General features: G+C 41.2%; 3 protein-coding genes across 5 annotated transcripts in view; 2 read left to right on the top strand and 1 right to left on the bottom strand.

Moving 5' to 3' along the window:
• The window catches only part of golph3 (golgi phosphoprotein 3), a 9,413-nt gene extending 1,397 nt beyond the window's left edge, over positions 1-8,016 (bottom strand). The window contains exons 1-5 of one of the 2 annotated variants that reach the window (XR_004567351.1): positions 7,534-8,016; positions 5,810-5,941; positions 4,061-4,175; positions 876-1,381; positions 1-774 (exon numbers count right to left, since the gene is read on the bottom strand). The exon at positions 1-774 is cut by the window's left edge and continues 1,397 nt beyond it. Coding sequence is in view for 1 of the 2 variants with exons in the window: in XM_034199261.1 (XP_034055152.1) it covers positions 957-1,381; positions 4,061-4,175; positions 5,810-5,941; positions 7,534-7,743 (882 nt within the window). In the remaining variant the exon portion in view is untranslated. Of the gene's footprint in view, positions 1,382-4,060; positions 4,176-5,809; positions 5,942-7,533 lie in introns of both variants that reach the window. The other variant, XM_034199261.1, reaches the window with a different exon arrangement.
• Positions 8,017-12,444: 4,428 nt separating this feature from the next.
• Positions 12,445-15,051, top strand: LOC117534971. 2 transcript variants are annotated; one of them, XM_034199263.1, is made up of 7 exons: positions 12,445-12,638; positions 12,730-12,795; positions 13,001-13,089; positions 13,184-13,289; positions 13,559-13,628; positions 14,456-14,514; positions 14,843-15,051. In XM_034199263.1, exons 1-7 carry the CDS (start codon positions 12,501-12,503, stop codon positions 14,933-14,935), a joined length of 621 nt encoding a protein of 206 aa, XP_034055154.1. In that variant the 5' UTR covers positions 12,445-12,500; the 3' UTR covers positions 14,936-15,051. The 2 variants fall into 2 exon arrangements, with proteins under 2 accessions (XP_034055154.1, XP_034055153.1); XM_034199262.1 differs by having other exon boundaries at positions 13,523-13,628.
• Positions 15,052-23,363: 8,312 nt separating this feature from the next.
• pdzd2 (PDZ domain containing 2) lies at positions 23,364-67,710 on the top strand (the record flags this gene model as incomplete). The annotated part of the gene is given in 4 exon segments (XM_034199285.1): positions 23,364-23,730; positions 54,285-54,630; positions 64,693-65,165; positions 67,236-67,710. Coding segments are annotated over 3 exon segments (1,068 nt in total), but the record flags the coding sequence as incomplete, so codon positions are not given.
• Positions 67,711-72,089: the final 4,379 nt, after the last annotated feature.

The following is a 72,089-nucleotide window of genomic DNA, read 5'->3' as shown; positions in this document are numbered from 1 at the left end:
TTTCCCAGAATTCAATGGGGCTGAGGTGTAAGTAAGTGATAAGTCACACAAGTCAACACTCCATATCCCTGGGCCTGTGTGTATCCATGCATGTGTAGGCAGACCATCTTCCACACACTCGTGGCCAGCAGCGATGGAATGTAGGGCGCTCTCAGGCTGGGGGGGGTTAGTGCTGTTGCCATCTTTACCAAGTGCCTGCAACACCCCCCCCCCAGAGTCCAAAGACATGCAGGTCGGATGAACTTAAAACTGCCTGCAGGTGTGATTGGCTGTCTGTGTCAGCCCAATGATATATTGGTGACATGTGCAGGGTGTAGCCCCCCCCCCTGCCAGTGTCAGTCTCCAGCGCCCTGCACAGGACCAACAGGTTAACATCCAGGATGGATTTAAGAGCATATCTCACATTGGTTTCTACCCAGTCCTTAATTTTAAAGTTGATGAATGCTGGGACACCGAACACATCGTATCCATACATTTAAAGACAGGCTAACCTTTCCTTCCTGTGAAGCATCACCGCCCTGCACATCTCCGTTAGTTATTTTATTCTCAGGGGGGTCAGGGCGCTACCTAGAGTCGCCTGTGCCTTACATAAACAGTTCCAAAGATACACCCGATAGAAAATTAAAAAGGATATGAATCTTGATTTCAGCCTCCACCCATATCATGACCCTACCACTTCATCCAGAGTTCCATTAGTTATTATTTTTAGCAAAAGTGAACACGAACGTCACAGGGGGGGGGACGTGGCCATGGAGGATCAACAGGGACAGTCATCTGGAAGGAAAATAAAGAGCAGAGGAAGAGGGATGAGGAAAGAGGGCAGCCCATTCCAAAAGCCCAGGTGGGGGGGGGAAACTGTAATTCAGTCAAGTCACCATGTTGGGGGCTCTGATTCCTTCCCCAAAGTACAATGCCACTTGAATGCCACAACTGCTCGCTGTCCTCTCTGTGGGGCCTCATTTGGTGAAGGCGGCCACCACGGACCAAAGCAGCTCGTTGGCGTTGGCCTTCAGGCTCTCCCCCTCGGGCTCCAGCTCCAGCAGCGTGCGCACTCTCTTCATGGCCAGGTCGTACTGGTCGTCTAGCAGCGGGGCGAAGGCATTCTCCAACACATCAGAGGAGTGGGCTAAGAAGATGAGCGCCAGCAGCCGCTTGTCCATTCGATTCGGGTCGTTCACCCACTTGTCCAGAACAGACTCCTGGACCTTCTTGATGAGGCGCTGCTTGATGTTGTTGTTGGTCAGAGGGTGTGTGGTCATGTCGAACAGCAGGAAGTTCTGCTTCTCAGTCGTGAGGACGCCTTTCTCCACCAAGTTCTTGGCCAGCCTCTCACGGACGTTCCGCAGCTGATAGTGAAGCTTCAGGGGGTTCCACGTCTCTCCTGAAGAGAGACGATAAAAAGAAAGACCGTTAATCCACTAGAACACCCCTGTTGTGAAATACTACTTTGGTATATATACTTTGACCTTTAATACCATCACCTGGCTGCCATCTTAAAACTGTATACATGCTACACTTATAAATACTGTCACTTGTAACAGATGTGTATTTTGTAAATTGGGAAAGTTTAATTTCTACTTTTATCTTTAATATTTGATGCATGCTTCTTCATAAATATTAAGCTATCTTTGGCTCTTTACTCGATGTAACAATGTAAATCTCCCCTCTTTGGGATGGATAAAAGTATTCTGACAAAATGTTGATGTGCTCATCTATAACTAGGCGCTTTGAAAAGGACAATAAAAACGAGTCAGTATCTCGGATACTGCACACATCGCTGACGTAGGCTTAGACTGAAATCTTATGATATTTGAGCAATTATTCATTAAATTACGATTTAAAAAGAAACGTAATACAAATCTGGTAAATACAAAAGATTCCAATGTGTTTGTTAGTGCTGGGCAACGGTTACAATTTGTATTGCGATTAATCGCATTGTTATGCACAAAATTAAATAATTAATTCAAAAAGTAGTGTACTGCGCACTTTATTAAAAAAAATACTGCTATATGAACAAAAGTGCAACAACATTTGGTTTGCAAACACTTTAACCTGTTCAGCCCTGAGCCTGTTTTTCAGGCCTCAGGCTCGAAAATGACATTCCCAGAACAAAGGACTATAACTTCACTTCTACAAGGGGTAAATGAATCATCTTTTTTCTCAAAGCAAGGTCACACCTGTGAGTTGGATGTAGACAAGTCAGAATCAATATAGATCTTTTTATTTAAAAACATTAAGTCAATTCAGATTGAACATAGTAAAAAATGTAAATTATAGTTTCCGCCCAAAAAAATAAACATTACTGATAGTGAAGACCACCCCTGAATGATGGGATAGTAGACTAAAAGCTTTAGGAATCCAAACTACAACATATAATAAGTGCCCTGTATCAAGATTAATGCAAAACAAGAACAAAATAAACCACTTCTGGGGTCATAACCCATATCTCTGGAACCCATTGGTCGATTTTGGTGATTGACACCTCTTTTGAACCGTTAGAGCCAATAGAATCGAGGGGGGGTTCCTAAATCAACCTAAACATTACCAGTGAGGAGTGAGAATGATACGCACGCAGTTTGCCCAAACTGAAACTTCGTTACACTCTATATGAAAAATCAGTTTATTATAATAAATGTTATGATGGATTATCAGTAATCATTTCAAAGTGACACAAAGACATTGGATTAACCTTCAGCAGTGTTTATATGCGTTTTAATGACCTTGAACACAACTTTTGATCAGAAAACAGCAAAGGTAAGACGTATTTGCCGTTTTGGCCTGTAAAGTGAAGTTGTGTGTTGTCTTTCCTGGCTTTCGCTGCCGTGAGTTTTGGTCGCAGTAATGATACTTATACCATTGGAATCTGTGGAATCTCAGCTTTCACATGATATCTATCAGATTGCATTAAAGGTGGGGTAGGTAAGTTTGAGAAACCGGCTCGAGATACACTTGTTGTTATATTCCATGGAATGCTCTTAACATCCCGATAGCAATGAATATCTGAAGTGCTTTGACAAAAAATCCATAACAAAATGTCATCTGTGGAAGCCGTGGCGCTGTAAAAAGCGGCCCGGCTAAACGGATTGGATTGCCGCCCTGTCTGTCAGCCTTCCATCTCGTGCACGCACAAATGTATCTCGTGCCCTCATTGGGCGTGCCGTCATTGGGCGTGCATTGCGCGTTCATGTGTGTTGGAGGAGGTGCTCTGTAAGGAAGTCTGAAGGAAGGGGCGGATTCTTTTCGGCTGTGTACTTTCAAATTTTAGTGCACTCCAGCCGGTTTCTGAAACTTACCTACCCCACCTTTAAGTATACCATATTGCTACCGTGAGTTATGTGCTAAGTGCGTTAGCACTCTTTCGCTTGGTGTCAATTCAGACGCTCAGCGTTAGACTTGTGTTTTGTTTCTGTAGAAATGGTTCATATCGTCAGTTGGCTGAGTTTCTTCACGTTAAGTGGGTATGACACATTAATAGGTTAAGAAGCCCGAGACACAGTTTTGTGAATATTGTTGCGCGGGCGGGGGCATGGGGTTTAACAGGTTAAACAATAAGGTGCTTTTTAACAGCAGTATTCCCTTTACAGCAGTTACAAATATTTCTTGTAAATCTCAACTTCAACATTAATTAATGTAATCAAATCAAATATAAAACCAAAGATATTTGCCACTGCCACAGCATTTATGTGTTATCTAGTTGGTTACAAATAACTCTGGTTCTATCAACTCCTCCGTCTGAAGAGATGTCAAATGTCCTTGTCAGAGTTCGGTACCTTCCTCAATGTTTCTATGACCCATGTTTGGTCTGTATGTGTATTCAGAGCCAGTGAGCAACGGACTTTCTAAATAATAATAATAAAAATAACATTTTGCCGGCGATAATAACGCGTAAACTTGCCCAGCCCTGGTTTTTGTACAAAAGCATAAACAGATTATTTCTTCCCTCAGTATCATCAATTCTCAAAGTTAAGCAGTAAACTACCATCACTTAAAATGATTATTGTTGCTGCCTCAAGTTGAGCATCACCACGGGGTGCAGGGCCGATGCTGGCCCTGAACTCACCACTCAGCAGCTCGATCCAGCTCTGCACGGTCTCGGGGGGCTGAGTGTCTTTGATGTGTTTGAGTGCTTCGTCCAGGAGCACGTCGCCCGTCGGAGCGTCTGACTTACAGATCACCTGCGCGGTCAGAATGATGACGGTTACAAAGTGTTATCAGAGGACAGACGCTGACATTGACACAAGCTTCAGTTTTTTTTGTTAATTCTCTACTAACATCGCTGAGTGACATTCGCGTCACAGCACACACGGAAACTGATGGCAGGTCAGTTGTAAAGTGTGTGTTGTTTGGTCAATAAAATATGTGAAGACGATGCCAAATGCTAGAGGCCCAAGCTGACATCTGTAAATTAAATGTTTTGTTCAACCAACAGCCCAAATATAGTTTGTTTGTTTATTTAAAGGACAGTGCACATGAATCCACATTGCTGTAAATGAGCCAGTATTAGCCAACAGGTACATTTTCAACTGTTGTGCTTGGCAAGATGTTAAATAACCACAACCAGACTAGAGAAATAAAAACATCATTAAATAGAATACAGACAACAGCAGTACAACAATAAATAGGAACAGGTAAACTTGCAAACAGATGAAATACTATCATACTATGATACAGTTCAAAGTGTTCACATTTTTGATTGCTGAAAAGCCAGTTCTTATGATAGTGGTTAAATGTATGATAGGAGGTGTTATTCCTTATCTGTATCGGTGTTGTGTTCCAGAGTGTTGATGCCCTCACAGAGAAACACTGTTTACTAAAGGACCTGGCCCTAAGAGGGGCTACACAGTCCCTCTGAGGGCAGACCTTGTGCTTCTGCTGCTTGAGTGTTTCTGCTGTAAGTGCAGAGTGGTGGGGGTGCCTTGCCGTTTCTAATCTTAGAAATGTTTAATTTCACATTGACGTAAAACAGACATTCCTCAGATTGCAGAAGCGGATTAAAACAAACAACGTGTTGTAAATGAATCAATTCATCCGAGTACATTATGACAATAACTGGAAAACTCCTTCTTTGGTTTCACTCTGCGCTTTAGAAACAACGATGAAGGGATATGGAACAGTAAGGAGTTTAGGCATGTAGAGAATAGAGTTGAGTGGAAACTTTCCTTCCGGAATACACTTACCATATCATAGACAGAAAGCATCCATTAGTTTGAAAACATATCTATAAATGTTTCAAATACATAGACTTTACAAGTTCAATAGCTTGCAAGTTGATTAATGGGTAAACTTTGAAATGTCAAGCCAACAATAAACACTTAGTGCAAAGCTAGGGTCTAAATAAGTGTTTACAAGAAGAATACTGGAATAGGATAATGCCTGCTCAATGATTCCACACCCACAGGTAGCTGAAACCTAGCAGAAGATGTTCATAAATAATAAACTGTGTACTTTTCTTTAGGTTACCATCTGCTGGTAATTCAAATATAATTCATCTCAACTATATACTCTTCGGTATTATGATGCCTGCAGTCAGTAAGCTCAGACAGTGCACATCAGACCTAGTATTGTGCTATATGTGCCCCCTTGGCCCAAAGAAGTTCCCTTTAGAGAAAAAAAAAGGTGCACTTAACTTAACTTCCCTTGGAAATGTCCAGACACTCACTAAGTCTTTGGAACACTGGTCGAGTTAGTTGTTACGAGTTTGTTGAAGCTGCTTGTGAATAACTGTGCAGGTTGCAATACAAGATGGTGGTAGAAGCACAGATGAAGACAAACGGGAAAAAAGCTGCACAAGCAGACACAGGCGTCCTACCTTCCTGGCCAGCAGACCTTTCCTCCTCATGCCACACGCCTCCAGCTGCAGACGTCCTCGCAGAGCCAGCTCGATCAGCATGCACCCCCGCAGCCCTGATGAGATGCAGTCGTTCCAGAACGAGGTGTAGCCCTGCAACATGGAAACACATGTAAGAATCCTGGTGTGTCAAAAGGTTACCGTGCAACTGCTAAACTAACAGAAGAGCTCACTGGACCCGGACTGGCTGCCAGGAGAATTGCTGTTGCTCAAGCGGATAAGCTCAGTGAGTAAACAGACACTTTGAAAACAACACCTACAGTTCCTGTCAGTCAAGTCATCGACATGAGTTTTAAAAAAGTTAGAGAAAGCTTTACAGAAACACAAGCAAATAAAACCAAAAGAGCTGATGCAGATTTGAAAACAGACACGAAAGTCACTTGATTCCAATCTAATACGTTTTCGGTTGAAAAACAAACCTGAGCTTTCAACCATATTGCACTCGGTCTATTTAGGCAATGCTTAATTGTATAGGGCCCGGGGGAAGTATGAATGATAAACCATACCACAGCATTTACAGCCTGGGCTAATTAGCAACGCCTATCCCTAAATACTCTACTTTACAAACATCCGGTTGCAAGCAGTAAGCACTAAATCAAACTGTTGGGGAATCTAACGTAGGCATCAAACTGCCTTATCCACACTCAATTTGTAGTTAAAGGATGAAGAAGCCTTCCTATAAAATGCAAAAATGCTGGTCAAGTATCCTTAGGTATGTGCATTGCTTTGTGTGCAGTATCAGGTGTTTCTCCATCAATCACTGCAACAGAGTTGGCTGCAAGATTGGAATGTGTCAGTCAGTCAAAAGTCAAATTGAAAGTTAAACAAATCAGCTTTTGATATTGATCGAATAACACTTTCTTGACTCATACATTTCATTTAACTTGTAACAGATTAGATATGGATTTTTATTATTTGTATTATGTCGTTTCTTTTGAGATTCGAAAAGAAAATGCACTAGCCATGTTAAGACAGTAATCCTCCGTAGAAATTCTAACAAAACGTATATTTGAAATGGGTGCCCTAGAGATAGTTCAGACTTTTTACATTGATTTCCAAATATTGGCTTTTTTCCCTGTAAATCAGTGAACAAATCCGAATCTACTCCACTGGGATACGATGTGTCAGAAGACAAATTAAAAACAAGACTGGAAATAGTACAAGTGGGTTGACAATACTTTAGAATTCTCTCACGAGTACACTTTTTAATCAGTGATAAGGTCACATTAAAGACTGACCCTATAGCAGAAGATTGACATTCAGCATTCCTGTTAACTAACATGTTTACCAGACTGTACAAACAAACAGATCATTAACACATGGGCATTTGTTTGAGTTACTCTGGCCACTGTTTGTAATCGTTTTCTCTGTGTTCAGTTAAGCTAACTAGCTAGCTAGCATCAGCGTACCGATAGGCACAAAAGTCCCAAGAAACACTATCTGTCACAAGATAATATCCAATTCACTGACCACCACTGCTGAGTTATGTTATTAGTCAAACCCGTGTTAAGACTCAAGGCATAAACAGCTCGGCCTGGCGCTCTGAGGCCCATTATTATTGTTAGCTATAGCTAGCGTTATAGCAAACAAGGGCGCTAACGTTAGCTTGGGCAACATACCATCGTCTAATGTTAAGATTTACCTTCATGTTACTGCGTTAGAGACCAGGATGTATCTGCTATTACCTCTCGGTCCTTCAGTCCTAACAACAGCACTTCTTCCATCAAGGTGAGACGTGTTTCTTTGGAGTCTCCGGTATCATCATCGTCCGGCTCGTCTCCCCGGCGGGGCTCCTCGTCCTCCTCGCCGTCCGGATGGTCTTTGTCGGCGGCGTTGCGCGAGGCTTCGGTCCGCCTCTGCACCAGGCCCGAGCTCCGCTGAACCAAGGAAGTCATGTCTGCCGGCAACTCTACGAAACAACGACGAAAACAGCACGCCTTGGACTGCACTGCCCGAGATGTTTGACTCAATTACTCGTTGTCAACCATAAAACATTCACCTCGAGTGTTTTGAGAATTGACTACTGCGGCCTGAGAAGCCTTGTCATCTGGAGTCCAGTTCCCTTTCCTTGGCTTGGTCCGCTGCAATATAATGTGTATCTAATATGGCGCCGTGTGGTGATGTGGTACCGAAATCCTCCAGCAGGTAGAAACCGAGATAATCTGAATACCGCAAACAGGATCTAATTTAAAGTCAGGTTTAATGCCACATCATCTTTTTACACTCAATATGAACAACAGTAGTGGTGTAAAGTAACTAAGTACATGTACTCAATGACTATTCTTAAGTACAATTCTTAGGTAGGCCTACTTGTACTTTACTTGCAGGACTTTTATTTTTAATTTAAGATAAGATAGTACTTTATTGATCACATCCCAAGAGAAACTATATGGAGCAAAGAGTTCTCTTCCAGCCAGAGGTGATTTGTTGTACAGAGTTATTGCAGTAGGCAGGAATGTTTTCCTGTATCGGTCCTTGTGACAGCGGTCTGTTGGAGAAGGAGCTCCGCTGTCTGTCCAGCTGCAGGTGGAGAGGATGGGTGGGGTTATCTGTCTGTCCAGCTGCAGGTGGAGAGGATGGGTGGGGTCGGTGGGGTTATCTGTCTGTCCAGCTGCAGGTGGAGAGGATGGGTGGGGTTATATGTCTGTCCAGCGGCAGGTGGAGAGGATGGGTGGGGTTATATGTCTGTCCAGCTGCAGGTGGAGAGGATGGGTGGGGTTATCTGTCTGTCCAGCTGCAGGTGGAGAGGATGGGTGGGGTTATATGTCTGTACAGCTGCAGGTGGAGAGGATGGGTGGGGTTATATGTCTGTCCAGCTGCAGGTGGAGAGGATGGGTGGGGTTATCTGTCTGTCCAGCTGCAGGTGGAGAGGATGGGTGGGGTCGGTGGGGTTATCTGTCTGTCCAGCTGCAGGTGGAGAGGATGGGTGGGGTTATATGTCTGTACAGCTGCAGGTGGAGAGGATGGGTGGGGTTATATGTCTGTACAGCTGCAGGTGGAGAGGATGAGTGGGGTTATCTGTCTGTCCAGCTGCAGGTGGAGAGGATGGGTGGGGTCGGTGGGGTTATCTGTCTGTCCAGCTGCAGGTGGAGAGGGGGGGGGGGGGGGGGTATCCATGATGGACAACAGCCTGTTCAGTGTCCTATTCTCCACCACAGCTTCAAAAGGGTCCAGCTTGATGCCGATGACAGACCCAGCTTTCCTGATCAGTTTATTGATTCTGCTGGTGTCCCCGGCTCTGATGCTGCTGGCATTAATATAGGAATGAATATATGTAAGAATGAATAAATACAGATATAAATAGATACAAAAATAGATACAGAAGTAATTGCATCGAGCAAGTGTTAAAATAAATATAGAAAAAAAATGAATTAATACATTTATACAGATATAAATACATCTATAAATTAACATAGGAATACAATTGATAAATACAGACATAAATAAAAGCAAATGTGAATTAAAACATGACTAAATACATCTGGAAATAAATACAAATAATAAATGAATGCTGAAATAAATATTTACATTTATATATAAATACATCTATAAATGAATAAATAAATATGTAGTACATTTGAATGATACCAGAGGGTTAGTCTAAACTGTGTTGATCAATTGGAGAGCCACATAAGTAAATCTGCTTCTATAAAATGCAGTTGCAATGAAAATGTTTTATGGTGAATTCAGGTTTTAGTTAACACAAGTGTTGTATGTGTGTGTCTTTGTTCAGGCCTCTGAAGATGCTATGATGGACATGGCACACAGTCATGGGCATATACACACTTCATAGAGATGTGGATGGGCAGCCAGAGGATGTGGGAATTGTCATCGAAGGCAATATAGTCATGGACACCTTGGGCAGCGTGATTGTGGGGTTTGTCATGCTATTGGGACTTATTTATGCCCTGGATTTGAGCTCTCAAACACACCTTCGAGTTCATGCAGAAGGTAGTGATGAATCTGGCACAAGCTGAATAGAAAGTCTGAAGATCAAGTTGTTCGATTGAAATGTGAAAAAGAAGTGACTCATGAGCAGATTAAGCAGTTATATCAATCATTTGTTCTGTGCTTTTTTGTATTTGTTTGTTTCAACTGTAACACTCTATTTCCATATGTTGGTGTTTGCACTCTTTATGTTATGTGTTTTATTTCCCTGTTAGAAGAGCAGTGCACCCATATACCCTGTTATATTGTATTCATTGTATTTGGCAAAGGGAGATTTGTAAGTTAATTCTAGGAGTTCCATTTCTCTGCCATTTTAAAATTTGTATTATCTTTCAGAAATGTTTTTCATCTTTCAGTGTGAATTCATTCATTTTTAAAACACTGTATTGAGTGGAATGGAGGATTGTTTTGAATAATGTCAATTTCAAAATAAAACAAACTAAACCATGTTTTCTATCATGTGTAATGCTGCGTTCAGACCGGATGCAATGTTTGGGGGCGGCGCGATTACATGTAAAGTCAATGCAGAGACGCGGACAGACACGAATTCGCTCCGACGGCGAGCATGAAGCGGTGGACGCGGCGCGAATCACGCGATTGAGGCGATTGAACGGTGCCGCGTTAAACGCGAGAGTTCCATTTTTTCAACTCGAGCGTCAAATTCACGTGACGCGATCTCACGGAAGCCAATCAGCGGTGAGGATCTCAGCCTGCCGTTGTTGTGTCACATTATGCCTCCCCGTCATGAAATGCCCCCCTTGTCACGGGAACGCGCATTTCTAAATGACACGTTTACACCTCTAAATGACACGTTAACACCATAGGTTTACACCTTAAAACGATGTTTAAAACGAAAAGTAAACGTTCAGGGTTTTTATTAATGGTAATTTTCAGACTGTGAGTTGTTTAGTGGTAGCTCATAGTCTTGATTCTTCTGGTTTAACTTTTCGCTCCGTATATGAGGTGTCGAAATTCGTTCGTCACTTCCTTTTCAGTTTGTTTTTTTAAATGTTTTTTTTATCATTATTGTTACGTCCTGTCTGTATAAACGTGCTTTAAAATGTATTGTTTAATTTTACATAGTTGTCATCTAATAATCTAAATATGTTTACAAATGTTACATAGTCTTTGTCAGCATATATGCTATGCGTACAAAATAAAAGTGTGACATTCATGAAACTTGCTCCATTTATTGGTACCAGTCCTAGAACCATACCCTGAAAAATGCTTGAGGGTGGGATTCATAGAAACCTCTTTTTTTTTGGGGGGGGGGGGCATTTTATGACAGGCCTAGCCATCACAATATGCCCCCCCTTGCTATCTTACAAAATAAAAGTGTCCCATTCATGAAACTTGCTCCATTTATTGGTACCAGTCCTAGAACCATACCCTGAAAAATGCTTGAGGGTGGGATTCATAGAAACCTCTTTTGGTGGGGGGGGGCATTTTATGACAGGCCTGGCCATCACAATATGCCCCCCCTTGCTATCTTACAAAATAAAAGTGTCACATTCATGAAACTTGCTCCATTTATTGGTACCAGTCCTAGAACCATACCCTGAAAAATGCTTGAGGGTGGGATTCATAGAAACCTCTTTTTTTTTTGGAGGGGTGGGCATTTTATGACAGGCCTAGCCATCACAATATGCCCCCCCTTGCTATCTTACAAAATAAAAGTGTCACATTCATGAAACTTGCTCCATTTATTGGTACCAGTCCTAGAACCATACCCTGAAAAATGCTTGAGGGTGGGATTCATAGAAACCTCTTTTGGTGGGGGGGGGGGGGCATTTTATGACAGGCCTAGCCATCACAATATGCCCCCCCTTGCTATCTTACAAAATAAAAGTGTCCCATTCATGAAACTTGCTCCATTTATTGGTACCAGTCCTAGAACCATACCCTGAAAAATGCTTGAGGGTGGGATTCATAGAAACCTCTTTTGGGGGGGGGGGGCATTTTATGACAGGCCTGGCCATCACAATATGCCCCCCCTTGCTATCTTACAAAATAAAAGTGTCACATTCATGAAACTTGCTCCATTTATTGGTACCAGTCCTAGAACCATACCCTGAAAAATGCTTGAGGGTGGGATTCATAGAAACCTCTTTTTTTTTTGGAGGGGTGGGCATTTTATGACAGGCCTAGCCATCACAATATGCCCCCCCTTGCTATCTTACAAAATAAAAGTGTCACATTCATGAAACTTGCTCCATTTATTGGTACCAGTCCTAGAACCATACCCTGAAAAATGCTTGAGGGTGGGATTCATAGAAACCTCTTTTGGTGGGGGGGGGCATTTTATGACAGGCCTGGCCATCACAATATGCCCCCCCTTGCTATCTTACAAAATAAAAGTGTCACATTCATGAAACTTGCTCCATTTATTGGTACCAGTCCTAGAACCATACCCTGAAAAATGCTTGAGGGTGGGATTCATAGAAACCTCTTTTGGTGGGGGGGGGCATTTTATGACAGGCCTGGCCATCACAAGATGCCCCCCCTTGCTATCTTACAAAATAAAAGTGTCACATTCATGAAACTTGCTCCATTTATTGGTACCAGTCCTAGAACCATACCCTGAAAAATGCTTGAGGGTGGGATTCATAGAAACCTCTTTTGGTGGGGGGGGAATTTTATGACAGGCCTGGCCATCACAATATGCCCCCCCTTGCTATCTTACAAAAATAAAAGTGTGACATTCATGAAACTTGCTCCATTTATTGGTACCAGTCCTAGAACCATACCCAGAAAAATCAACCAGCGCAATGACGGTCAAGCAGCTGTTATTGACAGCTACGCTATGACCGCCATCTGGAAACACACATTTGGAAGAATCCGGGTATGTACATGATTGGAATGACTTTGCTTTTGTAAATGTTGCAAATGTGCATTTTTCAACAGGAATGTAATACTTTTGCAACTACTCTCAGGTTGATCCAATGGCACACACAGTCATCGTGGGAATTGTGAACGAGAACCATCACTGGATGTTGGTGGTGAGAATAGGAGCATATTTTAAGCTCCAATCTGTATCTATAGTGCTGTATACACCATATATAATTAGTGATTTGCAAGATAACCGGGCCACACATACATGCTGTCACTTATTATTGATCAAATCTAAACAATACCCTACATCGTACCTGCGTAATGTATGGTTCCTGCCTAATGCATGTTGTGTTTCCATGTGAATAATAAAAGGTAATGTACCCCCATGAGAAGAAAACCCTCTTCTTGGATCCACTTGGAGAAGGGAAAGGCAAAACGAAGGTGTGCCTGCAATCTACAAGGTACATTTGATACAGTGTACTAGTTCCGGTGTTTTATGAGTATTTTGACAATGATGTGCTGCATCTTGACACATGTACTATCTACATACTGTAGAGCCTTTATGAGGATGAAAGGCTGCAAGGTGTCAAGATGGACATGCAGCACCCTCCCCCATAATCGCCAACAAGACAGCACATCCTGTGGTGTCCTGGCCTTAAAAGTGAGTGTGAAATGCATTTAGCCAAACATTACTCTCAAACTCAAATTCAGTAGCAATTAGACTGAATATCTTGACTTGCTTTTATACATCTTGATCAAAGATGTATTGAATTGTGTCAAACTACACATATACAACATGTCATTCTTTAAATCTGTTGGGTCATTTGTCTGTATTCCATTTGAGGGTAAAATCATAGACCATGCAGTCCAGATACTAATCAAGGTTCTCTTCAGTTTGCAGAGAACATTTTACTGGGGGAGGTAATTGAGTTTGAAACCTCACAGAAGGCAGTGCACGAGCTGAGGCTGGACATTGCTACTTCTCTCCTCAGAGAATCTGGTTTGTTACCTTTTCTCAACATTGTCAATGACTTCATGTAGTTACTTTTATTAATTGTATCTCATAAGTATGCATCAATAACCTAGTATATTAATAATGTGCCATGCAAATTGTTGTATTGTATCACTGCTTGGACCATTGGTACTGTTGGGTTAATCTTGACCAGGGAAATTATCAGGGTTTTAAAAGCAACACAGTGGCTTAAGTATAGATTAGGGTAAATAGTCACTACATACAGTATATTGTGTATCTCAACTCCAAACAGATAACATATGAAGCATCGCAGGCAGGCATCTTCAACTGCAATTTCATATAGGCTACACACATCACACTCCAACACACCCTTTCAATTCTGCGGTTTATTTAAGATGTGAGATTTCCCCATCTTCCTCCTTTCAATGTGCTCATTGGTGTGTATTACTTTTAACTGATATCCTCAGTTAATTTTTACCTTGAACTTATTATAATCAAAGCTGTATAGCTAATACATGTGATGAACAACAAAAGAACCATGAGAACCAAACTTAAATTGATGCGTACAGTGCGAAAGAAGTTTTTGTAATGACATTGTGCAGGTTCCCATTCTACAGAGGGTACGGAGAGGGTGAAAGAAGGAGCAGATGGCTCCTCTGTGCTCAGATTTAATCATTTAGAAAATCTATGTGTTTGTGTGTGTTTTGCCTTTTCTTCACACAAAATAATAAAAGACCACAACAAATGTGTCCTTATATAATTGACCTTTTAGTCAAAATTTGGAATGGGTCACCTTGACCCCAAATCTGCAATGTGGTTTATCTGAAGATATTGATTACGTTTTGTCTCAACAGATGATCTAAGCAGGCTTTGCTTTTACTGCGGGATGGAGGAGCAGGATGAAGAACATTGGGTAATTTCCTATTGCACATTACAAATAAAGAAAATTAGCAGAAATATGTTTCCAGACTTTATCAACATAACATTTGCGTTGGTAATTGCTACTATATTTGGCATCTTCAGCATGAACTGATAAAGGGTTAATGTTTTGCTTGTTTTTCCATACATTTTTGTTGAAAATGTATTTCTTTCTCATAACACAACATTTATGTTTTTGAAAGATTTCGATTATTGAAGGAATGGTTAGAATGTTAGTGGGAAATACATTAGAGATATTCTATTATCATAACAAAATCCCATAATGCATACCTTACATAACAAGTATTTATTGTTTTTCTCAGATTTGCTGTGACATTTGTCAGCAGTGGTACCACCACCAATGTGTACAAAGGCCGCCAGTTGATCAACCGTACTTGTGCCCTGGATGCACATAATGCCCCGAAGGAACCATCATTAACTGTCCACTGTCATTTCAACCAATGCAACTATTGTTTGGCCTGTCATAAAATTCCCCTCCCCCACCAAAAGAGGTTTCTATTAATCCCACCCTCAAGCATTTTCAGGGTATGGTTCTAGGACTGGTACCAATAAATGGAGCAAGTTTCATGAATGTGACACTTTTATTTTGTAAGATAGCAAGGGGGGGCATATTGTGATGGCCAGGCCTGTCATAAAATGTCCCCCCCCACCAAAAGAGGTTTATATGAATCCCACCCTCAAGCATTTTTCAGAGTATGGTTCTAGGACTGGTACCAATAAATGAAGAAAGTTTCATGAATGTCACACTTTAATTTTGTAAGATAGCAAGGGGGGGGCATATTGTGATGGCCAGGCCTGTCATAAAATGCCCCCCCCCCACCAAAAGAGGTTTCTATGAATCCCACCCTCAAGCATTTTTCAGGGTATGGTTCTAGGACTGGTACCAATAAATGGAGCAAGTTTCATGAATGTGACACTTTTATTTTGTAAGATAGCAAGGGGGGGGCATATTGTGATGGCTAGGCCTGTCATAAAATGCCCCCCCCCCCCCAAAAAAAAAGAGGTTTCTATGAATCCCACCCTCAAGCATTTTTCAGGGTATGGTTCTAGGACTGGTACCAATAAATGGAGCAAGTTTCATGAATGTCACACTTTTATTTTGTACGCATAGCATATATGCTGACAAAGACTATGTAACATTTGTAAACATATTTAGATTATTAGATGACAACTATGTAAAATGAAACAATACATTTTAAAGCACGTTTATACAGACAGGACGTAACAATAATGATAAAAAAAAACATTTAAAAAAACAAACTGAAAAGGAAGTGACGAACGAATTTCGACACCTCAAATACGGAGCGAAAAGTTAAACCAGAAGAATCAAGACTATGAGCTACCACTAAACAACTCACAGTCTGAAAATTACCATTAATAAAAACCCTGAACGTTTACTTTTCGTTTTAAACATCGTTTTAAGGTGTAAACCTATGGTGTTAACGTGTCATTTAGAGGTGAAACGTGTCATTTAGAAATGCGCGTTCCCGTGACAAGGGGGGCATTTCATGACGGGGAGGCATAATGTGACACAACACCGTCACTGACGTTCAACCAGAAAACATCAGCCGTTAGCCCTCAGAGCTCACAGCTCCTCATATCTGTTCAGAAACTGGAAAAAAGTTAAACAAGTACAAACCACAGACTGTCTGTGTCATGGCGAATACAGTCGCTGGTTTATTTATGTCTGTAGGCCGTTGTTATGAGTGTGGAATGAGCATATACAACGTTGAAAACAAGCATTTTAAAAGGTTGTTCGCCTGCCGTCTTGTCTGCAGACTTGTCAAGCATTAATTCATGGTTTTTACTAACCGGTATCAGTATTACTTCGGCAAAATTTAGAAACGTATATTACAATTTAATCACGGTAAAATATGTTAATTTTGTTGTAGTTAGCTCCCGAGCCAGCGCGTCTTGTTTGAATGATGCGAGTAAACACAGCTGGCAGCCGTGGTGAAACTTGAGCGTTTAGAGCGAAGCGAATATTCGCATCGCGTCCGGTGTGAACGCACCATTATGCTACGTTCACACCGGACGCGATGCGAATATTCACTTCGCTCTAAACGCTCCTATCGCATCACTCTAGTCTAATGCTGCGTTCAGACCGGACACGATGCGATGTTTGGGGGCGGCGCGATTAAATGTAAAGTCAATACAGAGACGCGGACAGACGCGAATTCGCTCTGACGGCGAGCATGAAGCGGTGGACGCGGCGCGAATCACACGATTGAGGCGATTGAACGGTGCCGCGAGAGTTCAATTTTATCAACTCGAGCGTCAAATTCACGTGACGCGTTCTCACGGAAGCCAATCAGCGGTGAGGATCTCAGCCTGCCGTCACTGACGTTCAACCAGAAAACATCAGCCGTTAGCTGTTAGCCCTCAGAGCTCACAGCTCCTCATATCTGTTCAGAAACTGGACAAAAGTTAAACAAGTACAAACCACAGACTGTCTGTGTCATGGCGAATACAGTCGCTGGTTTATTTATGTCTGTAGGCCGTTGTTATGAGTGTGGAGTGAGCATATACAACGTTAGCTTAGCCTGGTCGACCCAATCTCCATTCAGAAAACAAGCATTTTAAAAGGTTTTTCGCCTGCTGTCTTGTCTGCAGACTTGTCAATAGGGGTGTAACGGTTCACAGAAGTCACGGTTCGGTTCGTACCTCGGTTTGGGGGTCACGGTTCGGTACGGGTTCGGTACAACAAGAAATAGCAAAAAAAGTCCCAGATGCATAATTACAGGTTTGTTGTTATTTATGTTTGAACAGTAGTGCAAGTTTCAGTTTAAAAATAAGGAACTCTGACATTTTGAATAATGAACTGTATTAAACAGTTAAAAACAAACCATACACACTCAGATGGCCATATTATCTATAATGGCTGATGTCAAACAAAAAGGTTTCATCAAGCTGTAAAACTAAAAAGAATGTCTTGAAAATATTACATCCTAAATAATAAGAAAGTGTTTCAAGAGCGCAAAGTCGTTGAAAAACATATGCCAAAAGCTTCCGTTATTTATTTTGTTCTCTCGGCTCTCATGTCTATTGGCTTATTAAAAACAGCAGGGATCAGCTGTTGAACTGCTGTTGTCTTTTGCCGTATGTTTCCATTAGCATACCGCACCGCTGTCGAACAACGCCGACACACCATCCTCGTCCAATCCACCACTCGTCCGATCCACCACTCGCACTCTTCATCGTTATTGTAGTCCACAGGGAACCCGAAATGTTCCCACACAGCTGATTTAAAAGAAGCAGGTGGGTCTTCTAGCTCCTGTGTGTTATCTGAAATCGCCATACTAACTTTTCTTCTTCTTGTAGTTTGTTCGTTTTGTTGTTGTGTTTCTTCTTGTTCTTCATTTGTTGTTTAAGGGCGGCTGGCAAACAGCTTTTAGGCGCAATACCGCCCACTGGATTATATATAGTGTAGTGGATACTGCCCTGAATGACAGATTTATTTTCCACTCGTAAAAAAAAAAGGCGTATTCGTCGTGTGACTGCGTGTGCCGAACCGTGACGTCCGAACCGTGACGTTACGGGACGAATACGGATACCGTTACACCCCTACTTGTCAAGCATTAATTCATGGTTTTTACTAACCGGCATCAGTATGTTGTTACTTCAGCATCATTTAGAAACGTGTATTACAATTTAATCACGGTAAAATATGTTCATTTTGTTGTAGTTGTAGCTCCCGAGCCAGCGCGTCTTGTTTGAATGATGCGAGTAAACACAGCTGGCAGCCGTGGTGAAACTCGAGCGATTAGAGCGAAGCGAATATTCGCATTGCGTCCGGGGTGAACGGACAATTAGACTAGAGTGATGCGATAGGAGCGTTTAGAGCGAAGCGAATATTCGCAAATTATATATATAGAATAATTATGATGATGCATTTGTTTACCACTAAAATACAGCAACACATATTTGATTCATGTAGTTTATAACGGGACAATTACAATTATTATTAACTATGTCTGTAGACTACAACACAACAAAATAGGACAACAATAAACACAATTTAAACAGACACAAAAATAAAACATTTAACTACGTAGCCTACTTACTTTCTTGTAGAAGTACAAATGTCCAGGATGCCCGAATCAATAACAAAACTGCGAGCCTGCACGCACGACGCTACGCTTCTGAAACGCGTCCGGTGGGTTATGGCGCTTGAGGAGGTTGGACCAAAACCGCGGCGCAGCCGTGACGCGGCGCAGACGGACCCAGTGGAAACTGGGGGTAACGCGCCGCAGACGGACCCAGTGGAAACTAGGGGTAATTTTAGAGAAGCGCTGCGCCGAGCCGCTGCGCCGAGCCGCTTCTGGGACGCGTCTGAGCCGTAACGTGGCGCGTGTGTTGGAATAGCACCCATTGACTAGAGTGGCCGCGATTGATTGATTGATTGAAAAGTTTATTAACAGCTTGTATATTGGGTACAGTACAGTACAGCTCAAAACATACAATTGTTAAGGGGATGCAGACCAGAGAAAGACTTTCGTCTTGTTTACATCAGGGTCCCCCATTTCCAATTCATCGTGTCATGTAAGACATATAAGACATATTTGACATACAGATGGCTTATTTACAATTTACATACAGGTGGTTTTTTTACATACAGATTGCTTGTTTACAATTTTCATTTTAGATTTCGTTCTAATACATCCTAACCGGACATTTAAGACATACCAAGTCTACAGATATACAGTTAGTAACAGAGTCTAAAATGTGAGTATATACATAGATGGGGGGGGGGGAAGCTGTCCATTGAACGACAGGTTGAGATTTGTACCATTACCGGGGCCAGTTTTGCAATGCTCTCCCCCGAAGGTGCTCTTTAAGAGAGGTTTTGAAGGTAAGTATAGTTTTACTTTCCTTTACAGTTGTGGGAAGAGCGTTCCACCTTGATGTGGCATAATTGCGAAACGTGTATTCCCCCTTTTTTGTGCTAAATCTGGGTTTCACATGATTTGTGGAGCTCCCTCTGGTGTTATGATCATGGTATTCCTTGACCTTTGGGAAGAATTTTGACATGTACATGGGTACCGTAGAGGTGTAGTGGATCTTGTAGACCAGGCCCATTGCAAGTAGCTGTACTCTGTCGTCTACTCTAAGCCATCCTAGGTTGTCAAAGTGGGCAGAGGTGAGGTGGGTTCTAGATGAAAGGTCAAGCAGTAGTCTGACCAGTTTATTTCGCGATGTTTGAAGTTTTATTGTTAGCGCCTTGGAGGTGCTATGGTACCATGACGTGCAAGCATAGTCATAGTACCCTTGAATGAGTGCTCCTGCCAGAGTTTTCAGGGTGTTTTTGTTTACCAGAGAGGAGATCCGGTATAGGAATCTAGTTATTTGATTTACTTTTTTTATTACATTGGATGCCATTTTGTCACAGGAGAGGTTTGCCTCAAGAATAGATCCTAGGTATGTAATTTCCTTCTTACTTGTGACAATAATGTCGCCCACTGCAACTGAGAAGTCGTCGGATTTGCTGAGATTATGTTTCGAACCGAAGAGAATGGACTCTGTTTTACCCAGGTGTAATGATAATTTATTATCGGCGAGTCAGGTGCAGATTCTGCCGAGCTCGGAGCTGAGGGTTTTTTCAACCTGCAACCTGTTCCTGCCAGAGACCAGCAGGGCTGAGTCGTCCGCGAACAGGAACAAGTTGCAGTCACATGCTGATGACATGTCATTTACATAAATTAGGAACAGTAACGGACCTAATATGCTTCCTTGTGGAACACCACAGCTCACTGGGAGGGGGGGGGGACAGAGTACCATTTACCTCCACCATCTGTTCTCTCCCCTCCAGGTAGGATTGCATCCAGCTCACCGATAGTTTATCAAAACCAATTGCTTTTAGCTTGTCAATCAGAATGGGGTGATTGACAGTGTCGAAAGCCTTTTGTAGGTCCAGCATCACCATGCCGCAGTACTTGCCCTCATCCACCTCTTGTTTGATGTGGTCGCTCAAAATACGAAGGCATGTGTCAGTGGAGTGGGATGTTCTAAAGCCAGATTGAAATTCATAGATTAGTTTCTTTTCCGCGAGGTACTTTTCGACCTGTTCATATACTATTTTTTCCATGACTTTCGAGATGGAGGTAAGTATAGAAACAGGGCGGTAGTTGCCTGGGTCCAATTTGCTGCCCTTTTTGTGCAGGGGGGTTACTCTTGCAATTTTGAAGTCTTTGGGTACTTTTCCCTGTTTTATGGAGAGGTTAATTATGTGAGCTATGACTGGTGAGATGGCGGTTGCTGTGTCTCTGAGGAATTTGGAGGGGATATTGTCGTGGCCAGTGGCCTTGTTAGGTTGGAGGGCGCTCAGTTTAATGAGTACCTCTGCTGTTGTTACCCTTGCTAGACTGAAATCATCTTTGCGTACCCCTAGGTTTTTGTAGTAGATCATGATGTGATCTACTCCAAAAAGCCCTGAGTGGGAGGGTAATTTATTTACAAGAGTTGTGGCTATGTTTGTGAAAAAAATGTTCAAGTACTTGGCCACATCCAGTTTGTCTGTGATGAGCCTGTTATCTGTCTTTATGTTTAAGTTAGAAAATCTCGTTTTGAGTTTTTTACTGCAGCCAAGCTGGTTATTGAGTAATTTCCAAAGTTCACAGGGTTTATTTTTGTTTTCCTCAGTTTTGACATTGATGAAATTCTTTTTGGCAAGTTTTGATCATGGAGCTTACGTCATTTCTTAGTCTGTTTCTTTCAATTTTGAGTTCAGTCACGTGGGCCTGGAGTTCACTGCTTGTGCTTTTGGAAAGCATTGACTGATGTTACGACCGCCGCGGCGCAGCCGTAACGCGGCGCAGACGGACCCGGTGGAAACTGGGGGTGTATGGCGAGACGCGGCGGGGCTCGTCCTGGGCTTGTTCTGAGCACACACGCAGACTCACAGCCAGGCTGCAAGTGTGTGTGTGTGTGTGTGTGTGTGTGTTTTTGTTGTTGTTGCTGTGTCTCGCAGATCCCCCGCAGCAAGCTAGCTCACACTGTCCGCTCCTCACAGCAGCGAGCCACGCAGCGTCCCTCCAACACGGCACCCAGACCCCACGCAGCATTCTCACCTGTTTGTCATTACTGGTGTCATTTTCTGGTTGCTAACGCCATTGTGACACATGATCACTGATGTTCCGCTGTAACGGTGGTGGACTCGGAAGGGGGGGGGGGGGGGGGGGCAGGAGCTCCAACAAGCCGTTTAGGACAGAGAGTGAATATACACATAGGCCTACAGAGATGCTGTATGAGAAACCAATGTGATTTTGGAACATTGAAATATATAAATGTATTTTAGTAGACCTCAACAATGGAATTATGATTAGTAGAAATGGCCATGACATGGGACCTTTAAGAAAAATCTTAGAAAACAAGCTTACTCACATGGCAAACAGTAATTCCAATATAGAGAGATTTTTCTACACACATGCTGGGGACATTGATGGGATAAAGAGGATGCTGGAGATCTGCATTTGGTGAGGAGAGGACTTCTAGAGCTGGACCTATGCGCTATATGTGATGACAGGAGGTGGATGGAGGTCAGATTTAAAGTTTGACATCAGCACAGTGATTGGCTGTTGGAGGTAACATCTTGTTTAACTATAACATAACACAATCAGCTTACTAGATGTGGCTGAGGAGTGACGGAGAAATGAGAATGAATGAACGTAAAGGTAGTCTTCCTGATTTAATTTACGCAAAGCCTCATGGGCAATGCCATATGCTTAACTTGTTCCTAAGCCTATTTCAAGACTCTGTGGCTTCAAGCCGTCCTCCCCCTGTTGTGACATCCTTCGGCTAAAGGAGTAGCCCCAGAACAGTGAGAACACAGTGTTCAGTGGAACTTCTTTAGAGACAAAAATGGAAATAAGCTCTCAGGCTTCGTTGGGTTTCATCAATTCTGACAACTATACTGATTTGATGCCTCCAGATGAGCCGTAAACTGTGCATTTTTTTTATGTCAAACATGTATTTAAAAAATATATTTTCTCGATAACAAAATCTATTTCAATTTCCCAGTTCACCACTGGTAATGCCTGTACTGAAAATATGTTTAATTCTCAACATTTCATTATTATATTTTCTACCTTCCCACCCTTCACGCAATAAGTGTATAGACTTTTAAGTTGTGCAGGCTCAAACTGTTTTTTAAATTGCATTCTGATATAAATGCATTAACCAGTTTCTAACTGTAAAAATACACATCAGCAAAATGTACTTCAAATATCAAAAGTAATCTCTCCCTTTTCCAAGTAGGCCTATAGAATAATATTATGGTTTTATCTTTTTACATGTTGTTTCATTTTAATGTTGTAGTTTGTAAAGGTTGAGATATTTATTGTTACTTTTTAGAATACGTTGTAAAACATAAGTAGACTAACGTAGCCTACTGCTGTAGCCTACAGCCTGTAGGCATGAACAAAGTATCCAGTAGGTTATGATTTATGAGTGTTATATAATGGGGGGAGTAAAAAGTTCAACATAGCATAAAATGAAGAATACCAAAGTGAAGTACAAGTAGGCTATGTCAAAAATAGTGCTTAGTTTATACTTTGTGCCTTTACTTGAGTAACATTCTGAATTCAGGCCTTTACTTGTTACAGAGTATTACTGCACTTTGGCATTTCATCTTTTACTTTAATACAAGATGTGAGTACTTCTCCCCCTCTGTTGAGTAGTCTACATATACTTTTTCCCATCCCAACGCGGTATATCCTACAGAGCACGGTCCAAGAAGCTGGGCAGGCCGGGCGGAAGTGCAGCCTGGCAGGCGGAGCTCAGGGAAAACAGCGGTCTCGACAGAATGCTGACTCCGCCCTCCGCCGAGAGAGAGCTCATCAAGTCCCTGAACACATCACCCATACCTGAGCAGAAAGGCAAACGCAGCAGATTAATGACTGTAATCCAACTCTTTTCTGCATTCCTGGATGGGTTTTCATGCAGTGGATATTTGATGAGTGGAGTTTGGAGTTCTGGAGCCACTTTTTTTCAGGCTAAACCCAGCGTTACCCTACTTTATTTTTGCACGGATTTACCGTTAAATCGCTTTTATATAAAGTGAATGTGTAGTTTTGGAAGGACCAGATAACCTCGGTATCTATTTTTTTAAATACCTGAAAACATGGAATATTTTAATGGTTTGACCTGGAATTGGGAGTCTTCGAAATGCATGGCCATGTAATGTAACCCAAAGGTAGGATACTCTGGATTATATTTTAATCTAGGCTCTCTCAGACTATGATGCGTCTGACCATAATGGAATATGGTAACGTAAATACTAGTGCAGTTTAAATGACTATTTCCCCATCAAAGTGTGTTAAAACAGGGAGACAGATTGGTCATGTAAATAAACATAAGTATCCTTTAGTCACGACGCAAAAGGCACGATCAACCCAAACTATAAAACCAGACTGGAGGCTCCGTTCACATCACTGCTGCTGCTTTCATATTTCAACCAATGGTGTGAACTCGAAATTAAAACGTGTTTTTAGGTAGACTATTGCCTCTCAATGTATTTTAATTAAAGCAAGTAGTATGTGTCACATCAAATCAAAGTGTATATAGCCCAATATCACAGTTACCCTCAGTGGGTTTGACAGATTAACAAACATGAATGACAGTGCTAAAAAATAAATACAATTACAGGAAAATAATGAAAATACAAGATAGATTGTAAAATAAAAATGCAATGAATTAAATACAACAAAAGACAATACAAATAAAATAAAAACAATACAATTAAAATAAGATACCATCAAATGTAGGACCCAGGAGAACAAACATAGGGAATAATGTGAAACCAGCCCTAACTATGGGCTTTATTAAAAGAGAAGGTCTTCAGCTCACTGTTAGATTGATGCCTCTGATAAGAACAGGAAGTTCACATCTGTGTTTCTCTGGATCAGCCTCAAATATCCTAAGAAGCTCCACTACCTTAAACTGATAGATTCACTTATTTATTTCCATGTAAACAGCAGTTGATTTGGAACAAAAGCTGAAATCACAGAAACTCACTCTCACAGTTACAACACAGTAACAATGAATGCTTACTACATTGAACATTAACAAAGTGAGCAGTGAGCTGTGGCTTTATTGTTGTTGACATGTAAAATATACCCTTTTATTATACTATTAACAATCAAATCCATTCTCCAATTCACTAACAGTACTGCTGAAAAGATGTATAATTCTCCACATTCCATTATTACATTTTAAATGGTCTAACCATTCATAAAAGGAGTGTACAGACATTTAAATTGTCCATAATTAACGTTTTATTCTTAATAAAAAAACGAATATCGTCAAATTACATATAAATTGCTATATCTGTAACTATTTATTGTTAAAAAAAACACACAGGGTCAATACAATTACCACATTAAGCTTTTGTGTAATACATTACTTATACTGTACATTCACCACAAAGCAAAGCTGTTTCCAGAATTTAAACATTGCTTACAATGGGACCTTAAAGTTAAAGAGCCTAGTTTAAGCAGACAGTGGAGCATTAATACATCCACTTCCATATTACACGCAGGGTGTGTAGATAGATGACAGAAGGTAGAAAAAAGCATTGATTTCACCATACCAACAACACATGCACATTAACTAAGTGCTCCAGCTGTGCTTTGCATTGTTTTTGTAGGTTAACTGAATGACATTGGATGATTCTGCACCTATTTGACACACATTTAAATATAGGAAAGACATCCTCTTTTTGTGCCTACACTTGAGCAGTTTCCCTGTTATAGTTCAATGAAGGAGAATTCATTTGAGATGTTTATAACGTCTGCATTCCTGCTTAGGAAATCTCTGCTCTCTGTAACTCCATTCAGTGTTTTCTCAAGCTCTTCTGGCTGCAGCTTAAAAATGACTTCACTATGAAATAATGTGATAGCTTTTACATCTAGAGGCTACAAATGATCCCTCTCAGCATGCAGGAAGCAGACAGGAGTCACATGTAGGGAACAGAGGCTCTGGATGATGTTCAGTCTGAGTGAGCACATCTATACGTCTGTGGATCAAGCATGTGCTGAAGCCTCTGTCATTAGTTTAAGCACTGTACAAACTTCAACAACAGAAGCTTATTCCCAGAGGAGAAAACCAAGGAACTTCTTTTAAACATTTGATTGCTTATTTTATTTTACTATTTTTGTTCTGTATTTAATTTGTCATTTTCGGGTCTCTAAAAATATATGATTTGCAAAACTGCACTTTTAATATAATGTGACCCCAAATAAATAAAGAATTACAAAAAAAGAATAACAAAAATCCCATGTTCAGTAATGCATGCAGAATTATTGATGTGATTCATGTGTTCACATAAAGGAAAATATGACATTTAGCGTACATATGTAACATTGTTTATTAAAAGGAACATGGGGACATTAGATGTTATTGGCCATTCAGATGGCAGAAAGCACAGTTTATTATACCTCTAACAGTACAGGTCACTAAGACATTTGTTTTCTGTTCTAGCCTTTATCAATAATAAACATGGTTTCACTCTATATTTCATGTTAATTCATTTACACCTCTATATTAAAAATACTAGTACTATTTTTTTTCGTAAAATGAAAACCACCTTTTCGGAATATTTTTGATCACTATCGCCGGGGTCCATGAAAAATCTTTTCTCTGCTGCGCTTAGTGAAGCATCATTTCCACTGACAGCTGATCAATCAAATACATCTCTCATTGTGTTTATGTTGAATGATCGAGGCCTCCACTGTCGCTTTAAGTTTACAGTTGATAAGCGGATTTAAATAATTGATAAATACCATATCCAGACCTTTCATCCTGTGCACTCAGAGTGTTTGCCCAGTAAAGTTGTGTTGTCACTCTTCCAGGAGGGCACGGTTTGGCTGGGTTGGGCCTCTGAGAAGTCTCTGTCTCTTCAGCTGCTAAATGTTCCACTGTGTTCCCAGCTACTCTCTCTCTGTCTGTCAGCTGGGCTGTTTCTTCAAAAAGAGCGAGTGAAAACAACGTTTAAGAGAGCAGAGTTTGCTTAAAGCGGCTGAACAATCTGAAAAGTCTGTCTTTGTCATTGCAACTGATCCTTTTTAGTCATACTCTTTGCAATCAATATTTATATTCGGAGGTGGGAGAAGTACTCAGATCTTGTACTTGAGTAAAAGTAGAAGTACCAGAGTGTAGGAATACTCTGTTACAAGTAAAAGTCCTGCATTCAAAATGTTACTCAAGTAAAAGTACAAAAGCATTAGCATTAAAATATAATTAAAATACCAAAAGTAAAAGTAGTGATTGTTTGATTGGTCCATTTCAGAATAATATATATGATATGTTTTATAATGATTGATCATGAAAGTGTTCTCAGCTGGTAAAGGTGCAGCTAGTCTGAATGACTTTGTATACTGCAGGGTAGCTGGTGGATTTACTCCAGGTGGAACTAAAGTCTGATTCAACACTTGATTATATTTCACATCATTCATCTGTGAAGTAACTAAAGGGATTAAATAAATGTAGTGGAGTAGAAGCACACCATTTACCTCTGAATTGTAGTGAGTAGAGTAGCATGGAAAATACTCAAGTAAAGTACAAGTATCTCCAAATTATACTTTAGTGCAGTACTTGTGTAGATGTACTTAGTTACTTCCCTCCTCTGTTTATATTAAGATACCGGTTATTGACCCGTTGAGTCCTGTTTAGCGATTTAGGCACAGGGCCGGCCAACAGAGCTCAGTGTGTGTGTGTGTGTGTGTGTGTGTGTGTGTGTGTGTGTGTGTGTGTGTGTGTGTGTGTGTGTGTGTGTGTGTGTGTGTGTGTGTGTGTGTGTGGCCTAGCATTACTATACTTGTGGGGACCTAAATCTGTCTACACAGTCACGTGTAGGGACTCGCCTCCCTTATGGGGACAAAATGGAGGAATCATTCATTTTAGGGTGAAGACTTGGTTACGTTTAGGTTTAGGGTTAGGGTAAGGGTTAGGCATGTGTTGGCTATGGTTAAGGTTAGGATAAGTCTCCAGGAAATGCATGTAAGTCAATGTAATGTCCCCTGAAGTGATGTATACATGGTGTGTGTGAGAGAGAGAGAGAGAGAGAGAGAGAGAGAGAGAGAGAGAGAGAGAGAGAGAGAGAGAAAAAAGAGAAAGAGAGAGAGAGAGAAAGAGAAAAAGAGAAAGAGAGAGATATATATATATATATATATATATATATATATATGTTGGTTTCTGCTGTCAGGCCTGGAGGATTTCATATGGGTTCAGTATTGGCTTAAAGGATTTATTTTCTTTTGTCTGTCATTTAGGTATCCAAAAACTGGTTTGGCTTGCTGCAGTCATTCCTCCTGTCGATACTAGTCATTAGGATATGCATTCTAAAGTTAATCTGAGGATAATATGAGGCCTCCTCTGTCTGAAATATGGATACGTGAGTATTGTTTAAAGACAGATTTTAAAAAATGTGAACCAATCTTAGGCCAGTCAGATTTAGAGGGAGGGGCACGGGTTGCTTCCAGTTTACAGAATGCAAGTTCCTACAGGTACAGTGCTTTAATGGCAGTCATGTCTGAGCAAAGGATCTATTCCACATAAACACGAGTAGTACCTGTGAGACTGACCGTTGAGCGGCCTGACCAAGCAAGGAGGCAGAACGTCCAAAATACAACCCGGTGTGGGCATTTATTACTCACTGGCACATGACACAGCCTCAATCTCGCTGTTCACGTGAGCACAGTCACCAGCCACAAGGATCTCACACACCAAACAAAAACAGGAAACACAGAGCCTAAATACCCACACTAATTAACCCAACAAGACACAGGTGAGGGGGGAGGAGACAACACAGGGCACCAGGTGCACACAATCAACAGCAACAGACATGGGGAAAGGGAACACTTTTCAAAATATGTGCAATATGCAAAGCCCGAAGCCGTCAGTCCACAGTGACGAACTTACCTTCGTCACTGTACCCACGCCTCTTGCAAGCATATGAAAACACATTACATTATTTAACTGTCCGGCAGTGACTCAGTCAGTAGGTGCTTGGACTGGGAGCTGTAGGGTTGCCGGTTCAAGTCCCCGACCAGACATAAAATATGGAGTGTGGACTGGTACTTGGAGAGGTCCCAGTTCACCTCTTGTGCCCTGCCGTGGTGCCCTTGAACAAGGCACCGGACACCCCGGTGACTACATCAAAAGCCTTTTTAGCTTAACATCTACCTACTGTATACCTAATGCTAACTAACTCATTAAGAAACTGTTAGCATGGCCTTGTTGCAGCTCAGCCTGTTTCTCATCATGTGGCTAATCTTTCTACATGGTGTAAACTCCCACAAGGCCCATATTCTCTGACGTTTTATTTGTAAACAAACCACAAGTTGGTGCACCGGTACGAGGGATGTCCCGATCACCTTTTTTTGCTCCCGATCCGATTCCGATCATTTGACTTTGACAATATGCAGATTTTTCCCGATCCGATCTTTATGCATAAGAGAAAAAAATCATCCATGGCTTTCACCATATTTCGCGCGTTGTCCCGCAAAATGACATGGACCCGTGGCTTATCTATTCCCCAACTGTTAAGCATCCCCTCGATCGCCTCCCTCACACGATCTGCTGTGTGAGATCTGCGAAAGTTCTGAGCTTGCAAGGCCGCATGCTGTAAATTAAACTGGGAGTTGATCCACTGTGCAGCGAAGCTAAGGAGTGACATTGGACACACATAAGAACTCCATATGTCTGTGGTATATCCGAAAGCAGGCAGGTCTGTTAACAGGGCTTGCAGGTGGCCACGAAGCTTGTTGTGAAGGGCAGGCAGAGCTTTCTCTGTAACGTAGTGATGAGAAGGCAACTCATAACGTGGCTCCAAGTGCTCCATGAGACTGTTGTTATTTGTTTGGCTTTTTCACTGTTCTGGGGCAGTTTCTCTTTCCTTTTAAAAGTCTCTTAAAGTGTTGGTTGTGTCAGTGCCGTTCCCTGAGTGGCCGCTGTGTACTCGTCGTGTTGTTGGTGTTTGTTTCTCAGGTGGCGTATTAGATTGGTCGTGTTGAACGTAGCTCTGTTCTTTCCACCAAGCGGAACCTCCGCCTTGCAAACATTGCATCTGGCTGTGACACTGCCTTCGCTTTCAATTTTATAATACTTCCAAACTCCTGACCTTTTCTCTGTCCCGACTCCCGAGTCACCAGCTGAACGTAGCCTCTCGTTAGCTTACTGCTACTATTAGACACTGCGCCCACTCTGTTGCCAGATTTGAGAGGAATAAGCAACCAGGTCTATGAAAACAAGCCCAAAAGAAGCAACACATACATGATGTTGTGTCATTTTAAACCAAAACTAAGTCCTCAGGATGACTTTAAGACGTGAACATGGTCATTTTTGTTTTGTAACATTAAATAAAATAATAAAAATATTTTAAAAAAAATGAATTTCCCGATCCCCGATCTTTTTCTCCCGATTCCGATCTTTTAAAAATCACGTGATCGGCTCCGATCCCCGATCACGTGATCGGATCGGGACATCTCTAACCGGTACCCTTTTCGTTATCACGTCACGTCCAGCCAATGGTTGTTCTATGAATCAGTAGCTAGTGCGGATCTTTTTAGGATGGGTATTTATCAGGGATCTGCATTTTTGACTTTAGCTTCAATGGAAGTATGTACACAATACACATTCTGTAATCAGTACACTCTCCTCAACACACATTTCTGTTCATTCTTTCCTGAATGTAAATACACATAGATGTGCCCCTAAGTGATACAAATTGAAGTGAAGACAGCATGACTTAAGGTGAAATAGTTTTTAATTGATCTTGATTCAACTTGTTTAAACTCCTGGGCTGTATGACTGTCAGGAGCCAAACAAGAGGACCTGTAGGGAGAAGAGGGAAGTCTGTCTGACACACTAACACATTCACAGCGCTCTGCATGGTGCTCTGCACAGCGCTCACATACTGCTGACAGCAGCTCACCTCGGCCTGAAACAATAAATATCTCTAATCCCTGACACGTTCCAGTTCCCCGTCCAGCCTCAGAGCTCTGAATCAGTTTCAACCCAAACAAACCATGTCCTATTGTACATGGTTGTAAAAGTGTTAACAGTTTTGTTTAAAGAGATACATAGAAAATGCTGATTAATAACTATAAATCAACTCGACTTGAAACAAGCTCTCTTGAGTAAAAAATGTGTCTAGCCCTAACCTTAACCCAAACACTTACTTGGATCTGCAGCCTGTTGTGCTTTTTTAGTTTACCTATATAACTTCTTGTTAATCCCTAACATTGCGATGGGCTGCTTTGAGTATTCGAAAGAGGTGAAAGTAAAATATGATTCATCAATCACTGTTACCTGCTGATCTGATTCAGATAACCTTGATGCAATGTTAATGTTACATTTGCAAATTGTAATATATTCTAATGATTAAGTTGGTGGTCTCTATCCCAGGAGAGGTAGAACTGTGAAAGGCAAGACAACTCATACAATTACTTTTTTCTCTCTGGTTTTGTCGGATAATATCCACTACTTTTGCCTCACTATATCTTTCAGTCTGATCAGATTAAGTCTGATTGTCCTTGTCCTGATTATCAATTTCAGATCAGGTCAAAATGGATTCTGTCACTGTCCATGTAAAACTGTAGTTGTGCACCATAGATGACTCATTGTTGGGAAAAACTGCATAGAATGAACAATCTTCATCATGTAGTTGGCTTTAAAATGGTATCATGGTCATGGCAGGATGAGGGCCTGATTAAGGTTCTACCTAATTTTGATATACTGTTCTTCTTTCACCATCTAATCAATGTTTTCCAGCTCCTTCTGGTGGTGTTTCCCTAGATCAAATATAAAATCATTCCAGTGTGTTCCTGATCAAACCTGGGGCTCTCCTTTAAATTAAACATGCCCCAAAAAATAAACAAGGGATGGCGCCTATGACCCAATACATGAACCACCTTAACTGGCTTCTTTTGACACAAAGGACGTCTGTTCTCATTCCCCCTATCTCTACTGAACCTAGCCATCCATGAAGGAAACTAATTTCCGGCTGGTTTATCAGTAGATTTATTCTGTTGGTCCCTTACCAAAGATCGTGACCATAGCTGAAGGTTAGTATGTAGATGGACTACTAGAAAGTTTGGATTTTGGGCTCAGCTCACTCAAACATAGGCCTATATATTATAAAACAAATCAGATACCATCACAGCTGACACTGCATCAAACCGTTTGTCCATCTCACCATCCATTTCACGCTCAATATGAATAAGACCCCAAGACACGTGGACTCCTTTACTTGGCGCTCTTCTGCTGAGGAGCTTCCTAACGACCGCAGAAACCTTTAGCAGGACTATGGGTGAGACTTCCTCAGAGTCTTCCAATCTGCTGCCTCCAGAGAGAATATGTTGGTAGGGTTCAGGAGTCTTCAATGTGACAGTATTCCAAGTCTGGGGTAGCAATGTTCCTCTCCTGCTGGGCACAGCCTGAGCCAGACCCTGCTTTCTCTTCTTGACTTGTTTGACAGTTGACCAAAATGTCTTGAGGTAAATAGAAATTCCTTCTCGCTGAACATTTCCCACACCTGAGTTTCTGCTTTTTTCACACAAACCCCTCTTGGAGAGTTGGGCAGATTTACTAAATACCACAGAAGTGCTCATCTACCGCTCACATTTACTTCATAAGTAGCCTCAGTCTTTTTTTTTTACACTATAAGATTCAAAAGAGATAATCTGAATCAGTCGTTTGTAAAATATTACAGGAAAACTTGGAATGATACTTAAATATTCCTCATGACAGGGTGTATTAAAATGCTTTGCAACATGTTTGAAAGTCGGTGTCACTAGCTGATTGAAGTGTCTGGACCACATCAATGTAGCTTCCTGTATTCTGTAACAATGTGACATTTTTGGATGTTCGGAAATGCGGCTTTTTCTAATCCATGGCCATATGGCGCCTTGGAGAAGAGCTGGACAGAGGGGGAGGGGTGGGATGAGACATATAGGTCAGCCTGAAACATGGAACAATAAGTAGGGAACTAATCCTTGTAGTCAAAGTAGAGACATTTATTTAACTACAATAAAGCACAGTTTTCAGTCGGCGCATTTTGAGAAACACAAACAACATACATCTTAAAGGTCCCCTATCATGCAAAATGCACTTTTTGATGTCTTTTATACATGAATATGTGTCCCCGGTGTGTCAGGGAACTCACAAAGTGTCAGAAAATAAAACCCTCTCTCTTTTCCTCCGTACCCAAATCTCTAAAAACGGGGGAACAACGGAGCTGATCCAGATTTGCTGCAGATATGACGTAATATCAGAAATGCGGGCTGGCTTTACGTTCACGGCCCTATCAGAAACGTCGCTATTAGAAACAATGAGCGGCGTGTTTTGGAAGCAATATGGCCTGTTTTTACATTAGCAAGCATCGCTAACACTCAGAGCTAACGCTGTACTGGAGAGAGCATGTGTAAAAAAGCAGGATATAAAAAGGTTCTAACGCGCGAGAGAGAAAAGCATTTGAGCTCCATAATGTTTCAGAAATAATCCTTGATGTGGTTTGGAACATAATGTGGTATTTAATCGCGGCAGCATTTAGCTGAGTATCTTGGTAGAATTCTCCTGCATGAGCTCTCGTCTCGGCGGTCGTTTTTAAAGCTTTTTTTCTTTTGTTCCCAGTTTTGACTATACTCACATGATAGCTGAGGTCAAGAGCTCTCGATAACAGTATGTCCCATGTCTGTAGTCCCTTTTGTTGCTTAATTATAAGCCTTCAAATATGCACCGAGGTCAAGGTTCAAAGGTCAGTATTTCAAAGCAGGAGCCATGTGGAATCTTCATACTGACATATGTTACTCTCCAGGTCAAGACCTTTCCAACAATGTATTTGGTAAAGTATTTGGTAAACAATGTCTATGGCAACGTTTTCATTTTCTCAGTTCATACACTGTGACATTAGCTAGTCATGTTAGCTTGTAATATATAGAGCAGAGCTAACTAGCAAGTTAGCCAAATCCGTTAGCCGATCTTTTTTACTTCATGGTATCTGCACAAACGCTGAGATTCCACAGATTCCATACGTCTCATCACTGTTCGACCAAAACTCACTGAACTAGAAGAAGAAACGTAACCTTAAATAAAAATATTACTGTTATATTACAAGTTACGTATTTAATTAGAGATAATAATCTTTATTTTATGTACATCTGCATGTATTTTCTGAAAGTGCAAAAATACTGTACATTATATATAGTATATTTACTTTTTAAAAAAAATGAAATAAATGTTATTTGTTGTTATTGTCAAAATACTTAAAATAATGTTTTGGGTTGTTAATTTAAGTTAATATCTGTCATTTTACAGGATTTTGCAAGTTATTTAAAAAAACATGATAATTACTATAAAAATGTACTGTTATTTCCTGTAAAATTAGGATCTTTTTTTACAGCTACATTGTTGGTTACTGTGAATATCTACAGTAAATTGAAGGTTACTGTGATTTTCTACAGTACATTGTTGGTTACTGTGATTGTATACAGTTGGGACATTACTACTGCTATTTTTAAAGTAACTCCAGAGTTACTATCATTTTTGGTTGGAAACACGGTATTATACTCTAAAATGGTATACAGTAATGTACTGTGCACAAACACTGTAAATAACTGGATTTCACAGCCATTTTTTACAGTGCACTTAACGGGAAGAAACTCAGCTATCATACAATATTAACCATTTTTAGCTAAACGAAACACAAGGGTCATACCAAGCCTCTGAATTAGCCCTGAGCGAAAAAATGCTGACGCACTTAGCACAGAACTCACAGTAGAGATCAGAGGTGGGACCAAGTCATTGTTTTGCAAGTCCGAGTCAAGTCTCAAGTCTTTGCACTCAAGTCCGAGTCAAGTCTCAAGTCATTGTTTTGCAAGTCCAAGTCAAGTCTCAAGTCAGGATGGGCAAGTTCAAGTCAAGTCAAGTCCTAAACTTTGACAAAACGAGTCTTAAACAAGTCATTATGTGTTTTTCACCAAATGTAATGACATCGATCAACAGAATAATACTTAATAATCAAACTGCTCTTTATTAGTGTTGGAGATTTGGAGGGATAACTGGTCCGCTTTTCAAATCTCCGCGCGTTCCTATGAAGCTGGTTATAATACAGGAAGGAATCCATATCTACAAAGTAACCGTTAACAATAATCTACTTTAATGGCAATATGACAATGCAATACAATCATTACAATACAACATGATATATTACAGTTATATTGCAATGCTTAAGGAGTAATGCCGGCTTACTCCTGCTCTGGTCCGCATACTACAGAGCTACTTTCACCCGAGGGCAGCATGTGAAGAAGAGGCCGAACGCCAGGGAATCCACCGGATATATACCAGAGTAAGAAGGAGGGGTTTGGTGTTAGGTCAGCTGGTCATCTTTTCAGGTCATCTCATTGGGAGACGCAACGCAGCAGGAAACGCAGCAGGAAACCAAACAGGCTCACTTTACAACAAAAGGTCTCAAGGCCTGCATACCTACACCTCCCCCACAGAGCCATAAAACCCTGTTTACTCCAACCAGCCCAGAATGTTTATAGCCATTTGTAGTCCTTACATTTATGAAAGGATAAAACAGAGAAATCAATATAAAACACAAACACAGGTATTGTTTGAACAGTATTCACTTAACTGCTACTGTTGATAAGCACCAGAGAAACCCAAGGGACCTCTCTTAACATCACAAACACTGCAGCTAGATCTAAGTTGAATGCAAATCAGGACATGCTCTCACCTTCCCCCATCTTCCTTTGTCCTCAAAAACACATGTCAACAGGCCCCAAATGCAGCTCACAGTTTTACCCAAATTATTCCCATTTTAAGCTTATCCATAGTTTGCTAACATGAATAAATACAAATATAACTCTACAAATCCCCCTTTTTATCTCCTTCTCCAGAGATAAACTTAGACAAGGCATTTTGAAATATACCCACGGTCATTCTTTTCTACTGTGTCCGTAAATCCATCCGAAGCTGGTATTCAGAGTACTTGAAACCTTCATGGAGACCGAACACCACTTTCCATGGCAGTGAAGGAACCATGAGGGGGTAGCTGAGTGCTAGAATCATCAGCCCCCCCCCCCCGGAGGAATAGCCCACAAGGACAGCTAATAGGGAGGGGGAGATGCAGCTTGCCCTTCACGGGTAGAACTGATCAGAGCGAAGTAGACTCCTCTGCTGCCTCGACAAGTTCCCTGTGCCGTCCCGGCTTGCCGTGTCTTTGTCTCCCAATCCGCTGACGGCAGCTTCTGGGCTGCCTGCTAGAGAGATGTCTTCCTCCTCCTCGTTCTCCGGCCCGCTGATGGCGGCTTCCGGGTCGATGCTGTAGAGATGTCTCCAGGGTCCTCCTTCTCCGGCCCGCTGATGATGCCTCCCGGGTCGTCTGCTGTAAGGATGCCTCCAGGGTCCTGCTCCTCCAGTCTGCTGCTTCCGAGTAGTCCACGTCTGCCAGGGCCACGTCCGTCCTGATGTCGTCCCCTGGTCCTAGCAGGTGGTTTCCCCGCCGCACACTGGCTCCCGTGGTACGAGCTGTCCCCCTTTTCTCCCAGGCAGACGGCATAAGAGGTCCGCTGGGTCACTCGGTCGGGGTCGGAGAGCCTGGGGTTGAGCCACTTTGTCCTCGTGCTTCTCGGGTCCCCCTTTTGGCGCCGGTGACCTGTGTGGAGAAATCTGATACAACTCCCTCAAGCCTACGCTCAGCTGTTTTGACCCACTTGGAGCCTCTTGGTGGGGTGTCTTGAAACAACAGCCGTCTGTGAACAGGTTTTCTAAATTAATTGTAGACCTCCTATCTGCCAGTGCAGCTTCAGAATCTTAATACTTGGACTGTGCCAACTAAATAAGAACCTCAACATCTTTAGGTAAACTAAATAACATATTTCAATAGCTCTGAATTTCTGACAAGCATCCGTGTTTATTTTTAAATGAAATCCTATTTAAAATCCAAATATAATATGAACTGCTAATGTTTCTGGTAAAGAAACACACTAATGTTATGGATTCAAAAACAACCAAAATCACGATGCTAACAAAGTGAATGATTTCCTGGTGATACTGCTTCTACCTGTCAGTGCTTAGATATTATCACGCTGAAAAAATGAATACAGAATTCCAACAAACTGTCATCAAATGTCTTTCTATTATAAATTTAGATGAAATGTATATCCCCATAATGACCTAAATAATAAAGTCTATGGCTTTTACTTCTTTACCAGGCTAGTTACATGATGTTGTCTAAATTAAATTATGTCTCATTACATTACTATGTTTTAGCTTTAACTGTAATATGTTCTTTCTACATTTCAAACCTCAGTTACTCTAATGTCTGTTAAAATATTACAAAATTGTTTAACTATCACAGGTCAACTTCTTCGGTTTCACAGTAGCCCCTTGGCCACTGCTTCTTTGTTACCTGCTATAATTCAAATCAATATTTAGAAACATCTCAACATTCATCAAACAGTATCTTATCCCCAGATATGGAGCAGGTTAATTACATTCAATGCTCAATCCTTAAAAAATGTAAATTGTGAATTTTACAGCCATGTTGACATTTATACATTATACTCACTCCCCCCTTTTACACATGAAATCATGTGTAACAAAAGCCTGTAATGGGAGGGGAACAAAAACTGTCAGGTAATTGGTTAGGAACATAACGAACATTATTATCATTATTTCCACAGTGAACACTTCAGTGAAAAGAAGTGTTCCTCTCCGTCCTTCAGGCCTAAAAGAAACAGAATCTTCAGATTGTAGTTTTACATTTGCAAACCGCCAACTCATGTGAGAGTAAAATATCACCTGTGTGGTTTCCCCTTTTTGTGGAATTTTTAGGAAACCTCTCGTTTCCCTTGGAGCTCCAAAATAATATGTTAGTCCAAAAACATGCTTGGTTGGTTATTGTTTTAGAATCATGCAGTTACACTGATCACATGCCGGCATTCATCCACACTCACACTGTCTGGTTGTCATGTCAAGTTTGGTCAGGTTCACCCCAGAGTCAGTCATCCACAGTGCCTTGTCAAGTTACACTGTCGGTCAGGGTCAAAGGTCAGTTGGTCTCCGTCTTTTTTGGCCATGTGTCGTGCTCTGCAGAGACTTTGACATTTCAGCATAGGCCAGTATCCTTTGTCTACAAAAATATGTCACGATTTCAACTATAATTTTCAAGATGATTCTCACTTGTCATTGGGACTTCCGCCTCCCACTTTTCCTGAAACTTGGTACAAAACTCACTTCCTTCGAGTACCACTACTAATTAAAATGTCTAATGATCTATTTCAGAAACTTTTGTACAATAACTATTATCTTGAGTCAAAACATTACTAGGATCTGTGTCGCCCTGCATTTCATAGCTCATTATAATTCTGGTCTACTTAAAAAACGATGTTAAACTCTTTAGCAGTGTGTGGAACCTTGGGTGTCCGAACATGCAACAATTACTCCCTCCTTTATCAAGGATTTAAAACCGAAGTCTGGTAATAACTATGCCACAATGGTGAAATCAACACTTTAGATTGGAATTTTATATGTGGCTTGGCACTAGCCATTAATACAAACAAAGATTTGTCCTATAGAGTGGTTCCTAAAACTATCCTTTTAATGGTGATCAATATTGTAACCAATGAGACCGCTACTTTATTCACACGTGAATAAAAATGTCTTAAAGAATGAATTGTTAACATGATGAAAATATTGAAGAATATGGTTCTACTCTGTCAGTGTGTTTTAGGATGATTATCATTTTACTTTAATAGTTTCCTCTTTACTGCTATTTTTAATTTACCAAATGATTAATAAATCTTTCTGTCTTTACGTATTTATGAAGTTAATTCAAGTTATTTAAATGTGCGTTTCGTGAATAAGTGTGTTTATGTGTAACTCACTCATTCCCGTTCTCCTTTCCTCCTCCCCTGGTTTTCTCAAGCCGTGACCCCGGCCTCCTCACTTCTAATCGACCATGCCAACTCCTCTGATTCTGTCTTCTCTTCAGTCCATCAGCTGTTGAATCCATCCGCTGTAACTTTTGTAGGCCGCCATTGGCCCAGTTACCTCTGCAGCCCCATCATGCCACTGTTGTTGCACTCCTCCTTTACAGTCTCTCTGCTGTTTTTATGGAGGGCGGATTCTGCTCTCATGTCCTGTCTGAGGGGCTGATGAGAGTATCTCTCTGTATGTCAGCATGCTGGTTTGGTTCTGGATGCCACAGGTGGAGATAGTTCTGGCTGCAGTCTTGATGTAGTCTTGTTGTTGTTGTTGTTGGTTCAGCTCTGGTTCTCTGTCTGTACGATGGAGAAGGAGGAGTCTCCTGTTGGGTTAGGTCTCGTTGTCTGCTTGGAGGGTCGGGATCAAAGCCTTTCTAACTCAGAGGGGGAGTCCAGGTCCCGGTACACATTACCTATAAGAAGTCTAGCACACTGATGTTAAATAAATCCAACCCTTTCCACTCTGTCTCTTTCTAATCATACTATCTGTCTTAGTTGTTAAATGCCATCTAAACAACATAATTAATGTCTACTTATGATATTACAAAAACTAACTCCAAAAATTGTTTCATCCATTGTTACATATTTACCCAACACAACTCTGAAATACTTACATGTTTCCAGCATCACATATTCCACACACTATGAAAGAACATCTCCATATCTTCTCTCATTTTAAATCCCACTGTTACTTCGAACAATAGTAAACCTGCAGAGCACACCAATCGGATCACAGTAATGAAATTTGAATCAAGTGTAGGCCTATGTCTTCTTTCTGAACATTTATTTATATTGTCTACATTTGCAAACAGTTCGAGTGTAAAATGTGTTTTGCACAATGTATTTACACTCTACAGATTCTTGAGTTTACTCATCTCCTGGTGCTTTCGTTGTAAAAAATGTTCAATCCCTTATTGTTTTGTACCAGTTTACCAAACAATACCGGCCAGCAATGTAATGATTAAACTCTAAGCTCGCATAAGTTTCAAGGGTGTGATACCCCCTTTCAGCCACTAGATGGCAGCAGCAGAAGTTTCAAGGGTGTGATACCCCCTTTCAGCCACTAGATGGCAGCAGCAGAAGTTTCCAGACAAAGGGAAACGCTCTACCTTGGTTTAATATATAACAGACCTCTGGCTTTAAGCTTTTAGCATTGGTCTGTTATTTAAACCCCAGTTTTAAACGGCGACTCGATCTGATATATCGAGTTTTCAGGTTTTGCCGTGCAGGATTCAAACCTCGCATTCACACAAACTGCACCATTTCTACGCCACTCAGGAATAAACACCTGCAGATCCGCGCCAAACTGCTCTATTTCACGTCACGCAGGACTTTCGTCTACCTGTCGATCCACGTTTACGTTTTGTATATAACTTTCCTAACATAGTAAAATATGCATTGTATATTCCATTTAAACTATAAAAACACTGTGAAACGCCTACAGACAATCCTAAAGTTTTAGCGTATCCAATTACAGACAGGCGACTTTCATCGTCTGCTTACCTTATTTGCAAAGTTGCAGAGTCCTGCTGATTGTCTGAGATGTTTGAAAGCGTCTGAATTCTTCCTCAGCTTCGTTATAGACGTCGGGTCACCATTTTGTTAGGGATTTGGAGGGATAACTGGTCCGCTTTTCAAATCTCCGCGCGTTCCTATGAAGCTGGTTATAATACAGGAAGGAATCCATATCTACAAAGTAACCGTTAACAATAATCTACTTTAATGGCAATATGACAATGCAATACAATCATTACAATACAACATGATATATTACAGTTATATTGCAATGCTTAAGGAGTAATGCCGGCTTACTCCTGCTCTAGTCCGCATACTACAGAGCTACTTTCACCCGAGGGCAGCATGTGAAGAAGAGGCCGAACGCCAGGGAATCCACCGGATATATACCAGAGTAAGAAGGAGGGGTTTGGTGTTAGGTCAGCTGGTCATCTTTTCAGGTCATCTCATTGGGAGACGCAACGCAGCAGGAAACGCAGCAGGAAACCAAACAGGCTCACTTTACAACAAAAGGTCTCAAGGCCTGCATACCTACACCTCCCCCACAGAGCCATAAAACCCTGTTTACTCCAACCAGCCCAGAATGTTTATAGCCATTTGTAGTCCTTACATTTATGAAAGGATAAAACAGAGAAATCAATATAAAACACAAACACAGGTATTGTTTGAACAGTATTCACTTAACTGCTACTGTTGATAAGCACCAGAGAAACCCAAGGGACCTCTCTTAACATCACAAACACTGCAGCTAGATCTAAGTTGAATGCAAATCAGGACATGCTCTCACCTTCCCCCATCTTCCTTTGTCCTCAAAAACACATGTCAACAGGCCCCAAATGCAGCTCACAGTTTTACCCAAATTATTCCCATTTTAAGCTTATCCATAGTTTGCTAACATGAATAAATACAAATATAACTCTACATTAGTCACATTAATCATTTAATAATCCATTTTCTCTCTGCTGGTAAAGTAACTTGTTTTCTTCTATTTTAAGAGGGATCAGTAAGGTAAGGCTACCGTGACGGTTTGATTCAGAAGGAGTTTAATGTATAAGATCCCTGATGTTGAGGAAACCAGAATGTTTATTTCCACTGTGTACAACATGTTATAAGGGACCCACAATCTATCTTTATGCAAGGGATAATGTGCAGCGAGGCGGTCTCTATAAAGAACACCTGCATCTAGATCCCTCTGCAGGTGGTACTTTAAGTATATTTTGATGCTAATACTTTTGTACTTTTACTTGTAACATTTTGAATGCAGGACTTTTTATTGTACAGGGTTCCTGCAGGTTTCGCCAACTCAAATAACACCTTTCTAAGACCACTTTGAATAGAATTTAAGACCTATTTCACGGCAATAAAGTATGAAGGAAAATTGATATGAAAGAAGAAATACGTCCCATAATCACTTTCAAAGTAAATGTATTCATGTTCAACATAAGAACAGTGACTGAACATAACAGCATAAGCATAACAGTACAGAACTGTGTTAGCGTGTTATACAAAAAGTGTGTATCTGTGTGTGCTTGAGTGTGTGTGTGTGTGTGTGTGTGTGTGTGTGTGTGTGTGTGTGTGTGTGTGTGTGTGTGTGTGTGTGTGTGTGTGTGTGTGTGTGTGTGTGTGTGTGTGTGTGTGTGTGTGTGTTAGGGCTGTGCAATTAATCATATTTTAATCGCAATTACGATTTTGGCCTGCCACAATTACGAAAACAACATAATCGGAAAAAACGATTATTTTGCTTTGCTAGGTTGTGACAGTGCACGACAACATATTTGATCTAATGATTTTTTTAGTAATGTATCATTTATTTAATTAATTTTTGTATTGGTTTTTCAGTTGAATTATACGTTCAGGGTAATCAACAGTTAAAAAGATACTGTTCAAATTATTATCTGTTTTAAAGTTCAATAAATGGATGTTTTCAAAGTCAATGAATAATCATATTTAATAATCGTGATATTAATTATTGACCAACATAATCTTGATTATTGCCATAATCGAGCAGCCCTAGTGTGTAGCGTCTACAGCACCTCCGCTTTTAGGGTTGACGTAGACCCAAACTTCGCCCGGAGGTCCCCCGGTGTTGTTGCGGGAGCTGCTGCATTAGCTGCTGCTGCACTAGCTAACGCTACATTAGCTGCTGCTGCACTAGCTAACGCTGCACTAGCTAACGCTACATTAGCAAAACAAACACTAATTTATTTTGCAAAAGGTGCAGCGGGCTTCAAACACGTTCCCTCCACTGGTTTCAACCAAGCACTAAATTAGATGTTTTCCAACCAAATACGGTTGAACTGACACTTCCCCATATTCATTTGTAAGTAGATTCGAAGATAGGCTACATGAGCTGAAGCTTGGTTGCTAGGTTACTAGCTGGGTGTTCTCCAACAAGGGGCCGGGGGAAACAAAGTTAGTGATTACTGGTTCCATGTTGATTTAATTCAATACAAATAGTTGGGGGGAACTGAAAGGCTATTACCGTACTGGTTACTTTGCAGCCCGGACATTTCCCCCAAAACACATTTAGAAGAAGTAGAACATAGAAGAACATAGAAGTACCTTTCAAATCCGATAATTTTTAAGACCTTCTGAATCATATTTAAGACCTTTTTAAGGCCTTCAATTCTGATTATCAAATGTAAGACTTTTTAAGACTTGTTAAGACCCCGCGGGAACCCTGATTGTAACTTTTTTTAATTGTCTGAACTTCTCCCACCTCTGACAATAAATCCTGAGTGGTTACCCAAAAAAAACCCTGCTCTGAAGGTTATTTTCATTTTACAAATCCTGCACTCAGCTTTGCTTTCTCCAATATAATTGAAAAGCAGCCAGATGCTGCTTCTTTTTTCGGTTTTCGCTAATTTCTTGACTTTTTCCGACGCGCTTGCATTTAAATCCGTCTCCCCGTCGTTCTGTGCAGCTGGCCTGTACCACTACACATGCTGTGCCCCCCACCCTTCTTTCACATAATGGTATGATCCTAGTGTGTCCTCGCATATGATTGGCCGCATGGTGGCCCAGCTAAATAAAGACCCGCCCCTGCCTGCAAGGAATCTCAGCAAGAGTAGGAGCGGCTGAAGATTCTGCTCTCCCCGACGGGAGTCTGCTCTTCTAGCGGCATCTCGCGATCGGCGTGTTGGAGACCTCTGAATTAAAGTAGCAAGTCACCTCAAGTCAGAAGGCTCAAGTCCAAGTCAAGTCCCGAGTCATTGGTGTTCAAGTCCAAGTCGAGTCGCAAGTCTTTTGTGATGTTGTCAAGTCGAGTCTCAAGTCATAAAATGTGTGACTCGAGTCTGACTCGAGTCCAAGTCATGTGACTCGAGTCCACACCTCTGGTAGAGATACCTTATTACTTATCGGATCTGCACAAACAATATATCAGCTAGCAAGCTGAGATTCCACAGATTCTAGGGGTATAATTATCATCACTGAGCGACCAAAACTCGCGGCAGGGGAAGCAAACCCAGACAACACACAACATAGCTTTACGGGGCCAAAATGGAAAGTAAGTCTTACCGTTGCTGTTTTCTGATCACTGATCATCAGTGTTCAATGGCATTAAAACGCATACAACGATGCTGAAGGTTAATCCAATGTGTCTGTGTCACTTTTAAATGATTACTGATAATCCATCTTCATATTTATGTCAATAACGGAGATTTCATATTAGCTGCTATATGAGAGTGTATGACAGCTTCCGGTTTTGGGCATTCTGGCTACGCATCACTCATTCTAAATCTCGTGAATGCAATGTAGACAGGAATAAACGTAGATCATCCTCTGGTTGCAGCCTTGACCGGTTCTTGCTTTTGATCAAAGTCAATACGGAAAACCCGCACTCACACAGGTAGGTGGAGGCAGGGGTGGACTGGGTCTAAAAATCAGCCCTGGAATCTCACCCATCCCAGCCCACAGAAATTGGTAGAGCACACTCGTGAACTGTCAGCGGGGGGGGGGAGCCCCGCTGAACGGACCTCTGTCGCCTGTCAGCGCAACTTCAATGATGCCGTTTAAAAACATAACAAATAAAGGGCGCTGCCGGCCGTCAGCGAACCGAGCCGGCCGTCAAAGGCCCGTTGACGACCGGCCATTCTGTGATTCTCCAGAACACAGCCCCTGGGTGGAGGTGGAGGGAATGAGCACTTTTACAGCCTTTTTGGCGAGGTGGGGGAACTCGGTCTCCACAGAAAGCCAAAAGTGTGCAAGTGACACTTTACTAATCTTTTTCTCGTTAATTTTTTCTCACGCTGCGCCTCCCCTGAAGCTCTCTGGCGCCCCCCCAGGGAGGCGCGCCTCACACTTTGAAAACCGCTGATCTAAATCATTTAGTGCCTATCATGCAAGCCTAATTGAACTCACATTGAAAGGTTTAAAAATGTAAAAAGTTTGCCATTAATTTAGACATTATGCTATCGTTTGAATTTCTCAAACTTGGCTTCTTTCAAATAGCAGGTTTGAGTAAAGTTTGCCTTGGACTTTTTTAGCTGAATAATATGTCAATGACCAACTTATCTTTCCGTTTCCAGAGCTTTTAACCGTACCACGGAAATAATAAGCAAGCCTAACTGACATGGTGACATTTGGCTAACTCCACTTAATATAGCTTGAGCTTAAGCTTAGCTATAGTTAGCCGCCTGTATTAGCACTACCTTTATTTGTTTTCAGTTCTAGGCATGGAATAAAAACAACCTTTCACTTGGTGAAATTAGCAGTTGTGGCTTCTACACAGGGCCGCCCCTCCCTACAGGCCAATCACGCAGGCTGCATGGGGCCCCGCCTTGCGCAGGGGGCCCCGCCCAGAGGGCCTCAGCTGCTGTGCGCAGTTCTCCGCTCAGTTCTCCGCGCACCCCCCGCGAGAGTGAGAGTGAGAGGTGACAAGAGGCGCATGTCTGTAACCCGACACCGTTGCAATGAATCGACATCTGACCAATCACGGCTTTGATACGGCCACTAGTGCAGGTGAAGAGATGTCGGTGAAAAGACAGTTTCAGTCCGGCGCAAAAAACAAAACATAAAGAAACTAGAGCATCACTCGAAGGTGGGTTATTGTATGAGTCAAATGTACAACTTACGAATGTTGTATAAGTCAAATTGCCAATTGCCATATTAAAACATCAACTGCAATTCACGACATGAAGAAGGCAGTCTCTGCAGAGCATATAGGCTAATGGAGATGCAGTTATTTCCAGAATTCTTTATTTACCATTCATTCATTATGTTATGCCTTTTATCTGCTGATGTACAGGAGGAAGAGTGATACACTGTCTGTCTAGTTGGCTTACATAACAGTTAAAGTTTACAGCCTAAAAAACATGGAGCATTTTTCCCCCTTTTATTCATTTGTATGTCCATTTGCACATTTCATGGTGATGCTCAGCCTCTCCCCTTAACTCCTAACAGTCATCATCATGTCAACCACAACACAGAGAAATACTGATAGAAATGTGTGTGTAGTTGTTGATACATTGATGACAGAGGGAACTATATACAGATTTAAGAAATATCAGTTTTTGAGCATGTCATAAGCATGTTTTGTCTTGACTATATTACAACTATATTATAATAAAACAATATAGTATTTTTATTATTGAATTGATTATCATTATTATTATTAGTAGAAGTAGTTTATTTGCATTAATTATGTTTTTATCTTTTTGAGGCTAGTATTTGACAGGAAATGCAAAATTCACCTGTAAACCCATACTGAGCGACATACATGCACATTTACCATTTACCTCTCTGTATAAAAAAGTAACCGTTGATAATAATAATAATAAACAGGAATTATATTTGCAAAGTAGCCTACTTTGTTTCCAAAAAAAAAAGTTCACTCCTGTCGGTTGGGGGGGGGGCCTCATCTCACAATGTCGCTTGGGGCCCCAAGTTGGCCAGGGGCGGCCCTGCTTCTACAGGTCATCCAGCCACATCTTTAATCTTATTCCAGCATACACAAGTCTAATGCATATCTAAGTATAATGTTTTGGGGGAAAGTTGACCCAGATATCAAGCATTCAGAACTGTATGGTACTGAATGTGTTTGATGACTTCATCATGACTTGGTTTCTAGCACAATCATGTAGGACAGCTACAGATAGAGTTATATATTCCTGCTTTTCAACTGATGTATCTCTTATTTCAGTAATGGCTAGCCTCTCCGTTAGCCTGAACAATGTGTGCCCACTTTGTTCTGAATTGATTCTTTGTGTTCCATTAACAGGCATAAATCCCATGCAGGCTGCGTGGTGTAGAACCTCTCTGATGTGCGCTGAGATTTGAGGGGAGGTTTCGGTGCTTCCGTCATTTTTGTCAATGAAAGTCTTTATTGCCAATTTCATCCAGCCATATTGGGCCAATTTGAATCAGATAAAGGAACGAAAATGTTATTTGAACTCTAAAATGGTCATTAGCTCTATCTTTTGCCTGTAGCCTATGTCACAGTGTCATTGTCTTCATGCTAACCATAACATGTCACTACTATCACTACTTTACAATCCTGTAAGATAGACATTATCAAACTCTGTCTTTATTGGCCAAATATATAGTCGTCATTTTTATCAGACCTAAATAATTTGCAGAATGGCGCAATGGTGCAGGAGCCCTCACTATCTCATTACAACAAGAGGGTTCAGGGTTTGACAGTGGGGGAAAGTAACAAAGTAAATGTACTTAAGTACCATACTTCAGTACTATTTTTACATATTTGTGACTTTACTTTAGTATTTCAATTTGTTGCTACTTTAACTTCTACTCTACAACATTTCTGAGGCAAATATACAGTAGCACTTTTTACTCCACTACATTAATTTAACATTCATAGTTTGTTACTTTTTTCTTATAACATCTTGTGATTTGCTTACACTACCAATATACAAAAATACAACCCAGTATTTTAAAAACATCTACAATTGGCTTCAGATTGACAAACTACACCATTAAGTTAGTGATAGAAACAGGAATATATATTATTATATACAAATATAATATTATGGTAAGTGCCATTGAGTACTTATGTAACTCAAAGTACTTTCTAGTAACATTTTGCATTTGGGGCTTCTACTTCTAATGGAGTATTTCAAGACCATACTACTACTACTTTTACTGAAGTAAAGGGTCTGAGTACTTCTTGGGGTTGAACCCGCTGGCTGTCGGAGTATCTCTGGGAGCTCCGTCCTTCTCCCACAGTCAAAAGACATGCACAGTAAGACGACTATTAATCCTATGAATGTAGGAGTGTCCGTCTTTATGTTTCAGCGCTGTGGTTGCCAGGTGACCCATCCTGGGTGTACCCCGCCTCATGTCAGCTGTGATTGTCTCCAGCCCCCCACGACCCTGTAAAGGATAAGCTGTTTCAGAAGGATAACTCTCAGGGATTTGAAGAGACAGTGGACGAGTCCTACTGTAAATCTGTATCAATGTAGATAGTCTTTCATTATGTTACAAGTGAGCAGAGATTATGTCCAGAGGGGGGAAGGGCTCCTTTTAGAGGGATTTAGGTCGTTACTGGAAATGTCATGTTAATACGATTGTTATTTAACTGATGTGTGTCAACAGTTGAACTGATTCTGCTTCTGTGTGTCTGTCTGAAGATTACAATGTAAAGCCTGTATATGAAATGGCCTCATTTACACACATTCTGTGATTTTAAATATGTCATATCAATCTAGATGCTATTTAATCAGAAAAATAATTCCTTTACTCGTCCACCAAAGGGGACATTTACAGTGTGACAGCAAAGTAGGGGAGACTGGGGTAAATTGAGCCAGTGGGTAAGTTGACCAGATCCTAGGGAACTGTGCACATTTGTCATGTGACCATCAATTCATGAAGCACCCATCATTTATATTTGGTTGTGATGGAGTGAAGCACAAGTGGTAAATGTGTTTTTTTCACTATAAACCATATTTTGCTCGTCAAAGTACATTTTGAAGATGTGAGGTATAATTACTGTTATGTCAAAGCAAATGTATGCAGCATTATCAGTTTCTCTGGTTTTACTACTTAGGTTTGTGTTTGAGTAAATGCAATTTTTTGAATGTTATTCCATAAACTACTGACAACATTTATCTGTGTTGGAATTCCACAGACAATGGAATGGAATGGCTGCCATGCATGTATAGATTGAAACATTTGGAGTGGTCTCTTAATTTTACAACAGACTAATTCACATTGGTTTCTTTTATAGTCAGTGTGTGGAGCACAGGTTAAGTGCTTTGGACGTTTAGGGACAGCCTGAATCTGCTCACATTTGTTCCAGAGCATTACATAAGTCAATGTCAGTCATATATGCTCCATCCAACCTAGGGCTGCACGATATTGGAAAAAACTGACATTGCGATTTGTTCCCCATGCGATATATATTGCGATATGAAAACATACAGGAATTGAAGAAAAAACTGTTGTTTTTTTCTGCAAATCATCCTTTCTTGAACTTTAATGCTATAAAATTGGTATTTTTTTAACTATATTTAACCGGATGAAGGATTTTAGTCACGGACGTCTGGATCTTAAGTTATCAGAGCAACAAGCTGAGCTAGCTCGGTTAGCAGCGCCGAACTTCCCTTTCCTTTTACACATGAAACGACTTTATTCAGTGTTTCTACCTTTAATCACCGGGTCCGTTTGCTTTGGAGATTTGGTTGTGATTGGTGGTTTGCTGTGCATGCAGAGCCTGCATGTCACTCACTCAAGTACCCTTGACATGAGAGCCGCGCACGTTTTCCTTTTGTAGCAAGCAGCAAAATAATTGTAACATGACGTGTTTGAGTTCATTTGCCTACTTAATATCGCACGTCCTCGCGATGTGGATATCGCGCATGCGCATATCGCGATTATCGTCACAACACGATATATCGTGCAGCCCTAATCCAACCCTTAAATCATGTTTGCCCACGACTTATATCTCACAGTAGGTGGCCAATATTTGGAACTCATTCAGTCAACAACTCTGAGCTCTGTATCCTTGCTGCTAAACGTCTTGCCTACTCCTGTCTCCTGCATTTATTGTAGTTGTGAATTGTAACACTTCCTCACCACTTCTTAAAGTATACTTTGTATAATTTGTTAAATAAGTATTGTTGTCAAATGTTCAGAAATAGCATTCACAAAGAAATTTAATAAATTAGAATACTTTGAGTATATTTGGCATATTTGCGCAATCTTGAGAAGAGTTTGTCCGTTAACACTTGGCGGGAGTATATCTGGGGAAGTATTTGTAGCAATAATGTTGTGTTAATCCTGTAAAATAGATTGTTTTTGTCCTGAAAATTGGGATAATAATCTGTAGCCTGTCACTGTAATGTATGTATACATATCTAGGCCTACAGGTTTTGATATTGTAAATCCTGCATCTACGGGTGTTGACAACTAATTGTAGGCCTACGTTACTATTGTAAGGGCGAAATAGGTGACGCCTGTGATTGTAAAGAGATGTTCTTTTTCTTTATGGATATTTTACAAATCACTCCCCTTTTAAACTGTATTCTTGTTTTACTGCCATATAGTATTTCATAACTGTTTTTCCTTTATTCTCTTGTTTTTTTTATAACTATAATGATCATATGAAGGTGTGCCGCGGAAATAATCTTTTCAATCATTTGTGACCAAACCGTTTGAGACCCACTGAGATAACTTAGACTAAAGTTAACAATCTAAACACTCAGAGAGTCCTTTAGCTCACCTGAGCCTCTCAGTCTGAGAGGAGAGCTCTCCTCCAGCTTGTTGTGGAACAAACAGCTCCGTATGTCCGTTAGTGCAGCTAGCTAACCAGATGCTAACAACACGGTCCCTGCTGCTGGCACCGGTCCCGCTCTCTCTCTCCCTCTCTCTCCCTCTCTCCCCTCTCTCTCACACACACACACACACACACACACACACACACACACACACACACACACACACACCACACACACACACACACACACACACACACACACACACACACACACACACACACACACACTAAATGCACTATTTCCGCACACACACACACACACACACACACCACACACACACACACACACACACACACACACACACACACACACACACACACACACACACACCTACAGAGCCGAGCTTGAATGACACAAGCACACTTTTATTTCCATGCAACTCTCTGATTGGTCTGGTGTCATGCCTCTGTTGCATTCACTGAACACTGGAAATTACAGTCCTGCCGTCCTCTCTAGTGTCATGATGAGGTTCACGTAAAGCACGGTTAATGTATTATATTATTGAGGTAGAATTGTCCGGAGCTACAGAATTGTAGCCAACAATGTGGAATTTAGTGGCTACATATTACACAGATGATGCACAGCGGGAGCAACAATAACCGTCAAATAATAATTCAGGCAGGGGAGCTCCGCACCCCCTGCCTGCCGCTAGGGTGTGCTACAGCGCCCTCAGCACCCCCCTTCCCACGCCCATGGATAACACCGTCTTCAGGGTCTGTCTCCTGTGATGATGACTGAAAGTACCCATCTCTCTTCCTACAATGGAAAGATGTCTACACATACAGTGAACTGTATGGGTAAGAGAGCCGTGTTATCAAATCAAGTTTTATTTATATATCACATTTATAAACAATTTTTTTTTTAGATAACACAATTGCTGTCACTAAACTGCTAAATTGGACAACGGTAGATGTTTCTGGTGGCCAAAATGCATTGAATGCATTTTCTGAGTGGATCCAGGTTTACATTTAGCCCCAACAGAGGCAAGATTTGTGAATACTGAAACCACTGTACAGCAACACTTATGTGCAATATCTTCTTCTAATACTACTCCTAGTTAGCCCATCCATTATTGAACAGGGATCTTTACGTTACTATGTGCAATAATAATTTTACTACTCTTATATACCACACTTCATTCTACAGTGCTACACTTATTTTATCTTATAAATACTGCTGCTACCTAACAACTTGAATGTGTACTTCTTAAAATAAAATCATTTTATATGATAGTGTTCTATTTTCTTTGTGTCTCTCTATAGGGGAGAGTGGGGTAAGATGAGCCAATTTTGACTTGTGTTGTCATAGATATCCTTGTAAATGTGGCTGGCACGAGCGAGAGAGAGAGAGAGAGCGCACCGGTACCGGAGCTCGTTGTTGTTAGCTTCTGGTGCTAGCGAGCTAGTGGCTGGGTCTCAAACGTTTTGGTCACGATTAATGTAAACAATTATTTCCGAGGCATACGCTTATATGATCATTATAATTATACAAAAATAAGAGAATAAATGAAAAACAGGTCTTTTTTTATGACAGTAAAAAAAGAATAAAGTTTAAAAGGGGAATGATTTGTAAAATATCCATAAAGAAATAGTAAATCTGTTTACAGTTATGTTTCATATGGATGTTGAGAGATGTATCCATACTGTAGATCTCTTAATTTTGCTCTCAAAATGCACCAGATTGATGCTTTTAACTTCAATATTAAAAAAAAAATCTTCCCGGGGGAGCATGCCCCCGGACCCCCCTATGTTAGGTTCACTCCCCACAAATAGCACTTTACCCCTGCTTACACCTATATGCCGTGAGCTGATTATCGAGCCTTCATTGTAACAGTCACACTGTGTATTTGCGTGGGGATTGTTGCAGTAGAACATTCCACTGTAGCGACCGGTACATTAATGGGAAACCCTACATGTTTGAGCACCCTCTATGAAACGTCAAGCTACCCCACAGCACCCCCAAAAGAAATCTCTGGGCCACTGAGCCTGCAACCCCGTTTTGAAGAAATGTGCAGTGCAAAACAGGCTCATTGCAGCCACCTGTGATAAGACACACTTGTTTGCCAAATATCAGCATTTTCTTTCTTTTCATTTTTTTGCACTTATTCCAGTTGCTGGTTCAGCTCGGGCCAGAGCAGGGCAGGCCCAGCTTTCTCTGGTTGCAGAGTACAGGAATAGTAGAGGCAGATGGTACCACAAAGCCCAACAGTTTATTTGAAGCCCGAGCTCTGCATAGTCATTAAAGTGTGGTCTGGTGGTAGCCTGCATTTTTGTCTATATCTGCCACAGATGTGGCTGCACTCTGTCTGTAGTTAAGCGTGCAGATGAAGGGTCAACCTAGATTCCTCACTTCTCATAGGAGCCCTTTACTGTGAGCGGGGCCCCTGAAAGACTCTGCTGGTTTAGTGTGCTTTAGACCTAGATCAGTTATTAAAGTTCATACGTTTATTATGCCCATCCTCAAGCCTTGTTGGTTTAAATGTATTGCAGTGTGGGAAAGTGGTGCAAGACCAGCAACTTTTTAGTTTTGGTGTAAGTGGGTAGACAAAATAACTCTAATCCAGTGCTAAGACATTTTCAAAAAGCAAGCCAAAGCAATAGGCCTTCAGTCACATTTAACTGCTGATTATGCATGAATTGTTGCTTTTTAACTCATACTGCAAAATAGAAATGGTCACATATATCATGTGTTAAAGGCGCCATATTATGCACAGTTTCAGGTGTATATCAGTATGTAGTGTCTCTGTGACATGTTCTCTTTTGTTTTTCTCATACTGCCTGTGCTGCAGCACCTCTTTTCAGCCTCTGTCTGAAACCAGAGCCCAGTCTGCTTTGATTGGTTAGCTGGTAGGCTTTGTTTTGATTGGTCAACCACTTAAAGATGCCCTGCCCCACCTATCACGTGCAATGATGGAGCACTAGCTAATGGAAGCATGAATGTTACATAATAGATATGAATGTTACATAATACATAACAAAATAGTCAAAATGCAGGCGTTTCAGGCCGGGGGGTTCCCTCCAGAGGGAGCCTGAGAAACTCCCTCTGGAGGGAACACAGCACATATTTTAGCCTTTGCAGACCATTTACATGCACAAACACCTATTGGACACACTAGAGGAGAGGGAAACCCCCCAAAAGCATAACCAGGCCTCTTTAATATGCATACTGAATTAATGGCTCACATAATTATACTGTATGTGAATCATTCATTGGCATTACATTACCTGTTATTTGATTTGAACTTTACAACATCAAGTAGCCAACATCAAGTACAACTATTTATTTCTTGTTTGCACAATATTAGTTTTGAATGTGCTATACTAATTTAGGCCTTTATTTGTCAGTTAGAGGGAGAACACACATTATAACCCTTCATAGACAACATTCTTCAGTGACCCTGTTGATGGGAAATGAAATGTAATGGGACTAAATCATGCTGAGTAATATAAAGTTAGCAGTAATGTTTTTTCCTTATGACGATTGCTTTGTTCTATGTATCTGTTGGTTATTTCCCCTCTAGTGTTCAGACAATGCTCAGGACGCAGAATGGCTCTCAAAAATGATACAAATATAATCTGTCAGTAATTGTATGATCATACATGAAGTTGTATTGTGTATTGTATTTTGCACATTTTAATTTAAAAGGGTGTAGGAACCCTGTAATATCTACACTGATAAAACTGAAATGTGACTTTAATCACATGTATCATGTCAACAAATGTCACATAACTGTAGTAGGTTAGTTGAGAGCAATAATATTACGTTGAACCTTATATTACCTAATATATTTGCTTTCTACTAACCTATTTATGTGAAATGTGTTTACGTAATACATTTAATTGAAGTAAACGTTTCTGTTTTTTCAGTGTATAATGCACCATAGTACAACATTATTTTTGTTTCTGAGAACTCTATTTTAAAATTGCACCCTAAACAATCTCTATGACAACACGTTGCTGATCACAGACACAGATCTCCATCTATTGTTATAAAACTGTGGAGTTCCAGTCAGTCATTTGCCCAAAGTGGTTAAATTGGCATGCAGCTGTTTTCCCCAGTTGTCTGGTGTCGCGGATGGAGACACCGGGAGAGGGACACGTTTGACTTTTCATGGAACTCTATAAACTGTTTTCAATATGTGTGTTTCCAACATGCCAACAGTTTTACAGTAGAAACAATGTCTATTATTTGGTGTGCTGTTGAGAAATCGCTCAGTAATCTTCATTCTGTCTGCTGGGATCAGAATAACATCTTTGGTCAATAAATAAAGCTCTGACTGTATGTACACAGGTCAGTACTCAACCTTGCCGAGTTCACATAGTATTACAAATTCTGTGAATATGGATTATTCACGAACATTGTAGATGTTAAACTCAAATACTAAATAAGAAAGACCAAAGATTGGCATGGTAACAAATAGAACAAAATAATTTTAATTCATCTCGTTTGACAGTTTTTAACATTTTTATCTACTTCATTAATGTGACATGGTACTATTTTCTCTTCAGGAAATGGCCTGATGCGGCAGACGCCACAGCTGACATGTCCTGCCAGTAATCCCATAGTTTCCACCCTGGCTCATCTGGAAATCTGTGAGTAGAGTTAGTCCAGTTTCTCTCTTTCAGAGATGGATTTGGGGCTGTCGGCCCACACTGGCCCCTGTGCCGGCTCTCACTCTTTGAAGCATCCCAGTGTGTGTCGGTGAGAGACCCCCAGCAGGCCCAGGATGCCAGGATGCCCCTCACTCAGGACAACGCCCTCAGCATCCTCCCACTGCTGGAGAACTGGCAGGGGGCTCAGAACACTCGACCACAGCAGGACTTCAACCTGAACCAAGACAATTCTAGCTACAAGGTACTTTATTTGTATATGGAATATCAAATTCAACTTCACAACTGCAGATTTCTGCCACTATAACCGGGCTTGGGGAGTAACAGATTACATGTAACAGGATAAACTAATCAGGATACCAAAAAAAGGTAACTTTATTCCCTTACAGTTACATACAAAAATACAGATTACTGTTACATTTAAATAAATAAAAAACTAGGATTACTTGCAGGATTACAATTTATTAATAAAGTTCAATTTGTTATAGGTAGACCTACTGCCTGAATTTTCTTTTTAGTTTCCATTAAGGCTACTTAGGCTGGGTTGGTGGTCTCGGACAGTAAACAGAAGCAATCCATGAGCACCAACCAGGTCAGGCCAATTTGTCTGCAGGATTCAAAGATTCAAAGGTTTTATTGTCATATGCACATAGCTACAGTGTAGAAATGGCAATGACATTCTTCTGACCTGAGCTCCTCCAACAATGCAACATATATAATAAAATACAAAAATACAAAGTAAAGAATTGTGCAAAAAGCCTATATACATGTAAATAGAATATGATATGTACAAGAACAGAATATGAAATTAAATAATGTACATTAAGACAAAATTAATTACGGCTTATTGCGGTGATAACTATTTATAAAAATAAGTAGATTGCAAGATGATAACAGGAATGTTTATCGGGGCACTTAGCAGAGCTCAGGTGTTTAATAGTCTTATTGCCTGTGTAATGAAACTGTCCCTGAGTCTGGTGGTTTTTGTCCGGATGGTGCGTGCGGTAGCGCCTGCCAGACGGCAGCAGACAGAACAGTTTGTGGCTGGGGTGATGGGGGTCTTTTATAATCCGGAGGGATTTCTTCCTGAGGCGCTGGGAGTAGAGGTCCTCCATGGATGGCAGCTCTGTCCTGGTGATGTTCTGTGCAGTTTTCACCACACTCTGTAAAGCCTTACGTAGCTGCCGTACCAGGCCGTGATGCAGCCAGTCAGGATACTCTCTATGGTGCACCTGTAGAAGGTCAGGATGCTCTCTATGGTGCACCTGTAGAAGGTCAGGATGCTCTCTATGGTGCTCCTGTAGAAGGTCAGGATGCTCTCTATGGTGCACCTGTAGAAGGTCAGGATCCTCTCCTGTAGAAGTTGCAGAGTATCCTGGAGTCCATGTTGAACCTCCTCAGCCTGCGGAGGAAGAAGAGCCGCTGTTGAGCTTTTCTGGTGATGGTGGTGGTGTGATGAGTCCATGTCAGGTCCTCAGTGATGTGGACACAGAGGAATCTGAAGCTGCTGACTCTCTCCACCGTAGTCCCATTGATGGCGATGGGGCCGTGTCCCTCTCTCTGCTGCTTCCTGTAATCCACAATCAGCTCCTTGGTTTTGCTGACGTTGAGATGGAGGTTGTTATCCTGGCACCAAGATGTCAGGTTTTCGACCTCCTCTCTGTACGCCGACTCGTCGCCGTCGGTGATCTGGCCGATGGCGGTCGTGTCGTCAGCAAACTTCACGATGGTGTTGGAGCTGTGTGTGGACACGCAGTCGTGAGTGAACAGTGAGTAGAGGAGAGGGCTGAGCACGCAGCCTTGAGGGGCTCCGGTGTTGAGGATCATGGTGGAGGATGTGACGTTTCCCACCCGCACTGCCTGGGGCCTGCCCGTCAGGAAGTTCAGGATCCAGTCACAGAGGGCGCTGTTGAGCCCGAGGTCTCTGAGCTTGATGACCAGTCCATGTAAACATTTATAAAAAAAACACATACTTTTAAAAGACTCAAGAAATTGTGTTTTTCAAGGGTGGTACAGTGGTCGTATGAATTAGGCTTTCTTGATAACTCTCTTGTACAGCTGTTCTATTGGTTTCAGGTTTGTGGCACAAGCAAACGACCAGTTTGTCAAACAGTATTCAATGTGGGATAGAATTATACAATGGAGGTATGACTTTGTAGCATCGACAGTTAAGAAGGGTCTAATTTGTTTAAAATGTTGCAAGTTGAATTTAATGGTATTGGATACTTTCTTAATATGTTTCTTAAAAGTCAAGTTCGAGTCCATTATGACTCCAAGATACTTGAAGTGGGAGACTAGTTCTATTTTTGCTCCGTTTAAAAACACATTGGATCCTTCGATTTTGACTGGTCGTTTACTGAACATCATGCATACTGTTTTTTGTACGTTTAACTGTAAGCAAATGTTGTTCAGCCACTGTTGAACCTTGTCCAAAGCATTTGAGAGACAGGATGAGATCATTTCAGTGTTTTTCCCATGTACAAAGATGACCGCATCATCGGCATACATTTGCACATTCAACTCAGGACATACATTAGGCAAGTCATTAATGCACAGTGAAAACAGTAATGGTCCAAGAATGGAACCTTGTGGAACCCCAACAGGGTTGACAAGGTAGGGGGATTTGGTACCGTTGACCAAAACACACTGTTTTCCGTTGGATAAGTAAGACTTAACCCATTGTATTGAATCTGCCGAAAAATTTAAATAAGTCAGCTTTGTAAGGAGCACTTGGTGGTCAACAGTGTCAAAAGCCTTTCTGAGATCAAGGAAGACAGCTGTTTTCCTGTTTGTTGATGAAAAAGTTTTCTTTGGCCTGTCTTATTGTTTGAGTTACCTTGTTACGAGCATGAGTGGATTTCTGTCTATCAGTGGATAGTCTGGATTTCAAGCTCTGCTTTAGTAGTTGGTCTCTAGATTGCATTAGATTCCTGCACTGTTGATTCAGGGAAGATGATGTTCCTTCCTGTCCCTAAGGCACCCTCTCCTTGAGAAGGAAGACATTGCATCGTTAATTTTTAGATATAAACAGATTACTGTTTTCACCAATGTCTTCAGAGGAGAGAGTGTCCCCCCAATTAAGATATATATATTTTTTAATCCTCTGGAGCAGAGAGAGGAGCTGTGGATTATTGTTATTGATTAATGCATCAGTGTTTCTTGGGGTCAAAAACACTAAACTCACAATTTAAAATGAAAGCGTTTAGTTTATTTAATAAAAGAGCACATGTTCAATGTGAAAAGTGACAGTAGATATAGATTAGTTGCAATTTGGTTCCAAATAATAAAAAAAAAAATTATTTTAAAAAAAAAATGATAATTTTTTTTTTTTTTAAACACCTTGAATTTCAGGGGGGGTGCGGGGCTCCGTTGGCGGGGCGCGGGGCTCCGTTGGCGGGGCGCAGCGCCCCCTCCAAGACAATGGTAGGGGAAACACTGCATTAGTTGTATTAAGTTGTGTTTATCCATGATCCGTTTTAAGCTCTTTCTATTTTGTTTGTCATTCCAGTCGATGTTAAAGTCTCCTAGAATAATTAGCTCTTTGTTGGAGTCACAGGAATTCAGCAGGAGTTTTACCTGGTCATAGAAATCCACCTTAGCGGTGGGTTGTCGATACAGGCAAATCATGGTGAGGGACATTTCCTCAGAAAGTGTGATTTCCACACCAACACAATCAAACTCAATATTAGCTGGGAGTGCAATTTCCCTACAAGTAAAGGTATTCCTCACATAAAGCAACACACCCCTCCTTTTCCCTTCAGTCTGTCCTTCCTAAACACATTATATCCTGGCATAGATACAAGAGTGGATGGTGACGACTGTTTTAGCCAAGATTCCGATATTCCCAAACAGTCAATATTGAACTCAAGGAGGAGATGTTCTAGCTGTTCATGTTTATTGCAGATAATGCGGAAATTTAAATGTCCACCGAATAGACCCTTCGGCTTGCACCGAGGATCCCACACTATTTTAGCTTGATTCACTGTTTGAAACATTTGTGTGCAACAGTGTTTTTTAAATACAGGATTTCTAGGCTTTACCTCGGTGCCGTTGTTGACAGTGGAGCAGTCAAAGCTAGCTGTGTCACAATCTTAGTTTTATGTCACGGTTTTGTTTGGTCTGTCTTGTCATGGTTTTATTTTGCAATTCTGTTCTCCCTGTGTCTTGTCTTCCTCCCTATAGTTAGTTTCCCTGGTGTGTCTGATTGTGTTCACCTTTACACACGGCATCTATTGCACGTCTGTCCGTCCTGGGAGAGGGATCCCTCCTCTGTTGCTCTCCCTGAGGTTTCTCCCATTTTTTCCCCTTAAACTGTGGGTTTTCTCTGGAAGTTTTTCCTTGTACGATGTGAGGGTCTAAGGACAGAGGGTCTAAGGACAGAGGGTGTCGTTTTTTCTCATTCTGATATTCTGAACAATCTGTGCTGTTGTATTAGCTGTAAAGTGTCTCTATTGTAGGCTATTTTTATTATATGTACAGCACTTTGGCTCGACCAAAAATCGTTTATAAATGTGCTATATAAATAAAACTTGATTTGATTTGATTCACCTGTTGCCCTTGTGTTTCTCCTTCCCTGCCCGGCTGTTTCTTGTCTCGTGATTACCCCTCCCTGTATTTAGTCTTGTCTCTTCCTGTGTTCGGTGTTGGTTCATTATTTGTCTTTCATGTCTTCCTTCATGTTGGTCACAGTCACCTTTGGTTTGGATGCTGCCTCGTACCTGTTCATGGATTCTTGTTTTGTTCAGCTTTTGTAAATAAAGCTCGCCTTTTGTTTCCTTTTGAAACCTGCTTCCTCCTCAATCTGCATTTGGGTCCTATTTTTCCCCAACCCTGACAAGCTGGTGTTTTATGGATCTCTGCCGCTAGACTGCTAGCCATCGGCGCGGTCCTGCAGTCCTCCGATGGTGTGGATGTTGGTCCAGATGCTAGGTCACCAGCAGCCGGCGCGAGCCCACAGAGATCCTCCAGCCGAGCTAGCTGTTTTGCTAGCCGGCCTCGTGTGCAGCCAGCTGGTGATGCATGGCCAATAGCCCAATATTCTCCCCTTTTTTTTGTTTGAGAGAGTCTGCCAGGAGTGCCAGATAAATGAACTGTAGATAATATGCCGACCATGCCCGAAGTGCTTGATATTCAACGTTGTTGCTGGTGCAGATAATGATGTATCCTCAACATGTTGTTTTACATGGGGGCAAGATGAGTGGTGTAGCTACACAGAGGTTTGACATTTAGGACAATTATACAGAGATAAATTGCTGCCACTGCGCCAGAACTGCCTGCTGCCATCTTGGGAAATGGGTCAGTCATGAAACTGCATGAATTTGCTGAGACTGGAAAGCTAAGACTCCTTTGAATTTATGAGCCCAAATCTGAATTCATGTGTGATGATGTGTTTGATGTTATAATTGCCATTTCATTATCATTTTTTAAAACTTCACCTCGCTGTATACAATGGGCTGTTGGAAGCTCTAGGTTAATCACAGGAAAGTTGACCACCACAAGCTAGGGACTGAGGACATTCAGATGATAAATAGCTTTTCCTAATAGAATGTCAATCAGCAGGTGTCTCAGTGTTCCCAGAGATAAAGTGCTCGTCATCCACTTCTGTCATTCTTCCAGCATAACACTTCTTGTTGAACACATCTGCTCAAATCATCAGTGTTTTAATCAGGATTTAAAATCAATTATGTGAAATTAATCTTCAGGTTTCCAGCTTCCAGATGTGATATTCCACTTCTGTGTGGCACATACTGTTGACCTGCTTTCTCCTCCTCAACATCCCCTCCCTCCACTAAAAAGACATGTGGGTCTCCAAGGGTTAATAGTTTTACTTTTATGAAAGACCTTCTACAACAGCTTACAACCTTTTTGTTAGAGAAAGTGTGAAAAAGGACCCATATCTAAGTGTTTTAAGGCCCCCAGATCAGTAAACCCTCTCCTAAGTATAGCTCAGGAGTGTCAACAGGAAGTCTCATTGTCCGTGATGTCTAATTTTGGAAAACGGACCCTGTATAGTAGACAAATGCTGTCATGGTTGATGGGTGTGTGGCAGGGGCGGCGGATACTGTAGGCTAGGGAAGGCTAAGCCTTCCCAAATATTTTTGTCACTGCATCCTGGTAAAATAAAAATATAATGTATCATTTTTGTGTCTTTGACATTAGTGCAGCTATGCAGCCACCAGTAAACTGTACTACGAAGCCAGTTCAACAGACCCTGGATATGTTTGAGTTATCTTAACTAATCCTAACAAACGAGATCTCGCTAAGCGGTCCTACGACGCCAGTTATCAACTCGGTAAATCAAGCCAGGGTTTCTCTCTCCAGCTGAGAGCGAGTTCACGTGACCAATCACAAACAGGGACAAGTGTATATAGCGCAGCGTCATACTTTATTAATGAAAAGTAAACTGATATTAGACAAATACAAACTTTAAACATCCATGACTTAAACATATATTCCAGGATACAAGCCACATAGTTGCACCTGCAAGGTGAATATAGAACAACTGGTTAAAAAATAACTACCGAGTGTTTGAAAGCGTACAACAGTTTTATGATATCACTGCCCCATCTAAGACACGAGTGGATCCAACCCAGTCTCGTAAAAAAACGTGTAATAACTACGTTGGTCCACAACGTAGGACGTAGTATTTCTACAAAAACGCCTCTGAAATTGTAAGATCTCAACGTTTTTTTTCACCATTCATTCCAATGGCTGGCGTCTATGTCACGTGATCTTCACATTTCTCCCTTCAGAAAAAAAAACATGGCCGAACTTCGTTTTATTCTCGGTGTAAAATGCCTATTTTAAAGTTAGTTTGGCCATTAAAATGCGTTTTCATGTCATTTGATGAGAGAGATATGAGTTGTTATTTCAGATTATGTGTGCAGTGGATGTACATGATCTTTAGTTTGCTAGTTATTACGAAGATTACTTCAGGAAATTGTGTCGATACAACGTTTTCATTGTTACCAAGGTGGTTGCTAACGACGCTGCTATTGATATTATTTATGTTATGTTGTGTAACAGTTTAATGGTGTAATCTTTATTGCTACCCCCTTCCCCGTCAATGTATAGTGTTGGTCCACAGCGCAAACATATTAGTTTAACAAAATCCGCATCTAAAATTGTGGCATAGATACGTTATTTTCCCCTGTGCAATTCCAGTCTCACATCTCACATCACATCGTCATAAACAAATACCGGAAACAGACCGAAAACACTTTATTCCGAGTATGCTTGCTTTTCTCTTTGAAAGTCATCACATAACGGCATTGTAATACACGGTTCGACTGCATTAAATATTACATATCTGCCGTAGTTCTCTATTTATAGAGCCCTGATGAGAAGACTTCTAGACAAACATGAGGAACTGCCGCCAACACTGAAAACGTGACGTGGATCATAAATATATCAGCCATTAAACAACATCTTACATTTCTTTTCACACAATACGTCTCCTTGCAGTATCAACACTAATTCGGCAGACTTTTATATTTGATCCAATTGGTAGATAGGCTGTATTTACACCATAAAGGTGCACAGCTGATATAAAGGGACACCTAGTGGTTAAAGCATGTTATTGAATTTCATTATTTGTATTATTAGATATGAATAGGATCCCTATAAAGTATATTTATTACTCGTTATTCTCTACTAATAGTTAATTAAAGACTGTATATAATGACTATTTTGCACATCCCTTTCAAGATTTCAAGATTTTCTAAGGTGTATTGACATATTATACACAAACGGTGTAGTTATGCATTGAATGAAAAACTGTGTGTATACCTCCAGCAATGTTAACTATGTTGAAGCACTTATTTTAACTGATATTATACATATGTATTATACTCTTATATAAGATGTATGTAGATAGTATAAGAAATGTGCAGAATACGACAGTTTAATGGTGGAGGTACACACATATTGATAGATGTCTTGTAATGCACTGTTGAGGAACCTGCGACCAAAGTTTTTCATCTCCGGCCTTGTCAGGTATTGAACAATCAATAAATAAAGAACACAGAATTATTAAATATAAAACACAGAATTTGTGTGATTATACTAAATGATTTACAAATAAACACCACTGCATATTTACAACTGTTACACATGCTGATGTAACGCAAATGTTTCCAACTTGGGATCAATAAAGTATCTTATCTTAAGATGATCGATGGCTTCTGCCATATTTGCAAAATGTGCCTCCGAACCTTGACAAGTGCATGTTTCAGGCTTATCAATGAACAACAGGAGGGGTCACAGACCAGCTGTTAAATAAAGCTCTTCTGACCTTAGCTGGCATGTGGGTAATGCTACCCATTATGGGCACAAGCAATTTTCACCCATTTATTAATTATATGTTTTACATTTGAGTGTTTCCTATCCCCTAAACCTCCAGGGATGTACACAGTTTAATACTGGCCACTTCTTATTATGGGAAATACGAAAACGTCTTTTAAGACTACAACTCCTAGTAGAGACGTGCCATAGAACATGTTGCGAACATGGTTGCGAAACACAATAGCCAGCATGTGTAGTTCTGGGGACGGGGTGGACCCGTTCAAATCCAGTTTTGGACAGTCTGCCGTGGTTCCATCCCATTTCAAGTGCTGTTCGACGCTCGGCGTAACCCTCGGAGCACACTCTCCAATCACAGAGCTTGAGGACTATCATGGGGTTTGTCAAGCGAAGCGGAGAGAATACTTACTTCCGGGTGTAATATTCTCTAAAGCAAATGAGCTGCTCCGACCCTCGGTCCTGACGGACTCCAACTTGTGTTTATTAATCAAACAAATAAATAAAGACAAGGATAATTACGTGTTATTGTTGAGTAAATGGAGAATTGCACAGGGGAAAATAACGTATCTATGGCACAATTTTAGATGCGGATTTTGTTAAACTAATACGTTTGCGCTGTGGACACTATACACTATAACACTATACATTGACGAGGAAGGGGGTAGCAATAAAGATAACACCATTAAACAGTTACACAACATAACAGAAATAATATCGATAGCAGCATCCCTAGCAACCACCTTTGTGACAATGAAAACGTTGTATAGACACAATTTCCTGAAGTAATCTTCGTAATAACTAGCAAACTAAAGATCATGTGCACTGCACACATAATCTGAAATAACAACTCATATTTCTCGCATCAAATGACATCAAAACGCATTTTAATGGCCAAACTAACTTTAAAATAGGCATTTTACACCGAGAATAAAACGAAGTTCGGCCATGTTTTTTTTTTCTGCAGGGAGAAATGTCAAGATCACGTGACATTTGGAATGAATGGTGAAAAAAACGTAGGGATCTTACAATTTCAGAGGCGTTTTTGTAGAGATACTACGTCCTACGTTGTGGACCAACGTAGTTATTACACGTTTTTTTGTGAGACTGGGTTGGTGGATCTGACTTTAATTACATTTGAGTTGAGTGTTTCGTCAACTTAATGTGTTGCTTAAAATAATACTTCTGCATACAGTATGTGACAATATAAGTGTTGCACGGCCAGATACGGCTGGAGAAGCTGACTCAGATAAGGAAATATATGATAAATTATGATATTATATGATCGATGATCTGATTGAATGTGATATGAATGATAAGTGTGACACGTCGGCGTCTTCTCTGCATACGGCAGTTTAAACTGTATTTTCTTTATCCTGTAATATGACTTGAGAGATTTAAACTCCGCACACTGAGTTGATCTCCTTTCTATAGACGCCGGAGGCGGGCAGCGTCAGGTAAAAAAAGTTATTTAGCCTTCCCAAACCTGAGCCTCACGCGCCGCCTATGGTGTGTGGGTGTCTGAAGGAGAGTTACAGTCCACTACTGTCCAAATCAAGTTACTCTGTCACATGGTCATCAGGTTAGTGTGTTGAAATACTTTCTGGAAATAATTTAAAGAGGCCCTATTCTGCTTTCTGAGGTTCTCCCTTCCTTGTACTCTTCTATAGGTTTTAGTGCATGTAAATGGTCTGCAAAGGCTAAAATCCCTGTGTTCCCTCCAGAGTTAGTTTCTCTCCCATAGACTCCCACCCCGAAACCTGAATCTTTTGCCAAGTGTCTTGGGTTTTGGGGCGCCTAAGGCCAAATTTGTTGTAAAAACAATAATAATTCCTACAGTTACAATACTTTCCTCGCCCAAGTTACTGTGCTCTGAACTAAATATTATGCATGTGAAAATAAAAACATGACACCATAAAACAAATGATAATTTTATTTTGTGTCAAATGACAGTGACATCCTTTAAGGCTTTTCATTCACTCATTGGTCCCTCCTCTTCCTCCTGCAGGGGGACCAGGACTGCCAGAATGTGGAGGGGGACAGTGTTTGCAGCAGCAGCAGTGTTAACAGTGTTAACGTGGAGGACATGCCCCTGTGTCTGGCTGCCATTCAGAAGCTGGTTGAGTACATTAAGTTCAACTTCATGGACAGTGACACAGCTCCGACCCCCAGCCCCCCCTCCTGCAGGGAGGGGCTAGACATCGAGGTCCGGGCCGTGGCCTTCAGTAAAGATGAGTTTGACGGTGCTGAGTTTGGCCTCAGCTTTGGAAACATCCCTATTTTTGGGGACCCTGATGGAAGGAAGAAGGGGGGCCCGAGGAGGAGGAGGGACCAGGGCCCCATCATGGATGTGGGCTGCATCTGGGTGACAGAGGTGAGGAAGAGGAGCCCAGCCGCCCGCTGTGGGGGGATCAAGCTCAGAGACGAACTGCTGTCACTGAACGGGCAGCTGATGGTGGGAGTAGACGTCAGTGGAGCCAGGTAAGACTGCTGAAACCAAAACTGTAACCATGAACCACACTGAACAAACTGAAACGTTGACTTTAACTATTTTTTATTTGCATTGCAAACATGTGAAGGGAAGAGATGTTGCAATGATCAAGCACATTGTATTCTGTAAGCTCATAGCAAGAAGATGGTGAATTAAATGATGTGATAAATTCACTGTACCTCATCACAGCAACCCGACTGTCCAAAAAGAACAATAGCCGAGCAAAGCCAGAGATGTGCCTGCATGGTCTCACGGTTCATAGCATCATGCCAAGGCCTGCTCTGAAATACAACACGCAGCTGTTATATGAAATACACTCATTATTGAGTGCAAAGAGTAAAAATGGTAAAACCTTAGAAATCGACTACACTTGAGAAATGAAAGACACTCCAGCAGACATCTCAGTGTGTGGTTTGTCTTTGTCTTGTAGTTTTAAGGAAACATATGGAAATGTTCTGTTGGTATTGCACTAATTCACGGTGTAATGGTGATGAAAACAATCCTCATACTGAAGGCTGGCTCCTCTGCAGGTCCATTCATTCCAGTGGGAGCGCCCTCTCCTTTCTCCAGCCGCAGCAGAAACAGCTGACAGGCTGTTTTGTTAAATGAAGAACTGACTAAACTGAGAGAATTTTACTGGAAAACACATTTTAAAGGAATGCAGATTTTATGCAAGTAATTTTTATTGGTTGTTATAAATGTTTTGTCACTGCTACTGCATGCTGAGATCCACAGATGCTGCTTTGTACACAACCAGAGGATATATCAATAATAATCCACATTCAAACCATTTTAAGATACTGATTTTTATTTAAAGCCTCTCCCTCGTGTAGAAACCTGACTGGTTTAAGAAGAGTCCTTCATGGACTTAAGGTGCATTAGTTAAAGTCCTAAAGGTCAATGGTAATAATGTGGTTTGATACACACATCAGGTCTCAGAATACTGAGGACAGTATTACAAGCTAATGTTGTTTAAAGGGGACCTATCATGCAAAATGCACCTTTGTACGTCTGTTATACATGAAGATGTGTCCCCGGTGTGTCAGGGAACTCACCAAGTGTCAGAAAGCACAACCCTCTCTCTTTTCCTCCATACCCAAATCTCTAAAAACGGGGCTGCAACGGATCTGATACAGACTGATCCAGATTTGAAATATCTCTGACGTCAGAAACGAGGAGCTCCGCCTATATGGGCAACTCTCCACCTATCAGGGGGAGACAGCCACGGCCATTGCCGTTCGAAAGCGCTGGAGACGCTGTAGTACATATGCCAGGCCTGTAGGTGGCGCTGTAGTCTGCCACAAAAGCAGCGAAGAAGGCTTCTCAGAATCAGCCCTTGCAAAAACAGGGCTAAAAAAGAGCAAATAGAGTGAAATGAGGCATGGCTAAAATGCATGATCTGTTTGGTATTTTGAAAAAAAAACTTCGCAGACATGTTTTATATAGGTATGGCCCTAAAATATATTATTCAAATATAGCATGATAGGTCCACTTTAAATAAAGATGCCGGCCAATCATTTGTCTCTTTCCATCATTCCCTGAGCAACTATGATGTGATTGTATGCTGCTCACTGTAAACAGGCAAAATGAAGATGGTTGGTTACCTGGCTGAGGATATGGAGGTTTGCAGCTCTTCATCTAACAGTGCTGGGGTGTCACACTCAAATGTATTTACTACTCTGCTGTCAGGAAGTGTTTGTAGATTATTTTTACATGAGTGATTGCAGTCATTGTCAAGCTCACAGACAACCACATTGGATATCCTGTTAACATGTTATGATAAAAGTCAATTGAATGCTTTTAATGTAAAGCTGCAGCATTAGGAGATACCAGTTTTTTATGTATATTATGTATTTTGTCCATAGCACAGAAACATTTCTAAAATAGTTAAGAGAGAGTAGTTGACGTCATGTAGACGTCCTGTACAATAGGTATCACTCAGGTTCACACTGTCAAATGTTATGCAATATAAAACCTGTACAGAATGCCAGAAGAGATGACTGTGAGGATTATTTGATCCTGGATGTAATGACGGCATTATCCATGTTTATTTTCCACAGTTACCTGGCGGAGCAGTGCTGGAATGGAGGCTGTATCTACCTGATCATGCTGAGGCGAGTTAAGCGAAAGGCCCCCCCCCCTCCCTGTAATGGCAGCGTCAGTACTGTGAGCAGTGACAGTTGTGAGGACCAGAAGCAGGACAGGGGGGCCCCGGAGCCCCCTGAGGGCCCTGCCAACTGCAAACGCACACGCAAGTTTGGAGTCATATCGAGATCGTCCTTCAACAGGGGCAGCACGGACTCAGACCTGCAGAGCTGTTACAACGGCTCCTCGGCCCCCCCTGATGCAGGGCTCAGTCCTCCAGGAGAGGACTCAGGGTGCATCCCCCCCCACCACACACCCACAGAGGAAAGCCCTGACATCAGAAGTGTTCCTCAGCGGCTCCACAGAGGCACGGCCACGCTGCCGGCACGCTGTCACAGTCAGCTGTTAGAATACAAGATGGACTCCTTCAGCAGCGAGCCATCAGGCCAGGTAAGGGCTGGGGGGGCACTTTAAAATGTAATCCATTACAATAACTCGCTACATGTTAAAAACTGTAATCAGTAACCTAATCTGAGTGTCACAATGTAAAAGTAATATAGCCTGATTCATTTCTGTTACTTTTGTGTTACCTAAATATTAAATGCAATGCAAATCAAAAGTGTTAGAAGATAAATAACAATGAAATGTTTTTAATTAAGTGTATGTAACCTCAGAAAAGTAGAAACAAAAAATGTGAAACAGTAATAGTTTACAAATGCTGCTAAACTTAATACATGAATCGACTGCATTATTAAAGAAATGTATTTAAAGTAGCCATAAAGAATATTCATTCAGTATATATCTTTATTTTTAAATGTATTGTGACACTGTAATCCAGATAGTAATCTCAATTTGTTTTTAATGTAACAGTAATCTTATCACCTACTTTTAGAATGTATTTGTAACCGTATTGTTTGTGCAATTTCTGGCTCACCAACCTTAAATGTTAACACAGAGAGAGCTCAATAAAACACAAACACAGACATGGTTGGGATTAATTATTATTCAGTTGCGCAACAACAATAATAATCTTGGAGTACAACATCACCTGCCACTGCCTGCCTGCCTACCTACCTACCTACTAGGGATGTGCATCTCCATCACTGAGGCCGATGCGATGCGCATCTCGATACGTTGCCACGATACGATACATTAACGATACATTTGAAACACTAGGCGATACGATACGATACGATTCACCCCTGTTGCGATACAGTTCGATACGATTTGATTCAACATTATGCGATTCGGTGCGATACGATGCGATTCAACACGATGCAAAAATAATGATACTTCAATTTGGTACGACAGAGGATTTTTGTTTTATTCCTTATATGCAGCAAATCATACATTAACAAAAAAGTGCTTTACATATTTGGTACTGCACATCCCATCATGCCGTTTATTTTTTTACCTTTAAAAGCTCTCCAGAGTACAATTGTATAACACCTCACAGTTAAACAATGTAAGGATGCATTGCTCATGATTAACAATGTGCAAATAACAGCTACCATAGAGCAATGCCCATACAGCTGCCAGCCTGATGTGCTTAACACTCATTCATAGGCTAACTCACCAGTGAGCAGAAAGCGGTGGGTTCTATATGAACAATAAATAATACAAATAACCTTTCACAAACAGGTATTTCATAACTGCTTACAGTGAGGAATACATTTAAACTATTATTGGCCGTCACAGGCTGCTGTAAACTAAACACCACTCTCTCTGACAGAACACCTCACTGAGTGATTTAACTCATATGTCTAACTTTCAGGTTTCTCTTTTCAGCCGCAGACCCCATGTCGACTCTTTATGTGCGTCGCTAAGTTCCTCGTACTACTTTAAATCGGCTCGGCATCGTTAACAATTTGCGAGCGATTTTTCAAGTTGACCGTCTGTGCCGCGCACATATACCATCAGGACGTTACTGATGGGGTGCGGCTGCGGAGTGATACTGTGTGTATGCAAGCCCGCATCTAGGACGGATCTATGTATCATGGCTGTAGACCTATTAAGTAATAAAGATACCTCATACAAAAGTATACGGATACCTTATTACTCTCCATGACCTGCGGTCAACTATATAGCCTAGCATAAAGGACTATTACACCGTCTTTCTTGAACAATCCGAAGTGTTACCAAACGTTTGATTTGTAGGTATTTTTCGGTGCGCTGTGTTTCTCTTTCTCCTCGACTTCCGTGTGTGTTGATAACTGAGACTCTCGGCCTCCGTAGTGGCGAAGCAAATATCAAAGATCGTCTCTGCTGAGCGTTGACAAGATTAGGGGATTTTATATGAATGAATCGGTTTTTTACCGATGCAAAGACGCTACGCAATCGATGCATCGCGAGTTCAACCCGGTTCAACCCAAACTGTAGCCGATGTGCACTCTTTCAACCGGTGCACTCGCATCTTGAACGTTTATGCCGGTGCACCAATGCGAATCGGTGAATCTTAACATCTCTACTACCTACCTACCTACCTACCTACCTACCTACCTACCTACCTACCTACCTACCTACCTACCTACCTACCTACCTACCTACCTACCTACCTACCTACCTACCTACCTACCTACCTACCTAAATACATAAAGTCACTCACCTTAGAGCACTGTGTGATGAGATAATTAGCTCTAAAGCTGAACATTTGACATCCCATTTTTTTTAAATCTTCAAAACTCTTGTGAAAACACAGACTTACTCATGGTCAATGCAGAGACGGTTTTGATGTAAGAATACATATTTATTGCCAGGAATACACAAATTAATGTAATGGAGTTTTGGCGATTAGGCCCCGTTGTGCAGGAGTATCATTCGGGAGGGGATAACCGATGAAACCCCCCAAGGTCTAGACCCTGGTGGTGGTGAATGGATAGTTGGGTTCGGTCTGAAGGGGAGGGGCTTAGCTTGACGGCTTGACTTGATGGTGTAGTCCAAATGATAGCTGGGGATTCTGGGTAGTGTAGTGTCTTCTGCCATCCTTTACTCCGAAAAAATATTTGTTTCTCCGAATCGAAGGGGAAAAATACAAAACCATTGCACACAATTTAAACCAATCAATGTTGTGTAATTAACAAGGATAATCTGGTGTTTTTTAGTCGATGAGTAGTGCAGATATCACTGTAAAATCAATCAACAGTAAGGGGAATACTTACTTCCGGGTGTACAATTCTCCGTTATCCAATGGGAATGGACGCTCACATTGCCTTTAAGGGCAGCCGACACAAACGAATGCCGTGCTTCCATGAGCGTCAAATCCCGCCGCAGATGGGAATACATTGCAATCAGTTGAAAGCTATTTGCGTCCCTTTATGACGCTGAAGGAGCCTAGGAGCGTCACAACTGGACGCCACGGACACTGACCAAACGTCGCTCCTGGACACTTAGGGAGTGAGAGTGTGTTGTGCAGGGCTGCTGGTGGCTGTGTTGGAGGGAGGTACGTTTGATTGTCCCGGGTTGATGCTGGTGGCTGTGTGGGGTACGTGTGCTCTATGAGACCTCCTTGCTGGCTGGGTTGATGGTGATGGCTGTGGTGGAGCCTTTGTGCCGAGGTGTATCTTGACCTGGTGGCAGCCAAAGATGGAGGTGGAGGCAGCTGTAGTGATGCTGGTCTGCTGGTCCTTGGTGGTGATGGCTCTGGTGAAGGCCATTGAGCCACAGTGTATCTTGACCTGGTGGCAGGCACAGCTGGAGGTTCTGGTTCCTGGATATACGCCGCCTGTGGGCCACTAGGCCCAGGCAGATGTGAAACCTCTCTGTAAAACAAATTAAAATGTAGAACAGTAATTACTACTAGTGAAATTGAAATAAAGTTCAAGTGGCATGTTGCCTAAGCACAAATAACAATGCACAACTAAAAAGAAAGTTTGGGAGGTGGGGCAGGAGTCTCTCTCTCCCCCCCCCCCCCCCCCCACACACACCACACACACACACACACACACACACCACACACACACACACACACACACACACACACAGGTATTTCCAGTTACTTTACATTCAGTATAAAATCACAGACAGATATAAATAAATCTATAACAAAATCCCCTCTGTACAAAACAGTATGATAAAATACATGTCTATAGTCACTGTAAATGTCTCCGTTGTGGGATGAATAAAGGATTGTTTTTTCATCTACACATGTAACCTTACTTTTACACATCAACATAACTTTTACACATAAAAAACTTTACACAGAGTAAAAGTTTACTATATGAGAGTCTATTTGGTCCCAAGAAAAAGTTCAATGTTTGTTTGTTTATTTAACCAGGTGAGAATCCCATTGAGATCAACAATCTCTTTTTCAAGGGAGACCTGCAGCACATTGGTTACACATAAAAACAACAGAAAACAAAAAGGACATCATACAACATAATTACAGGGGTATAAATTAGCAACCTATTCACAATGACAGATATCTAATAACATTTCATCTATCCGAGCTTTAAAATGATGCAAGGGAACCAAAATGCAGTTTCAATTTGTTTTGCATAGTGTTCCAAGCTAGAGGAGCAGCACACATAAAAGCGTTAGTACCTAAAACAGTCCTAGCACTTGGCACATGTAATAAAAACACATCCTGGGATCTCAGGCAATAGCTAGTTGCCACTCTCTGTGAGATCAAAGAGCAAATATAAGTTGGTAGTTTACCCAACATGGCTTTATATAAACCTATATTATATATATTATTTTCGCGGTATTCCACTCAAAGTGAAAGTACACTATTACTGTCATATTTACACTTACCCATGTCCAAATGGATAATTGTTGTCCCTGTATTCTTCTTCTTCTTCAGAAGAGTCGAAGCCTTCTGGTTCTGATGCTCC

This window comes from Gymnodraco acuticeps, unplaced genomic scaffold, assembly GCF_902827175.1.
Source record: "Gymnodraco acuticeps unplaced genomic scaffold, fGymAcu1.1, whole genome shotgun sequence".
In the NCBI taxonomy this organism is placed as follows: Eukaryota; Metazoa; Chordata; class Actinopteri; order Perciformes; family Bathydraconidae; genus Gymnodraco; species Gymnodraco acuticeps.
The sequence above is the reverse complement of the archived record's forward strand: the minus strand, read 5'-3'. Positions and strand labels throughout refer to the sequence as shown.

Bases quoted from the DNA above. Each gene is read 5' to 3' on its own strand.
- LOC117534971 (XM_034199262.1), top strand. From the start codon at position 12,501: ATGAAACTTGCTCCATTTATTGGTACCAGTCCTAGAACCATACCCAGA. The intron at 12,639-12,729 runs GTATGTACATGA...AACTACTCTCAG, and splicing joins ACACATTTGGAAGAATCCGG to GTTGATCCAATGGCACACAC. The intron at 12,796-13,000 runs GTGAGAATAGGA...GAATAATAAAAG, and splicing joins ACCATCACTGGATGTTGGTG to GTAATGTACCCCCATGAGAA.